Source organism: Anopheles funestus, chromosome 2RL, assembly GCF_943734845.2.
Source record: "Anopheles funestus chromosome 2RL, idAnoFuneDA-416_04, whole genome shotgun sequence".
NCBI lineage: Eukaryota > Metazoa > Arthropoda > Insecta > Diptera > Culicidae > Anopheles > Anopheles funestus.
The window spans coordinates 47,524,550-47,596,638 of record NC_064598.1 but is presented as its reverse complement, the minus strand read 5'-3'; the positions used below and the strand labels follow the sequence as shown (position 1 = coordinate 47,596,638).

Sequence of the window (72,089 nt, the reverse complement as noted above, 5' to 3'; positions counted from 1 at the left end):
ATGTTTATCACTAAGTATATACGAAAGGGCTAGGATAGGTTTTCTGCAACAGTCGGTACGAGCGAACTGACGGATGGACGGGAGGGGACTCGATGGATGGATTATGAACGAGAAAGCGTCTGGAATTGGCTGGAAATTGGCTGGCTGGAAGGATTGCTTCATGTATATCGGGTGATGTGATATCACTTTTATTTGCTGCTCAGCGCATTACAGCATACCAGTTGCTAATTATCAGATCCAGCTCCGGCACTGTGGTCCTTATCCTTTGGATAAAGCATGTATTGGCAATAGATTAAGGTTGCTTACGATGTGTGCAAATGAGGCTTTGCTGTTATCACAATCGACATCGGGACTATTTATATGAGCATTCTTCTGTTGATTGGTGAAAGCAATTTAAGAGTCTCTCGAATCACTTAATCAATATTATTTCATTGCTTTATCATAACTTTTTATTGCAAATGCTGTTTTCAATTAAATTCTAATTTTTCTTTAATCGCTGGATATTTCTTTCCAGTACACTTATCCAATTTATTTAAACTGCAAACAGTACTGATGCTACTGATCGATACGATACCACCTTGCCGTAAGTTTGCAGCCAATCTCCATCACCCAAAAAGGATATGTGTTCGGTATGAAAATAGAAAGCAGCTTCCTGTTATCCAAGAAACCGACATACCAGGATCGCTGAGTTTGACAAGCCATTTAACGATTAGTTCGAGGCGGCCAGACGAAGCGAAAGAATTTGATAAGCATTCAGCTTTCCACCTGAATAGCGCTTGAAGTTTCAGTTCATGGATGGATATTGTTTTTGTTGTTGTTGTTTTGGGAGGTTGATGCTATTTTAATCGAAAAAATAGTGTGCGAATTCTGCTCTCTGCACAAAAACTTACGTACAAAACATATTTATTTGTCGTGTAGTACAGTCAACAGATATGCTCTATAGCGGACCACGGTTCATACGAGGTCATACTCAAGCCATCCAAGCTCACCATTAGCAACCGCACTAGGGAGACTGATGATAATCTTCCAAAAATTCTCCACAGAATTCCCCGAAAAGGAAGCGACCAAAATAAAAAAAAAACATACTCATCATCCATCCTCCCAGCCGCCAAGCATGGAAGGAAGGAAGAAACATAAAAATGATAGGTTTAGCTGACATTAGCAGTAGCCGATTGTTGCGCCCTGCCAATTCCGACGATATTATCTCATGCCATTGCGCATACGGATATAGTAAATACTGAAATTTGGCAAAGGATTTCATGTCTCTCGGCATCGTATCTACACGGAGAGGAGCCGTATGATGTATCGTTTTAAATTATGGGCCTAGGCTTTGTTCGCCCACCCGATGGAGAATGTACAGCTGCAAAAAGTAGGAAGCGTAATTTGTTATGCCATTTGTTGCCTTCTGCAATTCCACCAAACCCTGGACCACTCCAGCTCCATGACTGCTCCTCCTCAATGGTGATAGGTCGTATGTCACAACGTAATGTCGCGTCTGCGTGTCTGCTAGCCGTACGCTTCTCATTGTGTGTTTTGTTGCTTATGCGATAATTTGTAAATTTTATTTTTTTGACAAAACTCATGGGTAGTTCCTCAAAATGTGGGCGAAAAATAAAACTCCAATTACTTGAAGAATCCTTCGTAGAAGTTTCTTTGTCGACTGTGGACACTGCATACTTCCGCTTCTGCCGAAGGGGTTCAAAACATTATGCAGCTTGGTTTTTCGACGCCTTCGTCAGTAGTGAATGTTGTTTCATGTCCGGGCATCAATGTAATACCATATCCTTTATTTTTCGCTAGATGAGTGTACTTTTTATTTCTCTTCTCCAAGTTCGTTTGTAGTGACACTCTTCCTACGTCGCGAAATTTGCATGTCCTGCATGGGAGTTGGGAGAGAATGAAATAAATAAAAAAACGATACAACCAAAAAACACACAATTGACAATGAAAAAAAAGAAGCCAAACAGAGGGAACCTGTTCGGTTGGTGTGTCCTGTTACGCTGGGAAAATATACGCCCCGGTTGGTTTCGACAAACCAGGCGATGAGATTGTATCAGACTAGGATCTTCTTGTTTGGTAAAGGGGGAATATACCATATAACCGTTGGACAGGATGGTGTTTGGTATGCTAACCCTCGAAAATGGTAAGAAAGAAAAGGAGGCAGGCACACGGGCATAGTGTTGAAAGGATCGGAAAGATACTGATTCCAACCTAACTGGGGTTCCGGTGGGGGGAGGTGGAGGAGCGTGGTCTGGGAGTTAAGGGGTGAAAAGAAAATCAATGAACAAACAACGTGCAACGGGATTCTCTCTGAAAGGGGGAGAAAAGAACACACACAAAAAACACACGAACGGACACCGGATAAAAGACGAGAGGAAACATATAAAGGAATCATTGCAAAGCATCCCCGAAATGGGCCGTTTTTTTTTTGGTTTGTTTTTGGTTTTTTGTTCCGGAGGGAAGTTTTCTCGACAACTTCAGTGTGCTGTTTGGAGTGTACTTAGACTTGCAGCTATTTTTGAGCTCTCGTTTTTAAGAGATGGTAAATTTGGGAATTGTTTGATATGAGGGATAGGGTGCAGCATTGTATGGGTTGTATTGAAACATGAAAAGGTTTTGTTTTCCTTCCGGAGTGAACACGAGTTTGATTAACATTAAGATAATGTCATGTGTTTAAACGTTAAGTAACTCACCGTCGACCATTGGTTTGTGTCAATTATGATTTGATTGGAAGAACTTGAGCGTTTAATTTTAAAATGTTTAGTTGGGTTTAATAATTTGAAAAATATAATAATATAAATTTTCTATTCAGCTTAAAGCGTTATTAATTTTTTTTATGTAGTCCTTTTCAAAATTACTAGACCTATTGGTTTCTTTTTTCTAATATGCTTTTTTTCTAGGCATGATGAAGAGGAGAAAGAGAGAGAGAGTATTTGAATAGGGTTTGTTTGTGTTAGTTCTACTAAAATAAACCTACTGATAGCCTACAACGATTGATAATACTAGATAATCGTCCAATGAAGTAATGAAAGCTATGATTAGATATCGACATTAAATAAGAAAAAATCCTTCATAAAAAATTCCCCATAAAAATCGTTGCAAAACAAAACAATTTGCTAAATCAAAAATTGTCCCGCTAAGTTTACATAATTTAAATAAGCTTCATCGAACCTTCTGCGAACGGACTACGGAATCGTTCTACGAATTCTTCCAATGATCGCACCAACTTTTCTTTCGCCAAACCACCTAATCCCTCGATCCTTTCAAACACGGTGCCCCATTTTGCGGTGACCGGAAGTTACCAAATATTGTAACGAAATTTGCAAAATTTTCTTCCTCTGCTTTGTGGGATATGTGTATCTATGTGAGTGGCAAAGGGAAAAAGAAAGAAAGGAAATCGCTACGTATAAAAAATGTTGTTCACAATCGAATTGTGCCGTGCCACCGCTGAACATTGGTTGAGTGAGACGTATCGAGAGAAAAGAGCGATAGAAGGCAGTGACTCCAAAACAAAAACAAACAAAAAAAAAATCATTATCCTTATTCCCTCAGTTACACCATTTGTCCCTAATGACGCTTCACAATAATAATGATAATAATGATGATGATGATAACAAATCTACATTCCGGAGCCTTTTTCTTTGCTAGCGACTTTTTCACCTCTGAATTCTGTTACATTTTTCCCAAGGCCGGGTACGGTTGACCTAATCTTTACTTCTTTCCGGTCACAGCCCGGTACGGATGGGTCCTTCTAGGAAAACGCGCTGACAGACAGTGATCATCCGCCTTTTTACCACGTTCACCGTGTTTCCTCGGTTAATCCCCCGACATCCGCAGTGAAACTGCGGCAAGTGTCCGTGGAGGCGCACGGTGAAAATTAGATACCAACCAATGGATGTTAATTTGGTAGGAAAATGCTCACCATCAGCTTCCTACCACCAGCTAGGACTGAGAGGAAAATATACGCAAATTTCTTTAACGTGAAGGTTACAATCTTCAAAAGTTGTTGCTCAAGGACAGGCAAGACGTTACGGACAAAACACAAAGAAAATCTCGCTGGTGTAAATGACGTAACGCGAGACACTTGCTAACGCCGTTAACCGTTCAAGGACTTCCGCCTTACTGGTGTAAGGGGTGCGTTCTTAAGGAAAAGGAAACAGATTACTGGAACGTAATTGAGAAAAAAAAACATAAATTAATAATTTTCGCACGCTAAATATGCAACTTCAGCTGTCAATGTTTATTATTCGCTATTAGCGTTGAAAAAATAAACCAAGAAGAAGTGTTAACTTGCCGTGGAAATCAACACGCATACACCGTTGATGGAGATTAATGTGTTTATAATAAAATTAAAACTAGCCCAATGACCCTTTTAGTGTCCTTTTTCAAAAATACCTTGCTTCTGTTGGAACTTTTCTTTTTTATAGTTACTTTTTTTAACTTTTAGTTTTTTCTAAGTCAATTTTTTTAAATCAAACATTAAATTTCCAAAAAAACCAAACCATCGAACGATTAGTCCTTTCAGGATCGTTTCACCTCATCATCATCTGCAGCTTGAACTCCATTGTTTAGAAGAAAGAGAGAGTGAGAAAGTTATTTTGATTAAAGCAATGGCAGTGTTGGCAAAGGAGACTGAATTAATTTCGATTAATACCAGTGGGTTAGGAAGGTTTCAGTGTTGTCCATGCCACAACGAAACACAAGAACCATGCGCTGTTAATCCCAGCTTCATCAGTTTATCGATGAAAGAGAACGGTTGACACTATAATGAAATAAAGAAGTGAGCAGTTAGTGAGAAGGTGGGATGTTTGGTACATCACATCCTAACCACCGTCCTGTCTTTCACTTACGGAGGTTAGATTGAAATATTTCTCAAAATACACTGTGTATCAGATTTTTTGTAAACTGCAAAAGTAGAAAAAAAGGATTTGTTAGAATTAATTATTTGACAATATTTTTATTAGAAGTAATAAAGTTGTAATCGTAATAGGAGGAGTAATTGTTGCGTAAATTTCAATTTAAATATTTTTACCGTTTTCCCCATAGCCATAAATATGAAAGGAATTATTTTTATACAAAGTATGAAACACTCGTTGGTCGTAGTGATAGCGTCTTCTGCCTTCATACGACAGGACGGACATAAAATCCCAACTTGACCGATTCACTGTACGTGTTCTTAACCTCTGACCCGATTTTAGGTAAATTTCGGTAATTTGTCGGTAATAGTCGGTAATTTTTACAAATCGAATATTATTATGTCTCACCTACGGATAATCAATATCATTAGATATGACAAACCAAGAAACAATTACACATAATGGGTTATGATTTTTTCTGATACACATTGTATACGTATTTTGCATGATGAGAAGAAGGAAAATTTGATGTTTATTTACAAGCAGAACATCAAACGGCTTTTCGCCTGGTGGTATTGAATCGACCAGGAACAGACAAGAGATTGGAAGTTTGAACTCTTCGCATTTGCATGTGTATCGTATGCTTTCAGCAGGAACATGATAGGGGAAATAAGAGTGAATTTTGGTTCCGAGTTCGTTAATTTACTGTTTCAGGCGAGAACGTTTATAGTTACAATTACGAAAAAAAAGAGAAACAACAGACAGCAAATTAAGAAGTTGTTTTTTAATGAACAGGACACCGGAAAATGGTGAATGTTTTACCTTTTGTTTGCAAACAATGTGCAAAGTTTTCTGTCTCTTAGCAAGGAAAGCATTTATCCGCCACATGATGCTAACATTCCAATTTCCTCTCCCTCCTCCTTCTTGGCATTAGTTACCCGACACAGGAAGTCGAGTTTATGAGTGGTGAGAAGCCAAAAAGGTGAAACGATGAGAAAGGATTCCCATCACGTGGTGAGATGAGAAACACCCCACCGTTGTTAAGATTCATTCTTCTGTTGTTAAGCTCCGTCTTTCTCTCTCTCGATTAGCGAGCGACTGAAAGAGATGGAAAACGCTAATGGAAATGAAGATGCGTCCCAGCAGAAGTGATCGGCGGATGCTGCGGTGGAATGCGATGCGCTACTGGCTACGTGCACATTGTATGTGCAGCTCATAAAATATAATCTTGTTTGAAATATCAAATGGAGTGTCGAGAGCCGACCGGTGTTGCTGTGTGTGTGTGTGTGTCTGTGTGCATGTTCGGTTTGTTGGATGTGCCGTGTTTCGTCGTGTCGTCGTACAAGCTTACATGTATTTTTTATTGGAATTTTATGCTTCCTTTCAGCAAGCGGATGGATAACACCCGCACGAAAAACCGAGACACAAGATGGGTCTTCTGAATGGGGGACGTGAACGCGATGGTATGATTTGGTTTTGTTTTTTTCTCATTCTTTCCTATCTGTTTAGGAACGGGATGCAAGATGATGATTTTGTTTCAGTTTTTTTTTGTGTGATTCCACTTTCGAGACAGAATTCTCAAGTGTTTCCTCTGGCATGATGTTACTCCTTCCTTTCGTTTCATTCGGTTGTACGGTGCACTGCTTTATTGGAAGTGCTGTGTAGCGCGATACACACGGGGGAAGTGTGAGATTTGGATGTTTCCTTCCTCCCGGTGGGTAACGGTAGACAGAGGGAGAGAGAGGAAAAGAAAGGGAGACAAAGATGGAGGTGGGTGTAAATGATGTTTTCATATGAAATTGATTTCAAAATGGTTAGTTTAAAACGCTTATGATGCGATTGGTATTAAAGCGAGCTACCAAACAGGTTAATTGGTTTTGATGTTGAACGAGACAACTTGGGTTTAAAGATTGTGAACAGTTTTATTATATTATTCTTAATGTGTGAAAGTAGATAAAAATATTGCTTTAAGTGTGATAAACATATTCTGTCACAGCTCGTTCCAATCAGTTAATGTATCTTCAAAAAGGTTTTCTTTTCTATTTCGGTCTATTCTGGTATTCTGGCATACAGAGAAAATTAAACTATAACATTTTAATTTTTTTATCAATAATTTTTGAATTTAATAAATTCTCATAGTAATAAACATCTTTTTTTGCAAATAATAAGTTTTGTTTTGGATCAACATCCAAGCACATGTCAACATAAAAGATACCGAGAATGTTAACATCACATCACATACAAGTCGGAACCAAAAGAAAAAAAAGAAAGAAGTTCCTCTAAAATGCGATAATCGAAATGGAAATTAGATGCTCCGGATTACAACAATCTCATCACCCCATTTTCCAGTTCACATCTCTCACCCGCACATCATCTGTCATTTGCCCGCACGTGAAACCATCTCTCGGCATCTCACGCTCGGCTCACTGTCGGTTCACTTCACTTCACGAACGTGTGTGTGTGTGGATATGTATGTTTGCTTGCTTTTTTGTTTGGTCTTTTGACTTCTCTTTTCGCGGTTTAATGCTATTTGATGGTAAGATAATTTTATTCATCGATTCGTTCGGTTTCGGTTTTGCTTTTGCTTGGTTTTGTTTGATTTTGCGCGGCTTCTTTGACGGAATCCATTCATTTTTTTCTCTCTCATCGCTTTTTTGTTCTTCAACATCATATGTTCGTTCGGTGTTAATCGTTCCGTAAAATGGGCGAAATATGCACCTTCGTTGTGTGTGAACGTGGCCAGCGGAAGGAAGGAAGAAGGAAAGGAAAATAAAAAAACAACAACCCCAATTGACATGTTCAGGGTGAAGTTCTACTGATCCGATCGTGATCTCTAGGGTTTTGTACAAAAGCATGTTGTTAGAGTGTGGTTTTTTGTAGAGTTTTCTTCTACCCACGGTCGTAGTTTAATTCTCCCTCGTTGTGCTTACCAGTTACGTATTAAGTAAGTTTTGAAATAAGTACAAATTAATAAACCAATCGATCGATAAATGTCAAAGTTAATTAAATGTTTAGAACGGTTTAAAAAGAATATTAATACAAATAAAATCAAACCAAACTCAAAACCACCTCTAGAGGTCTGGTGGTGAGAGGTGGGTTTTGGAAACAAAAATATTTTATTACTTACACCATCGTTTTGGAGATTTATCATCCGGCAGCCACAGCCCACTCCCTACAGCAGGAGGCTGATGGGACCCATTTTCCCATCACTTTTCCGACGGGGTCAACAGTAAACGAAGAGAAATGGGGGGAAAAACTCAAAACATAAATCCTCCGTTTACGATCGACCATTCATTCGACATCAACATCAACGTTCGCGCGGAACAAAGTCGGCAAAAGCAATGGGATTTCCATCCGACGCATGCGAACGGAGGGGGCGCGCGGCGTTGTTTCCGTGCTGTTCGGGGGTTGCTTTCCTTTTCTCAGTTCGTAGGTTTTTTTTCTCGTTGCTTTGCTTGTGATGAGTGTTTGACATGGTTATATTTCTGTTGCTAACGTTGTTGTTGTTAGGAAAGAGCGTCCAGACACACGTTTGGACCGCTGCCTGCGCCCTTCAATTGCCGTCACCCATCACTGTTGCTTCGGTTAGGTTTCAATAGATTCACACAATTTTAGGGTGTGATGGTATATTTGTTGGACTTGTTTTTTTGTTTTTAGTTGGAGAGATTTCGTTTTTTTTTAAGTTGAAGAGCTTGCTGGTAATGTTCGTGCTGGAACGCGGTTGAATCTGTTCGACAGTAGCCAGTCAAAACAATAATGTTTGTATATTTTCAATAGGAAATAGGTGGTAATGTGATAATTATTCTCTTTGAAATCACTTGTTAGGTTATTATCGTAGACAACAGTTAATTTCCTTTCTATGTAATGTTTGATCATCAAAGAATTCAAATCGAACATCCTCTCTATGTGCATCTCTTGAGCATCAAACATACAACTTGTATGTAACTTGTAACTTCCTGCTTCAATTTCTAGTTCATAACTTACGTCTTATTCTTTAATTTAATTTCCTTGTTGTTTAGAACATGAGCATGAATCATCCCTCAGAACTACTTTCTGTCGCATTTGTTGTTGCCAAAAAAAGAGAGAAACGTTTATGAGTCAGTTAGCTTCCGGTGTTCACGAATCGAATGATTAAAGCTGATGATGTGTAGCGTATTACACGCATAGAATAATACATCAATAAAATCCAAGTGAAATGTAAAAGTCAATTGCAGGCAATAGCCCATTGTCTCTAATTACGACGAGAATGGCAAGCAAACAAGATTCCTAAAACCAACCAACGCCGCACACAAGATTCACGGATGAGGTGTGTTTGCCGTTGCTGATGGTATGTGCTCGATGAAATGCGGCACATAATTGGTTACATTTGTTGGAAGCGGCAAAAGTCGATCACACACATTCACCCTCTTAACCACTCTCGAACCTTCATACAAAACGTACCCCCTGGCACCATGGTTCCGCGGTTCCCGTGAACTACGCGTTCTCGAGTTGAGCGTATCAATTCGGTTCATTAAATATTTACACATGACGCACTTTTTTTTCTCTCCTTCTCCTCCTGTTATGTTGCGTTCCACCAACGCGGGGCAACACATTACATTAAGTGTTTTTTTTCTTCTTCTTTTGGTTGAGAAACGAGCGAGCACCGAGCATAAAGTGAGATTTTTTGGGAAGTTCACGTTTTTCGGTTCGGCTAAAATCGATGCGGGAATGATCGAAGGAGCGACAGTGCGAAGGAGAGAATTATTTTGAGTACCGATTCCGGTTTGTGGTAGTGTAGGTGAGTAACTTTTTCATGCTTCATGTGTGTGTGTGCGTGAGTGAGTTCCTTGCTGGAGTGTGCGTGAGGAGGTGCTCACAGTTTTAGCACGCACGCCAGACAAACACACGCGCACTGATCGGCGGAATCTGTTTGTTGTTTGCCATTCTCGTTCGGATGTAGCGCTATGCTCTTTTATGCTTTCTTTCCCGCTTTTACTTCCTGCGGATGCTCTTCGGTTAAATGATAAAATAATACGCTCCGTGCGTGTGAAGAGGATGGATCGGGACGAAAGGAAGTAGACACATCCCGTGTACGAAGGGCTCGTCAGTCAGGTTAGTTTTTGTTTATTTTTTAATGCGAATTGTGGCTATTCTATTTTTTTTTGTTTGTTTGTTGGTAAAATCCTATACGCCCTTGCTTTTTTACTAATCGGTTGAAGATTACGTTTTCTTCGTAGTTTCTTTTTTGTTGTTCAAGCTTTGAGCATTTTTTAAATTAAGAAAAAAGACGATAAATGTTCTGAAGATTAGATAGAATTGTTTGAAAGAAAGGGTTTTTTTTTGCTTGAGTTAGAACAAGGGAAATAAGAAAGAAGTGCTTTTAATTATTCATCTTACTGTTCAACACTTTAAATCATAATTTGTTATTTTTTTTATCTTCGAAAAAAGCCAAATTTATCAAGCGAGAAGAGAGCCCCGTAAAAAAATAAATAAATCTTCTAAGCAAAAGCGTTTAGGTCAGTACGTTTGCTCAATATTTCATCATCATCTTCATCAATCGTCTCGCAGCGGAAGGCCCGGCTCCCGAAAGAAGTCTTCCCAGTTTTCACGTCATTGTCATCGTTTGCTCTGCCGTCAGAGCAAAGGCATACTGTGTGCGAGGGTGTGTTTAAATCATGGCCGGCCGGCTTTGACGGTGACGGTGATACGGTGACAAATTAAACCACTAAACGGAGTGACAAATAGAATAACATTCACTTCTTTGCTTTTTCCCCCTCCCATTTTTTTCACACACAACTCTTGGGGTGTTTTATGATGTTTTTGGGACATGTTTAATAGTTATGTTGTGTAGTTTGCATTAAACCAGATATTTCATTTGTGTAAATATGTTATTTGATTTTTATTTAGTACAATTTACTATTATGTACTGCTTGGAACTTTAACAGTTAAAATTTTACAATTTCTTATCGTTGTAACAGTTTATCATTCTCATACCGGACCTTCACGTAAGCTTTTAATCGGTAGGTAAGAGAGATGTTAAAATAGTCGCATTAATTGAATAATTAAAAGCCATCCCATAATAGACACTCAAATTAATCAGTACTACTCTAAGCTTGTCCATCCAACTGCCTTGTCAGTTCACTGGCGTTACGTATTTGTTTGGCTGATTTTCGTTTCTTGATATCCTGTTCAGCATACTGGCATTCCTTTTAGACTATCCAAATTGTGTGTCTTTGTTGCATTCTATATCTAAAAAGAAAGCTCTACGCATGCCAATCGTCGTAATGAAAGGTTTTTGTTGTTGCATTTTTGTATACTCTTTATTATTTGTTTTTCTCTCAAGTGTGGAAGATGAAACAGTTCTTTCTAGCTACATGATAAAGAGAAATAAATTAGGGATAGTTGCATGAAATTGCCTAACCAATTGTCATATGTTGTCGTAGAGTGGTTTCAGGGACTGCTTTAAATACTCTTAATAATCCTCGTCTTTTGCTTAACAGAGAAAAAATGTATAAAAATATGTATGAATCCCATCGTATTTTCGTACAAAATTTCGGATCTTGTCATTCTTCGAAATAATGAAACTTGTGTTCTGGCCGTTTTCGGTTTTGTATTCGGCATCGGTTTTGTATAATATCACTGTACTGTACTGTAGCTCCATAGTTGAATTTGTGAATATTATTTGGACGCCATTTCAATAAATATCCAAATATCCAAAGAAAAATTTCGAAATTTATGTACTTTTGGTTCCTCTGGTTCAATAGTGTTAAAAGTTGTTCTTATCGTACGAGATGTTTGTTATTTGGACTGGAAACGTTGAAGCAGAAAAGGAGGACGGCTCTGCGTTCATTTTTATTTATTAATTGGCGCACCGTCTCTCGTGTCAAAAGTTATCTTCACAGCTCTTAAAAGAATACTGAGCCCTAGGAATTTCTTATGGACAAATTTTAGATCTACAGCCTTCTGCACGAATGATCCCGTCATACAAATGACCAATTAACACCATTCGTTAAACAACAAAATAAGCGTAAATAAGCTTAGAAATTATTTATGGTACAATGCTCATTAGTATAATTCATGTTATTCATCTTATTTATTTCACTTATTACATTCGTTCATTAAATTTTCAGTCGCAGCTATTCCTGCCGTTTCTGAGCTTCAGTGAAGGTACTTTACATTTAAATAAAGCTACCTTGGTAACGTTATGTAAGGTTTATTTGTCAGATAAGTTTGTACAAATACAAATAAATAAATATAGGTCATCCAATAATATAACTCATAAGATGTTCATCTTAGTGTAGAATGTGCCGACCAGTGGTAGTGGACTTCGACCTTTACTCGACAGTACTGGTATAAAATCTCATCTGTACCCTTCATCAATATAATGAATTATATTGAGTTGTTTGAATGGAGTAAATTTCAGTTTTACAAATAGTTTAAAAATTTAAAATAAAAAAATATCAAAAAAATAAAAATGTAACGTTCTTCGTTGATCCTTTAAAAGAGTTTATTTTTTATATTTTTACGGAAACACATAAATAAAATTCAAGCGATTTTATGATTCTTTGTACTGTCAAAATGTAATAAAAATGTTTTACTGAATTTAAAACTTCCCAAAAAAAAAAAACCATAAAACAATAGAACTCGAACATTATTATATGCACATCGAAATTGCCCAATATTGCCAATGGAACATGAAACATAAAAAAAGAGATTCATCTCCATGAACTCTTCCCTAACCTCCTTCCCCACACACACACACTCGGGCAAGAGTATTTACCCACACTCAAGTGCAGTGCTCTTAACTCGCGCAGCGTTCACAATTTCGCGATGTCATTTGCGATCCTCGACGACATATAACGTTTTATGTCGTATTCGTCGTCGTACCGTTTCGGGAAAAAGATGCGTGTCGTTGCGAGCGTCAAGTGTTTGATTACAGTCGCTATATAGCGTTATCCCGATGCCGTATGGGGCGCACAAGCCATTCAGCAGCAACTGGATGGCAGCAAGCTGTTGGACGAGACCGCATTGACTGTGTGTAGCAGCAGTGGAATGGGGCGAAGCGATTGAAAAGTTTATGTGCTGTAATGTGAATTTCTCGATTTGGTTTTGTTGGAGTGAAATGCAATAAATACATCATTTAATGCTCATTTTTATATATTATAATATAATGTTTTCAAAACCTTCAAAAACTATCATTCTTCAAACTAACCAAGGCTATGTTTCCAAGGGTTGGGTTTCCCACAACTTATCAATAATTTCATCATCATCCTTCAGATTACTTGGTATCGAGGCCCTTTCATCGTACTTCCGACAAGGGAAACAATTTTTGGCTTGCCACTTATTCACGTTGTAGGTCGGTCAAATGGATGGGAAAAGCGAAAAGTAGCAAAGAATAAAGGGTAAAGGGGTGATGGAATGCGTCTCGTTCACCAAGTTTACCAAGCACTAGACGTGCGCCGAAACAGATACGCGGACCAACCGAGTTGGGGGGAGTTCAAGTCTGTTCGAAAAATCTCGACATTTCGGAAATGGAGTCGTCCTAGAAATATAGCCCTTTTTCGATGGGCTTTGAAAACGCATAGGGACCCGGGGCGGCGTATGTATCCAGACGGACGCGTCTGTGTGCCTGTGTGTGCTTTTTCAAACATGTTTCTCATACGTCCCCGATCAAGGTAAGAGTCGTTCATGTGGGTGTGTGTGTTTTGTGTAGGATTTCATATGACTACCGTTTGCACAAAAGGTAGACGAAACACAGACCAGGCGAACCGGTGACTATATGGCAGTCCGGAGCCCCTCTATTGTCCGTTCTCTTCGGAACCGTTGAAAACCCGCCTGTCTTTGTGAGGATGGGGTTTTTGGAAATTAGATTTTCCAAACGGCACTTTTTGGACAGTTTAGCAAAATATTTACATTTCCTGTACCGGCCAAACCGGGATGAACCGGTGGCAGAACGTTGATGAATATCCTGTGCACTCTCTAGCAGTTGGAAGCTTTTCTGGTTCTGGTTGTATGAATATCGTTGACGTCTGTGGTGTATGCGATGTAATAAAACTGGCCAACCGTGAACACCTTTCGTAGGGATTGTATTTCTAACTGATTTGTTTCTTTCTAATTTTGTTTGAAAAGTAGATTACAAAACTAATCAATATGCTCGTAAAGTGACAAGAAACAATTTGGAATAAAAGTTTATTCTTGCTCCATAACATGTACAATTATTCGTAATTCAAGGATTTCAAGTAGTTTTGTTTGACCAATAATCGCTACTCATACACATACACCTAAGGAAGGATATTTAGTAAATATTTCCACCGAGCTTCAAATAGCGGAAGAAAAGGCAAACAAGCACAAAAAAGTAAACGTATAAACACTTTTCATGCGTACTGCGAACAACAAGATCACTCCGCCGGTCAAACACATAGTGACAACGAAATCGACACGATAAGTCTCGGTAATTAATCAAGTGTCACTGCACGAACGCGTCCAGGAACCGCGTACGTGCTAGATGGTACACGGCTTGAAAACCGAAACGAAGGAAGAAAAGAGCAGCTCCAGCAGCAGCAGCAGCAGCAGCAGGCTTTGCGTCATAAATCATCAAACCGTTACCAGCCGGGAGTCGATGGAGAAGTTAGTGGCGTAAACGTGGCGCTAGCAAGCGCTTCAGGAGCTTTCACACGATACGTACATACTTCGGAGGGATGTGTAACTGTGTGTGTTAGTGGCATATAGGTATGTGTGTGTGTGTGTGTATGAAGCTCAGCTAGACAAATGAGAATATGTTTTTCCACCCAACACGGTGTTTGGGGTACGCTTTGGCAAGGTATGAGGCACTTCCAATTTGGCACTTTGGGAAGTTAATGCTCTCTAGTCACACTCGAAACCATTATGAAGTGTGACGTACTTTTTCCACTTTACTATATTTGTGTAAAATTAGCTATCTTTGATCTGGCAAAGGTTACTGTACCGACAAGCAATTCGCTAATTGTTTTCTGTTTTATTTTTACACATACATAATGCGTCATTAATGCGCTTGAAAGGAGTTGATGGAGACGCCTGGTTGTTGGTGAAAAATACTTCACATTCACAACTTCGTTGCTTTTGGTTGCGTTCGTAATGCAAAACGAACACCGTTTTGCATGCCTATTTAACACCTGAAGTATGGTACTGTATGCAAACAAAACTACTAGCGAGTTTCGTTCTGTTTTCATTCTTTTTTCGCGTACATTTTTTGCAATGGACACCATAAAGCCGGGGCGCTTCATTTATTGCCGGTTTCATGGGAAAGGATCAAACGTTATTGCCACACACACTCACTCTCTCACTCCTTTTCTCTCTCTCTCTCTCTCTCTCTCTCTCTCCATTCATCACACACCGGTGGAGACGATGGGAATCGATGGAAGTGTACGGAAAACACGACGGATTGCGGATAATAAATCATTGATTTTTGCCCACTCCCCCCATTCCATTCAGTACGCTCGCTTTGGTGATGCCATTGCGTACGGGGACACGGGTGCTTTGTTAGGGAACGGATGGTGAGAATCTCGTCTGTGGAAACCGTGCCGGTAATGTCCGGTGACTAGCTCTAGCTTGATGCTGGGAGATTGATCCAACCAGCCAGCGGTACGACGGGGAGGACATACACGCTGTACATATCATCGACGAGTCAGATCGATTTTGTAGCAATTTGAACCTGGAGTTGATGAGGTTTTACTTTTTTTGTGCTCCATTCATTGTGAGCACGGGGGTTGTTTTTTTTTCTTGCTTTCTCGTACGAGTATTACACTTACAGTAGTTGTTTGATAATCTTCAACTTTTAACTACTAGTAACAAAAAAACAACTAAAAATTCCGCTCTATTTTCAACTTAACTTCAAGGTTTTTCCTTCTTTCTTACGTACCGCTCGTTTCAATATTTTTCATCGATAAAGTGTAGAGGTGCTCAAGAAAATGGAACTCCAAGCGCTGTGTGTCCCTTTTGGGACGAGTGGATGGTTTGGATGTGTGTGTGTGTGTGTGTGTGTGTGTGGGTTTTGAAGCGCATAAACCGAACCGGAATGAATATGTAATGCAGCAGCACTTGGGAAAGTGTATGAAATGGAAATTGGTTTTTTTTTCATTCATTCTTCTTCTGTTTGTTGCTGCCCCACCGCGTTCGTCTCTTCCCTTTCTTTTGTCATTCTGCTGTTTCGCCCTAAACGCCATCTACAATTTGCATTCCGCTGAAGGTGCGCACCACCGATGGTGGCCTTTTTATGATGGTTTAGCTACACGGTCACGGTTTAGCTTTGACAAACTTTCCCCATACGCTACTGTATGTCCCGTGATGGGTACAGTGCATGAAAAGTTGGACGTGCGATATGCTGCTTATTGAGTTGATAATTCAATGACTTTATAATCGGATAAAATCTATATTCAATACAAGGCTTAGTAGCGTCCTATCATTGCATTTCGATGTTTGGTGCCTTTGAACTTAAATTAAGTACGTGCCTGTAACAAACATATTTCTTTATAAATTAAAACATTTTGATATTTTGTATTCCTTTATTCGTGTAATGCGTGAGCTCTTCTAACATGTCGCCCATATACGATTAACGTATCCTTTTTCAAGCGAATAAAAACCTATTAATCGGATACCGGATAACAAGCAACAGCAACTTCAGCAACACCGTCAGTCGAACCCCGTCAGAATCCCAATAAAACCTGCAAAGTTAAACTAGTTTCCATCTGGCTGGTAATGGTGTTGATAAAACTCTACTTATTAGCGTTCTCGGTTCTGGGTGAAATTTACTCATCCCCAGCTTAAAGGACCTCGAATAGCCAAAATGGCACAGGCAGGCAAGCAAGCAAGTAAGCAAACCAAAAAAAAGTAGAATGGAAAAACATCCCCAAACACGTACGAACGAACGATAAAAGATCATCTTCTGCTGGTGGTGGCTCCAGCGCCCCTTACGGTCGGAGTTTTCCCACTTTCCCAAGCGCGGCGACCAAACCACAATCACATTTCACAAAGCTTTTCTCTCTCATTTTTTGTCTCTTTTCATTAATCTCTCTCTCTCTCTCTCTTTCTTTAACATTTTATCTTTCTCTTTTTCTCATCTTAGTCTCTATCCTTTTCGTTTAGCCACAGGCAAACTTTCTTCGCGTCAGTCTTTCCATTTCATACTCTTTCTCTCTCTTCTCGCTCTCTCTCTCTCCCTCTTTCTCACTCCCCTTGTCCAGTAACTCTATTTTATGGAGGAAAAGTTTTCCATTTTCCTCCGGTTTTTTGCCCCCATTCTGTACCTTCTGGACGCTTACCGGCAAACGTTCTCCCACGGCGATCGTCTCTTCAACTGATTTGTATAATTTCATCGGCCCATTCTCGGCATGTTCTCAGCAAATTTTGCATCCCTTTTGCCACGTTGAGTGGTGGAAAATCGGAACGCTGTCGGAACTTCTATGCTGGGTCGCCAGCGGATCCTTTGTGTGCGGGAAACGGAATACGGCACGCAAAACCGTTTCTGCTTGACGGTATTTGTGTGCCTGACTAACGGGTATGCGTGTTTGTGTGCATGCTGAGTATCAATCTGTACTCTTGGAACATTTTTCGAAAACCGTAACACGACACGGCTACCTTAGCCATTGCGCGAGCTGTTCAATATTTGTTTGAGGTTGGCTTTCCATTTGGTGCAGTGGATATACCGTCTTCATCCCGGTCCAGTAGGGTAAGGTTTATTATCTTAATTTAAGTTTAAATTTAAATCACTCACTGAGAAAATACTAAACATTAAGTTGTTCTAGTAATTATTCTGCTACCCTTTTATTCATTTAAACTAGCACAAATTGTCTCTAAATGGTTAAGTCATGTGGCAATTGAATTTTAAATACGTATGACAAATATTATACAGCTGTAATGAAACAATTGAAATCGTTATCCTAGTGACAGATAAATTTATTCACTAATTCACTAACATGCACCATTTTCATCCCCTAGGTTCAGTATATTTCACCCTTTGCATAACCCCATCTTAGAGGAAAGTTATTGTGTGCAGACGACAAAAACATATTTTCAATAGTTTTGGGTTAACTTACAAAGACGAATAAAATATTAAATAAATGGAAGCCTTGACTTATGGTGCGACAAAAATGATTTTTGTTACATTGTGTAATACTCCGTAATTACTTTCAAGGAAAAATATATTTTGAAATGCCTTTTACGTTTAACCGTACACAAATATTTTATTTAATAAAATTATCTCTTCGGAAAATGGTTGACAAATCATTTAAGGATGTATCTACTTTTTATAACGATCGATTTGAACACCTACAACATATCTTCAAATCTGTCATCTTCAAAACCTATTTCGTAAATACTCCCTCTCGATCACTTAATCCTAGCTGCTAGCTTAAGATTTCGAATTGACTTACGTCCAAATTTTTCGTTAGAATGTTCGCAAGACGTTGAAATGGGATCTGCTGTCTAATTGCTTGTTTTATAATTCTATAAGCCAACCAAATTGATTTTTACTATTTCGTGAATAATATGAGATAAAAAAATACTTCATTCCTAAGTGTTGCTGGCAGCTGAAATTTGTCATCCAGGTGTTTATTTAGGATGATAATTCAAGTCCACTAAAAACTAATGCTATCCAAAGCGCTTCGTTTCATGCTAGGTTTTTGCTACATGTTGTGGAAAACTATAAATTCTATAATTTGCCAGAAAAAAATATATAAAAGTATGACATATTGCGGATATGAAAAACTTTATCCTCTACAGTTCTTCAGTGAACTATCAATTTTTATTCTAGTAATCCTCTGATCAAAATAATGAATGTTTTCTACTTACTAGAGTTTACCAGCTCATTTTTAATTGTCTACAAAATGTTTTATTACGGTGAAGAGTTATTTCAACAAATGATTGACTTTTCATTTCCTTGTTACAATGTACTTTACTATACACTTTACATTTTGTTTTTTTTTCTACAGGATTTTTACTCATACTCTTGATACTGAACTTAGACTGCGATTATAGATATAGAATTGGACTTCGATTATTAGACCGTAAGTAAACTTTCCTTTAATACATAATACATTAATAATACATTAATACATTAATAATAATAATAAATAATACATTAAGTCTAATATATTGCGCTTATGGGCGTGTTAAGCCCTCTTGCTTAGATATGCACTTTTCCAAACATACTGTCCTGTTCTAACTGCTGTGTCTGCCCTACGTGACTTATCGGACATTATGAAATGATTGTTATTATCCTTCACATTACTTTTCACATTCACGCTACTTTTCTCATTTTCAATCTCATTTCTTGTGATGTTTTCATTTAGCTATTTTCAGTTTTTCACTGAGTTTATATCATAAACCGGTAAGCATTTTTTTTAAATTAATTTTAATTAATTTATTTTATTCGGTTTTTTCCTTTTGCCGCTAAATTTCCTAAATATTTCTTGTTAATTTTTCTTGTTGTTGATAAATAATAGTAATAATAATAATCAATAAATAATAACGCTGATAAAAACTATAAAGTACAAAATAAGTAAGTACAACATACAAACGTGAAAAACACAATTGAATTACAAAAAATGGTGACGATATATTCATTCGTGGTATACACGGCTGGCACCTCAACCTATGTGAAGTTATATTCATCATTCCCACCCAGAAGTGTACGGGTTGCTTTTGTTTTGACAGATTTTGGTAATTTTCAGACAATTTCCCAGCACCGTGTACGGGATGGGAAGGAAATTAAAATACATCCACGGTACTAGCAAGTAACAAAATGATACCGGGTTTTTTTTCTGATCGTCTTGCCGACTCATTATAATATACAATTTAGTAGGCGCGCTTTTCAGCTCAACTGACATGCTAAAGGGCATGAATGAAAGTTTTGCGTAAACGTGTGTGCTTTTATTATTGGAGAGTTGTTTTCATTGGGGTGGGTTTAAACACGACCCGGCGCGAGTAAGGCGAAAACACACAACGTAAGGCGGAGGAGAAAAAAACTCATTTTGTGGGAAAGCTTTTCCGCCAAATGTCATGCTAGCGTGTGGGAAGCGAAGGGCGAAATAAAAGAGGAAAAAACTGAACAAGCTGAGCTTCTCATGCAAACCATCCTCGTGTCCGGTAGAAGGGTCACAAACTTGCTGACAAAGTAACTCCACTTCCCGCTACCTATTTCTCTCTGCTTCTCTCTGTTTTCTGGTATCCTTTTTTTTGCGCGTTTTGTTCTCTGTCTCGCTGTTATATCTGTATCACAATATCTTTATGCCCACGCTGAAGTGGCGTGCCGTGCCAAGCATAGTTAAATTATATCCAATGCTTCCTTGCTCCTCCTGCCAAGCTGAAATGGAAAACCAAAGAACCAATATACTATTATGTATTCCAGCGCTTTTCTTTCTGTTTCATTTTCCTTTGCTGCAAAAGGTGATTGCGTTGGCTTGCCGTTGGCTGTCTAACAGTCAGGTGGGTCGTGTGCACCCACCTACCTAAACCATTGCAAGGAAAAGGGATCACTTTTATACATTGCATTAAATTTTCTACGTAGGCGTTTATTAGGCGCAGCGTGTTCTGGTGCTTACTCTTGAGCAAAAGCGTTTCATTAGGCGGGAAATGGTGATTTATATTTTGCTTAACTCATTTCATTCAAACCTTAAATTGCTTTGGTAGAAAATCTTCGAATCGAATAACACAATTTAATTAAATTTTCTCACAATAAAAATGAAGCCAAAAAGCGTTGTGTGCACGCTAATTAGAATATTGTTTAGTACAAAAAATTGAAATAATCAAGAAAAAAAAATTAATTCTAAATGTTCGCTTCAAATTAATTTTTAAAAGACAAAACCGTCAACGCTTGCCATTTGATCCATCTCACTGGATAATTGGATGTGTCCTTTTCTAAGTGTATGTGCCTCATAGCATTTGATACCGATTACCACCAATACAACAATCATACGAACAAATCACATTCCCCCCCTTAAAAAGGGTCAAACACGTCTCCACCGGTATGCTACCACTCCTAACCCCCCCTTTTCGTGGCCATCCAGCCAAACCGACGTTAACCCTCGTTGGTCATCTTGTACACATTTCATGGCGAGTGGAAAAGAATAGTAAAAAACAAACCCTCTTTCCCACACACACACACGTACTGGGTGAGAGAAAATGGAAAACTTCTTTGTCTGTAAAAGATTGCCTTTCGTTCTGTGCTTCGGGATCAGGGCTTCAGGTTTAGTTCGTATAACCCGCTTGTCGAATGTTCCAATATCGTGTGTTTGGTACCGCTTCACACGCTTTTTCAAGCAAAATAGTCCGCCCAAGTGGAACAGGAAGCAAAATTGGATTTCAAGCTGTCCCTTACCGGTCGGAATAGTGGCCGAAGAAGAAGCACGCGTTAGCAGTGCAAAAAAGAAAAGAAAAGAAAGGAAAAACGCAATGAAATAAGACATATGACGCCACAGAACTGAGTTCAGCACCTCTCCACGGGGAATAACGGTTGGCAATAAGGGGGTTCATGTAGAAAATCGAAGTGACTGTTTTCTTTCGATTTTGGTTTTCTCCCTCGCTCTCCTGTCGATGGTAATGGTATTGCCGTCGGTTTTCCGCACGGTGGGGAAGATGAAACTAGTAAAATCATCCGACCCTGCGTCTCCCTATCTTTCATTCCTTTGGCTTGTGTTGCTCTTGGGGTTTGCCCACAAATGTAATGAAGATTTATGATGCCTGGAGTAGTTCAGGTCTTATTGCGACGGAGTTTACACTATAGGCCGTAAGAAGTATGGCCATTTGCTTTACACCACTCGAAAACAACAAAGCGAACACTGCGCGGTGATACTGTCAAACGCCAGTGGTAAGGCGTTGGTAAGGACACGCGACCGCATATACGCGTGTGAAGGAAAAAAATGGTTCGTGGTCATGTATACTTTTTTACCTCCATTTACCACGAGAGATGATATGGGTCCAGAGATGGGGATTTTCGCTTCTGGGATCTGTGATAAACATGGTAACTTCCTCAAGAAAGTGGGCATTCGATTCTAATTGAGGTTTACTTTCGTAAACTCGTAGAAATTCACAATGCTTGACTTGTTTTGGTGTAACATCCCACTAAGTCATACACCACTATCTGCCATAACTGGTTAACGCGATTTATTCGTATCACATAGCCGGAGTCAAATCCTTGCATACGAAAAAAGCAAAAGATGGGTTCTGGTATTGGTCCTCTCGTGTTATTGATCAGCGCCACTACCATTACACCACCCGTCAATGTGTAAGAGACGCACGTTGAAATGGTTATTTGAGTTGCAAAAGTGAGTGTCGTCTGCACGAGTTGTTTTCCCTTTGACTTGTGTACCAGCGTATAAGGGTAGCCCTGAGCATTGCATTGCTTCGTGGCTGTTACAAATATGTAGCAACAGTGTTTCTTGCTTTTGCTATGAAACAAGAACAAAATAATCATTCAATGAAAAACGCAATTGTTAGCGAGTGAGTGTACATCAGTACAAATAAAGTGAGAACCAAAGAGTGTGAAACAATTGTGCATCTACACGAAAATTCACTTGTAACAGTACCGAAAACATTAGTTTGAGGTACTCTGAATGTTACAAAACCATTTTAAACGATTGTTAAGGATTCGTTTAGGTGGCTCACTCCCTTTAATTGATATACCACTCTCTGCCATGTCTGGCTAACGAGATTTATTCGTATCACATAGCCGCAGTCAAATCCTTGCATACGAAAAAAAGCAAAAGATGGGTTCTGGTATTGGTCCTCTCGTGTTATTGATCAGCGCCACTACCATTACACCACCCGTCAATGTGTAAGAGACGCACGTTGAAATGGTTATTTGAGTTGCAGATGTGAGTGTCGCCTGCACGAGTTGTTTTCCCTTTGACTTTTGTACCAGCGCATAAGAGTAACCCTGAGCATTGCATTGTTTCGTGGCTGTTACAAATATGTAGCAACAGTGTTCCTTGCTTTTGCCATGAAACAAGAACAAAATAATCATTCAATGAAAAACGCAATTGTTAGCGAGTGAGTGTACATCAGTACAAATAAAGTGAGAACCAAAGAGTGTGAAACAATTGTGCATCTACACGAAAATTCACTTGTAACAGTACCGAAAACATTAGTTTGAGGTACTCTGAATGTTACAAAACCATTTTAAACGATTGTTAAGGATTCGTTTAGGTGGCTCACTCCCTTTAATTGATATACCACTCTCTGCCATGTCTGGCTAACGAGATTTATTCGTATCACATAGCCGCAGTCAAATCCTTGCATACGAAAAAAAGCAAAAGATGGGTTCTGGTATTGGTCCTCTCGTGTTATTGATCAGCGCCACTACCATTACACCACCCGTCAATGTGTAACAGACGCACGTTGAAATGGTTATTTGAGTTGCAAAAGTGAGTGTCGTCTGCACGAGTTGTTTTCCCTTTGACTTTTGTACCAGCGTATAAGGGTAGCCCTGAGCATTGCATTGCTTCGTGGCTGTTACAAATATGTAGCAACAGTGTTTCTTGCTTTTGCTATGAAACAAGAACAAAATAATCATTCAATGAAAAACGCAATTGTTAGCGAGTGAGTGTACATCAGTACAAATAAAGTGAGAACCAAAGAGTGTGAAACAATTGTGCATCTACACGAAAATTCACTTGTAACAGTACCGAAAACATTAGTTTGAGGTACTCTGAATGTTACAAAACCATTTTAAACGATTGTTAAGGATTCGTTTAGGTGGCTCACTCCCTTTAATTGATATACCACTCTCTGCCATGTCTGGCTAACGAGATTTATTCGTATCACATAGCCGCAGTCAAATCCTTGCATACGAAAAAAAGCAAAAGATGGGTTCTGGTATTGGTCCTCTCTCGTGTTATTGATCAGCGCCACTACCATTACACCACCCGTCAATGTGTAAGAGACGCACGTTGAAATGGTTATTTGAGTTGCAGATGTGAGTGTCGCCTGCACGAGTTGTTTTCCCTTTGACTTTTGTACCAGCGCATAAGAGTAACCCTGAGCATTGCATTGTTTCGTGGCTGTTACAAATATGTAGCAACAGTGTTCCTTGCTTTTGCCATGAAACAAGAACAAAATAATCATTCAATGAAAAACGCAATTGTTAGCGAGTGAGTGTACATCAGTACAAATAAAGTGAGAACCAAAGAGTGTGAAACAATTGTGCATCTACACGAAAATTCACTTGTAACAGTACCGAAAACATTAGTTTGAGGTACTCTGAATGTTACAAAACCATTTTAAACGATTGTTAGGGATTCGTTTAGGTGGCTCACTCCCTTTAATTGATATACCACTCTCTGCCATGTCTGGCTAACGAGATTTATTCGTATCACATAGCCGCAGTCAAATCCTTGCATACGAAAAAAGCAAAAGATGGGTTCTGGTATTGGTCCTCTCGTGTTATTGATCAGCGCCACTACCATTACACCACCCGTCAATGTGTAAGAGACGCACGTTGAAATGGTTATTTGAGTTGCAGATGTGAGTGTCGCCTGCACGAGTTGTTTTCCCTTTGACTTTTGTACCAGCGCATAAGAGTAACCCTGAGCATTGCATTGTTTCGTGGCTGTTACAAATATGTAGCAACAGTGTTCCTTGCTTTTGCCATGAAACAAGAACAAAATAATCATTCAATGAAAAACGCAATTGTTAGCGAGTGAGTGTACATCAGTACAAATAAAGTGAGAACCAAAGAGTGTGAAACAATTGTGCATCTACACGAAAATTCACTTGTAACAGTACCGAAAACATTAGTTTGAGGTACTCTAAATGTTACAAAACCATTTTAAACGATTGTTAAGGATTCGTTTAGGTGGCTCACTCCCTTTAATTGATATACCACTCTCTGCCATGTCTGGCTAACGAGATTTATTCGTATCACATAGCCGCAGTCAAATCCTTGCATACGAAAAAAAGCAAAAGATGGGTTCTGGTATTGGTCCTCTCGTGTTATTGATCAGCGCCACTACCATTACACCACCCGTCAATGTGTAAGAGACGCACGTTGAAATGGTTATTTGAGTTGCAAAAGTGAGTGTCGTCTGCACGAGTTGTTTTCCCTTTGACTTTTGTACCAGCGTATAAGGGTAGCCCTGAGCATTGCATTGCTTCGTGGCTGTTACAAATATGTAGCAACAGTGTTCCTTGCTTTTGCCATGAAACAAGAACAAAATAATCATTCAATGAAAAACGCAATGCAACCGTCATCGCAATTGAATTATTTTATTGGTTCGTTGTTAGCGAGTGAGTGTACATCAGTACAAATAAAGTGAGAACCAAAGAGTGTGAAACAATTGTGCAGCTACACGAAAATTCACTTGTAACAGTGCCGGAAACATTAGTTTGAGGTACTCTGAATGTTACAAAACCATTTTAAACGATTGTTATGGATTCGTTTAGGTGACCCACTCCCATTAATTGATATACCACTCTCTGCCATTACTGGCTAACGAGATTTATTCGTATCACATAGTCGGAGTCAAATCCTTGCATACGAAAAAAAGCAAAAGATTAGTTTTGCGTTTTTTTTAATCTTTTGAAAAGCGTCATTCATATGAATCTTCAGTGTAGAGTTATTCAAATTATGAGACCACAATTAAATTCTCAAATTTTGAAAGGTCTAACTAGGGTGTGGATTGATTTCAAACCATTTAATACTGTTTCAATTAGGCGCAGTTTATTTAACACTGTTAAATGCTTATTTGCTTATTATCAATACGGCAAGGCCGTTCTATCTGAATAAAAAATGCTTATTTGAGTTGCAAGAGCATATAATGCAATTCATGAAACAATCACTTACTGCATGAACTACTTGCCAAATGGGCTTGCTTCCTACATCTAATACGACCGTTTGTGGGTCGAGTAGAGCAAAAAGAAATATTTCCCTTGCAACAAGTTTGCTGCTCACACGTACTAGTATTCGTCACAATCGCAATCGAGTGAAAGTAACTGGAAACAAACGAGTAAAGTAGAATATAGAGTAAATTGCTTCCCCCTAAGATTTTCATGTTCGTCTGAAAACCCAACCGCAGCATGCAAACCTAAACAAAAATATTTTAAATTCAATTTTCCACGACGTTCTTCGTTTACGCTATTCTGTGAGTGGAGGAGAAATTAATTGACCGGAGAGTTTTTAACTGCCAACCAATACACACAGACTCAAATACAGTGTTTACACTTGTAAGGACATATTGGTCCGAAATGCAAAAACTTTTAGTTACAAATAATCCTATTTTTGTGCCACGTTAGTAAATAACTAAAGTCATTGTCAAAGAGCACCTCTGGAGGCCAAGATCCTGAAGTAATCTTGGTAGCTTTCGACCGAAAGGCAAGTCAGGAAATGGCAGGATCCTGTTCACATTTGTATTCACCTTTACGTCAATGATAGGGTCAAACTAGTTAAAAGAGATTTTTTCCCCAAAGTTACCGAATTATATTCGCATAAATGGAATGGACACTGAATATTCACTCTTTTATTTCGAATGATTTTACTAGATTCACCGTGCGCTTATCTATTCAACCAAATGAGCGGATTTTTCAATTCCATTTTCTTCACTTTCTTGCTTCTGTAAGGAATAGCTAATGCTACTCCCAAGCGATTTGACACCGAGCTTCAAGCTCTTTTGTGTTTTTTGGTGAAGAGATTTTTAGTTTTCCCCGGGGTGTTTTATGCGTTCGTGAGCACATGTTGGTGTTTTGTAGGTGTATGGGTTTGATTTTCCCCGTTGCATTATCGTATCTAATCGATCGGTTTTTGTTTTCTCATCAGTTTTTCTTGGTTCGTTTATGATGTTTGTGATACGATTAGAAGAATGGATCGAAAAAGCAGACTAATTTAATTTCGTGTTTTACTGTTTTTACTGAATTATCTTTTTAACCGATGGAGAACCGTAGAGCACCTTTCTAAGTTGTAGTAAAATACTCAATTTGACGATTTAGTTTTCATAAAAAAAGTTAGAATTTAACAAAGAATGCATTAAGTGTTTTTATTTACAAAAAATATGCAAATGTTAACACTAACGAAGAAAACTAAATATTGTTAGTCACTTATTTTCATCAACTACCGGGCGTCTCCATGGCTCCACTGTCTCGCCGTATCACCTAATGTTCGTACTTAAATTTATGTACCACATTTTTAACGTTACAGTAATCATAATTAATTGTAATGAAACAGTTCAGCGACTGTTTATAAGCCCGCTGTTAGAATGCCCGAAACACGAACATCAACGATACGTTACTAATTTGATTTATTCCAGAGACTTTACTGAAGGTGTGTTGCTTTGGTAGTGAAAGCGAAACGAAAACTGGTAAGTGGGTGCGCAAGGTGTACACACGCACATCCTTTCTTTACTGCCAGCGGCAACGCTACGCTAACGGGAAAACCATAATCAACAAGCCGATTTCGGACAAGAAGTCCCATTTGTTGGAGCTGCCGCTCTAGCCAATATAGAGCCCCCGTGGACGTTGGGCGTAAACGTGCTTGTCCAATAAGCGAGCAATATTGGCACGGAACAGCAGCAAGCATCGCAACACGCAAAAAAAATGCTTTCGGAATGCTACTGCTGCTCTATCTTTGTGCTTGCTCTTTCTCACTGTTTTGTCGCTTTCTTCAGACCGTTCTTCAGACCGGCCTGAATGGTCTTTCACGCGCTGTTATGGGAACCATTCATTGTCGGTTGTTGTATCGCATCCAAAAAAGCCTTCCTCCGCTGCTTAGTTGCGTAAACTTCTCCTCCGCCGTTAGAAAGTAGAAGCACTACATTGGGGATGGGTTGTGGGGCGAGAGGGGGTGTGCGGGGAGTGAGGGGGGGGGGGGGGATGGATTGTGGAAATTCTGTACGGTTCCTTTGTCGTTCTGGACGAAGCAGGAATCTCTCAATATGATGAAAATGATTTTACCCACCCCAACTGGTGTGGAGCAATCGTTTATTTTATCGCTCTCTTTCACTCTCTACAGGTGGCAGGACTCGTTCTCGCTTCTTTTCTCTCTCATTCGATATCTCTCTCTCTGCCTTTTCCATCAATAGTAACATGCGGATATCATTCCCTTTCGTCCCGGTGCCGTGTTAGCCATTTCAGGCGAACCTTCCCGGTTTTGGGGGAAGTGAGTTTGTTGCCAAAATCGGGGGCTGGAAAAGGATATGGTGCTTTTCACGTGTGTTAACAAAATCAAGCTCATTTCCGCAAATTGACGCTTCTGGTTGTGTGGTGTTTAAATGTTAGCTGCACGAGCAACTATAGCGTGGAGAAAAGGAGAGCATTTTAAAGCACTACTCGCGTCAGCCGTAATACAGACAGGGTTCACGACGAAACGAACGAACTTGCTTGTGCTGCTTCTCTTTTTATTGCCCTACCTTGCCTGACTCAATGAAAAGTGTATGGACGTTTGTGTGTGTGTGTGGGTGTGCGCATATTTAATGTTTCTAAAACATTCTTGCCAACTCTTTGTGTTTGGGCCATCCCGTGCCACCACTGTTTGGTGCTTACACTTTTGCTTTGCCCGACCTCTTAGGGATAACTCTTTGCTCCACAAGCTTCTAACCCACCCGTAGTCGCCATTTTGTGTCCAAAATCTTCCTGTGACCTTCTTCAAACGACTTTCAATCCCCCATGAGCTTGTGGCTTTTGGGGCTAGGGAGATCCGGGTGGGGCAGCTCACTTTACGAGTGGAGAGGTTGCGGTGCTTCGAACTCCGAAGGGTGTTATGATCCACCTGCAACCAGTGATAGAAGGCGAGCACCGTTCGCCGTTCGGGTGGGTTGATGATGAAGCGATGTGGAACAAGGAGTAAGCGAGTCAAGTAATTTATTTTGCACGAGAAATGGAAGTCAATCTTTGTTGGGATGCCAGCGACGGTTGCCTTTCCACGGTTGTGTCCGTTTGTTTGGTGTTTTGCCCTTTGCTGTTGCGAAAGGATTCAACACACCACACTGCACAGGGAAACCGCAGACCGGTCTGCATGGACCGAGTGAATTGTGGAAAGGATACACCGGTTTTTTTTTTTGAGTTGTTCTTAGGAAACGGAACCGATGGGGAAGGTAGGTCAATGTCAGTGTGTGAGCATCAGTCAGTCGAGGGCTTTAAAGTGCTTTTGGTGACAAACTCGCTGCTGTCATTGATTAATTTATAATCGTTTGTGGAGCTGGCTTTGTTTTTTTTTCTTCGATTCGTACGATGTTTTGATTAACTTATTGACACAATCGGGTATTATTGCACAAAGATGCTTCAATCTCCGGCAAGTGAATTTCGATTAACAGTAATAAATTTAGCGGGTAATTATAATATCTTCTACTGTTAAACTGGTGCGATGAAAGCAGAATTTACAAAAATAATTTCTTTAAAAAACATTATTTCATTTCACCAATATGAATTTTAATTTTTTCAACGTTTGGTTAATAAGTGGCTAGTTATGTTCACACACTACAAGACCGGTACCAAATCTCATTAGGAAGTTTCGCTCGTTCCTAGCGATTGACTGTATCTTAAATGAATGAATTTACGTCTTATGGGAATATATTATTTGAGGAAAACGAAGTAGAACAATATTTAGTAGTATAAAAAGTATTATAAAAATAATTCCTTCCATTGACAATTGTCAATAATTGACAAAATTGAAACTTGCGAATGTAAAATGTTTCAGTCGCTTAGGAATAAATGCGGAAAAATACCGCAACGGTCCATAATTATTTGGCTACTGATAAAACGGTACTGAGCAATGAATGCTTTGAAATTTTGTAATTTATAAAGAACAAACAATTTAAAATTTTTATTAAATGAAAGTTAAAACAATATCAATACGGCCAGGCCGTTCTACAGGAAAAAATAAAAAATAAACTTAAACCAATTTTATATAAAAGTAACTATTATTAAACTCTTTTGCCAACTTTACATTGCGCTGCATGCCGATCATTGTTATCAAAAAAAGAAAAAGAAAGAAAGGATGGAAATATAATATAAGGCATAATGTTTTTTTTCCAAATTAAAAGCATTATCTTTAAAAAATCACACACAAAAACCAGTGACAACTTTTTCAGCCTTTTTTTCCAAAAGTCCAGATACTGTGAAAGGGTTTATTATGTCGATGATTGATTGATTATATCGATTATTAGCTTTGTTATTTCTAAAATAATATAAAAAAAAACTTTTTAAAATCATTTAAATATTGTAGAAAGTAAAACCATCGATAAAAGAAAATTTTGAATGTAAAACCTCGGCGGTATAACAATTGTTAAACTAAATAACAATTACTCGGCCATTCTGCTCGCTGTGCAGTGTGCCTCAGAAACTCATCCGTTATTCCACTGCAAATCCATCTCTTATTATGCTAATCTTGTGCTTGGCCGTATTGCACCGGGACAAAGTGCACGTATCACGTTGTCAAATAATAGACTGCAGCATTTCACTACCAAGAGCGAAAGCTTTACCTAAACTTGTACACATACTGCAAAAACGTGTGTGTCTTTGTATTGTGATTCCATCGGTGATCAAGTGGCGAACCCAACAACGGTACCACCCGTAAAGGACATGTTTCCTTTCTTCATGTTGGCTGCTTGTGCCCATGTGTGTGTGTGTGTGTTGGGTTATTTTAGTCACCAGAACATTAGCAGCCGGATCGGACGGTTTTCCATTCAACCTTCACCTTTGCTACCGGTAGCCGGCGGTTTGCGGTTTGCTGCTGCTCAGTAACGACCCCGCGATGGCCTTCTAATTTGTGTCGATGCGTATGGTGTCCACTTGCGTGTCTGTCGCTTTGCCTCGAACCGCTTAGCACTAATCCTTTCACAGCTTCATTGTTCGAACGGGCGAGAGATCCGTACCGGTTCGTGCACACGTTGGTTGCGCTACATGACATGAAGCCAGCATCTGGTGGATTTGGTGCTTGGCACACATTCGCACACCCGGTTGGGATGGTCTGGGACGCTGGGCTTGTTAATTCCCCATCGTTGCGGAATGCTGCAATGGTTGGATTTGGAGGTGTTAACGTATGTATCTGGCGTGTTGCGCTGGAGTGCATTTATTTTTGTCGTCTATTGATAGTGTTCGACCACGGCTTTTCGATATCAAAATAATATGTTAGTTTGAATTCTGTATGTAGGAATGTATGTTCAAACTTAAGTAAAATTGCTTTATCTTAAGAGAAGCCTTTTTCAATTCGAATCAATTAAGATATTTGAAAAAATTTAATTTCTAATATTTTTAAAACGATTTTATTTTTATTTATAATTAATTATTACGGCATTTAGACGTATTCTCAGCCTGTAATGAAAGGCCTAAGTGTACAATTTTCACAAAGCATTTCTTCCTTGTACTTTGCCTTATACCGGGCATACTCGGTTGAAACTTTTTAAACGATGTTGTTATATAAATTTTTAAATGCCGTTTAATCTACTACTTACGCTCCTTATTTAACGTGTAAAACTATTTTAATAGTATAGAGAAAAAATGAAACAGTTTTAGTGTTTTAATATATAGAAACAAACATAACATTCTGGTCGTCACGCATCGTATAACAGTTCGTGTTCTGTGGTGAGAAAATTATACCTTTTATAAAGCAAATTCCTGCTTGTGAGTGTGTTGAGCCATCGGAGAGTGAGAATTGTTGAAGCCGGTGTCGGTTGACCATTTAGCATAACAGTGGCGCTTCCAAGAGGGGTGTGTCTCTGTGTTCTTTTCCAATTAGCATAGCTATGGTAGTTAGATTTGAATTCGGTCCAAGCCCCATGTGTCGCTTGGAAATAGAACTTTAATAACGTTACACACATCAACTATTTGTGTAAAAGTTAAGCAAAAACTTGAATTGCTACAATGAAAAATGGAAGTTTATTAGGTGAAATAATTTACTTATTTCTTTATCTCGTTGTCATTGTCTTGTTATAGAATTGTTTTAAACTTTGTTGTTGTTATACAACTGAGTGAAATTATTTTTAGTTTTCAGGAAAAACCAGTGTTAAATTAATTGGTTCCCAGTTGTGTAAAAAAAACACACACACGTGGCTACAATTATTTTATCAATTAGAAAACACGGTCCACAAATCCAGCAAACCTGTCGATTACAAGGGGTATTAGCAACGCCACACTTTCCGACAACCAAAGGACACATTCCGATGCACATTCTAAAATGCTTTTATTCACCTTCCGTTCAGTGTGTATCTGAAACAGATGACAAAAAAGAACGGTTAATCACAGTAATCTACCACCACTGCGGGGAAGCAAAAAAAAAAAAAAAACATCCAGCGTTTGAAATCGTATTGAAAGAAAGGGAGAATGGCCCACGGTGAACAACCACCGACTGTGGTGGTGATGCACATCATCATTATCATCATCATCATCATCTGGTCGCGCGTTGTACATCTTCGCGTGTGAGCTTTTTTTTCTTCTCTCGCTCACGTTTCGTACGGACATTTTCTCTCCCTCTTTCGGGTAAGCTTTTTTTTCCTTTAAAGAAAAAAAACCCGGTAGCGTGCGGTAACTATGACGACATTCATTGAAGGTAGCGCGACGCGAAATGCGGAACAACAGACAAAAGGCGGCAACAAATGGGAATATAAGCCGCACGGTTAACATCTTCGCGGGGTTAAAGCCATTCCACCAGATGGGTGGAAAATACAAGCACAGAGAGATAAAGAGAACAAGAAAGGAGAGAGATAGAAAGAGCGAGAGAGAGAGAGAGAGAGGGGGGGGGGGGGGGGAAAGGCTAGAAAAGAAAGGTAATTCGAACAACCGCATACGAGAGTTATTACATCGCAAGCATTAAGTACAGTTAGCAACATTTTTTTTTATTATTATTTAGTTTTCTGCAGTCACTGTAGACTCCCCTATAAATATGTTTTTTGTATGTGTGTGAATGTGGCTTTTATCACGATAGTATTTGGAAGAACCTTTTTACCCAACTAGTGAACAAGATGACCAACAAGGGAGAGATTCGGGAAGGGATTTGTGATTTGCTTGAGAAGATCGAAATTCCACCCGGCACGATCTTCGCGATCGGCTACACATTTCGCGTTCATATTAATGGTTGGTTCCCGTTTTTCTTCGTTGGACGATATTTGGATTCGTTTGCATATTTTCCCCCGCTTTCTTTCTTTCGAGTGGTTCCAAAACTCCCGTTATCGCAAATTAGCAAAATGCTAAATAACGACGACGGCCATCCTTCGTGGATAAACAGAAGAGAGCAACAAAACAACCATGTGTTATCAAATCAATCGCATGTTTTGCGTTTTTTTTTTTTATTTTCGGTCGTTTGTTTACATTTGGTAAGGTCTGGAAGAGTTTTTTCTTTCTTTTGCTTTGCATATACATGTAATTAATCAAAACCTGCCAAGGGTGCGCAAACGATGCAAAGTGCGCGTAATTATAAATGAAAGGAAATTATGGTGAACATTCAACATTATTCACAGTTCAACTGTTCGTTACACTGTCAGGTGGGACAATCAGATGGTCAAAAATACGTTTGACGCTTACGTTCCAATATTATTGACGGCCAGTTTAATTCGTTGAGAAGACAGATGTTTCTGTTGTTAATTTTTTTTTATTTTAGGCTTCTTTTGCTAATTTTCACTTTGTTTTTGTATAGGGAATCTCTTTATTCCGCAGTTGAACTCTGTAAATGTTTCATAATCAATCATTAAATTACTCCGTATGTGGTGGCTTTTATCAATTACTTGAAGTGGGTACAACGCTTAATATTTAAACTTTAAAAAAATCATTACACATTTTTCTTTCACTTGGTAACGGCAATATCATCTATAAAAATATGATAAACTTTTTGTTTCTATGTTATGGAATATAGCAAAAGGCTAAACTTTTGTATCATATAAAAATATTCTTTGAATTTGACTAGTTTTTACGAAATAAACACTGAAAAAAAACTAGCAAAACGGAAATTAAAATTGTAACGGCTGTAACGGTTACGGCACAGTAATTGTAATATCAAGTAAATAAATCTACTTTACTATTTAAACCAAACAATTAAATTCCCTTTGAAACTCGTTTATTAAAATTTTCCTGTTCAAGTAAACAAATAACAACTTCGGGCGGAAATGAGCAAACCACAAAAAGAGTGTTACAAAGCGTTACAGTAAACTGTGTGGTTCTAATAGCTTTCTATAGACACTGAGGATTAAACTTTGTACTAATCATACTTGCATGAATTTTCTATCCTACCGTACCGTTTTATGTGTTACACCCCCAAAAATCGTTCTTTAATCGTTTGATCCAGTTTGATAGTCACAGTTTACAAATTCGACAATTTCTGCCCTTATCTCGATCGAGGTTTCAATTCTCGTGATTAATATTTTCCTTGTTACGAAAACAGCCCTTTCCACCTTTTTGGCAAAATGGTTGCGTGGAAACATGGCAAAACTAATTTTTCATCACCACCTCACGGCACGTAATCGTGCATCCTTCCGGGAATGGTGGTGGTTCCGAAGTTGAAAAAGAGAACTACCGCGCTGCACACGATGAGCACGGGCGAAGACTCCGTGCTCCGTTTGTCAAAATGTTAAACCAAAATTAATGAGTTTCACTTCACAAATCAAAATTAACTCCCCGAACGAAAATGGTGTGCCGATCGCTGGCTGGCTGGCTGGCTGGCTGGGGGTGGTTGTTTGAAGATGCGAAGCGGACTCGTTCATCGTCTGCACAACCTTTTCAGGCGAACACCAGCATCAGCAACAGCATCATCGTCATCATCATCATCATCATCATCATGGTATATCGTTGACTTCCACACGGAAGGAAGCGCAAAGTTTCAAAGGGGATAAAAAAACCCCTCGGTGAAATATCAATTCTCCACTGCTGTGCTACTGCTTTACCGGTTGTGCGCTTGCTCTCCCATGCGTCCTCCCTTCCACGCTCATGGTGCGCCTTGTGCGAAGGGTCAATTCAGTGCATAAAAAATGTTGCCCTCATTTCCGTCGAATATGCTGCGCTGCGAGAGAAATTCCAACCCTCCACAATCCAGAGTGGCCAGTACCGGCGGCGCGCCTGATGGGATGCGCTAACATGAAGACGATGTTGTACAATTCTTGCCGATGTTGAAACCAAAGAATGAACGTATGAACGAACTAAAATACGGTCCACCAACCATACCTACCTACGGTTCCCGCCCGTCATGGCATGTGTACGTGCTGCTACGAGCATCAACAGCTCCTATATGCCATTGAGAGCGCGCACCAACACGACGCGCTACAGCCGGTATGAGATGTGAGTGAGACGCAGATTGACGATGGACCGTATAGTGGCCGGGTAGAAGAAGCGGTGCGAAGAAGGAGGCTGCCGATTCCAGATCAGCATGGAAAAAGATGAGAACCCGAAAGTAGAGTGGGATTTGTGTGCCCTGCTCTTCCGCTCGTTGCCTATTTTTCCACATCGCTGTACTTCAGCCACCGTCAACGCTGCTCCCGTGTACAAGTACGATGAACCACTCGCCGAGTCTTTTCTGGTTGCCCTTCTTCACTGCTCGCCAGGTGATGGTGGTGATGGTGGTAGTCGGTGTCTTTTATCGCTTCATCGGTACATCGGTGGATGAAGGAGTGTTGCAGCGCATGGGTATGACGATAGCGGAGAAACGTGCACTACAGCTGCTGATAAACGGTAAATATGCTTAGGTTTGGTCGGTGGATGGTTAACGTAATGTTTAATGTATAAAGCCACCACCAAACTCCGAGCACTGGGACATGAGTGAATTGGGCAAGGTTTTATTGTGCGAGAATAGCGCGAGCAAAAGACACGGGGGTGTAGCTCAGATGGTAGAGCGCTCGCTTAGCATGTGAGAGGTACCGGGATCGATACCCGGCATCTCCAAAAATACTTTTTTGCTCTGTCCAACCTCCGTGTTTGTATTTTATGAAGCAATATACACTAAACTATTAGTCGGTTTTAAGATAAACTAGTTGCTGTCTATATTCAAAGACCAAGTCTTATACAAACCTTTAAATGTGTATGATGCTTACCAAGTTATCAAAGTTAATATAATTCGGTAATGGATACTTGTGATGTCTGGTTACACCAAATTCTGCTCTGTGTTGTATTATACTTCGAAACTAAACATTAAACTTTTCCTAATATACAATTAAAAGACATAGATAAATGGATTTAATTTGATCACACCTTTAAAATCTTTCGATCATAAATGTTTGCATTGTAATCTATTGAAATCATTCGAGCAAGAAGGTAATTTGATTGGCCATGTTTCATGAGAGTATGTGAGTGTCGTTAAGTGTTGTGTAAGTTCGATTGTACGCATCTGAATGTATAACATTCAATATCGCTCGAGGAGGCTGCGATTGGCCTCATTTTAATGAAATCATATGGGCTGAAGAAGGAACTTGAGATAGCTTTAGTCACGTGGCTCAATGGTCTAGGGGTATGATTCTCGCTTTGGGTGCGAGAGGTCCCGGGTTCAAATCCCGGTTGAGCCCATGATAGTTTTTTGCTGTACACCATTTTGAAGGAGTATAGGAGAATGTCATTTCAATTTTGAAATAGTCAAAGTATATGATAATTAGTAAATCTTCTTTGATTCGTACATAGACGTTTTTAATTGTTGCAATGCAATAGATAAGGCAAAGTAATAACTTATCGCAGGGTTTCACAGTATGATGATCGCCTAGCAAGTAAGAATGATTTTGCCTATGATGCTGTTTTGACACTGTAATATTGACGTCTCATTTATCCTTAACACTGTTGAAACTACCATTGACGACGTCAAATTTGGAAAACGTTAGTGTGAATAGGTACAGATAAGTACAGAGCATTTCTTGAAAAAGTGAGCTTTCTGGTTAGAAAGAATAGAGAAAATAGAAAGCACCGAAAGACTGCAGAACAGAAATGTACGAAAGTTTGAATCTATTTGATTGAAGGTGATGCTTAATATAAAGTGATGTAATAGTTTGAGGGTTAGAATTAATCTAAATGTAAGTACATATTGTATAGCTCTTGATGTAAACGATTTACATACGAATATACGATTCCAATTTAAGTAACATATAATGATTACACGTTATATGCTATAGGTAGCAAAATTACGTTTAGTAAGATAGGTAGGTTAAGACAATTGAGAAAAAAAGTTCAATCGAAATTGATCCACCTACCGTATGAAAGATAAAATGATTAAAACGTATTCAATAACATCACAAAAACATGAAACATTCAAATTGAACCAGGCCATTTGAGCTATTTGAACTGCTGAACTGTGATTGGTTTGGATGGAAAAAGAATATAGTTATTCATGTGCTCACTGTGGAATGCCAATTGTCAACTAGTTTTGATTATACGCTTAATCAATACATATAATAAACACAAAGGAATGCGGAATATCATAATATGAAATGGCTATTTACAGCGTGAACAAAAATGAAAGCTCAAATTGACATGTGGCTCAATGGTCTAGGGGTATGATTCTCGCTTTGGGTGCGAGAGGTCCCGGGTTCAAATCCCGGTTGAGCCCGAAGAGATTTTTTGACAAAAATTTATACAACAATGTGAAAAATAAACATTTCCTTTCACTTATTTATACCCGTGTGGTGACCTATGTTTCAAATGTGTTTTATTAAATGCAATGGTCAGAAATGACTAAAAATACAAACAAACAAAATAATTAAAAATATTTTATTAATTACAGTTACATTAAATTACCCTGATTTTACATCATTCGTGCCAAAAAAGTTTTAATCTTGTAAAATAAAACACTATAATAAACGTATGGTTCAAAAGGAAAAAAATTCCCTGGAGATGCCGGGTATCGATCCCGGTACCTCTCACATGCTAAGCGAGCGCTCTACCATCTGAGCTACACCCCCTGGTTGAAAGACGTGCGTTCAACGGCTTTGATAAGCTGTTGCAGTCCTACATAACTTTTTCATCCCAACGTTATACATACATTAAAACACGGCGAATGCCATTCCGGATGTTTCTGCTTTAATCCGTCATTTAACTCAACAGGCCCTGCCCCTAAGGGATAGGGGAAGACGACACAAAATGCCGACTGATTGCATGCTGTAGCACGGGTAGCGCGAGTACAGCTATTACGTATGATCCGTTTGATGCGCTGTCGACAATTCTGCTACACGATCTGTTAATTAATGTATTCAACCAAACGGTGCGGGTTTGTTGTGTTGTGATTACTGTCATTTGAAAATGAGACTGTCATAAGGAAAACTTTGTGCAAATGCAGACACACAGGGAAGGGACGGCGACAAATCGTAGTTTCCTTTTGCTTAACCACCACTGTTCTTGCGGCCGTATCGCGGGATATACCCGCCTCACCCCCCGCATTACAGCTATCGGGCATACTTATTTATGCTTCACATTGTCTATTTTTGCCCATTATTAGTTCCTACCGTTCGGTGCTGTTATTCTCACGGTGAGAAGAATGTCCGGGGCAAAACGCATCGTCGATAACGGCACAGTAATGGAAGTTAGTGTATCGTGCGAGAATTGAAGCATCATTATCGATGCCGGACACCGAGTATGTTGTGTGGCTGCGTGTGTGCGTACCGGAAGGCCAGAAGGTACGGATCCATCCCAAAACGTCTGCTGGGAATGTCTGCTGCGGCGAGGGGCCAGCTGAATAAAGGAATAAAGTCAATCTAACCGATCGGTAAGCTTCTTCCGCGCCCTAGCGAACATTGTACGCGCGGTCAACAGCATTTGCTTCCTCTCTAGTGCTCATCATCACGGGCCAAAACGGCCAATTCGAAGCGTCTTCATCGATTGGTATAAAAGAAATAAATTACAAACAGTGAAATCCCACCGATTTTGTGCGCATTCCTACTGTCCATGCCGCGGAATGTATTTGGGGTAGGCCAGAGGGTAAGCGCCGTAAGTCGTAAGTTGAACGTTGAAATATTTCATTGAACCTGTTTGAAGCGGGCCTGTTGGGTGTGGTGGTGCCGATGGTGGCGGCGAAACTTCTGTGCCACCCCCCCCCGGAATAAGCACCAAACTTCCACCTGAGCCAAACGGTAAATGGGACTCGTTCTCTCTCGCTCTCTCTCTCTCCTTCTCTCTCGCTCCGAGATGATGGGCCACAATTTTTCGAAGCGCTTCTTCAACGCTTTTCCGACACGGTCAAATGTGAAAAGAACAAAAAAATCGAACCACAACGGGGATGGAATGAAATTAAGGTTCTTTTGGCGGGCAAGATGTTTGGCGTTGCTTCTAGACTTAAGCAAGCTTCTGTTCTGTTGTTTCTGTGTGTTTTTTTTTTGTTGTATGGCGGATAAAAGAAGGAAAAGACTTTTTTCCCGTTAACGGACCCACTTTGCAGGGTTGCGCTAGGAAGTGGTTTTCTCTTTATGCGGTGTATTTTTTTTTTGGTAATTTTTGGCCCATTTTGGTGAAGGTGTTGAAGCTTAGAGGGTGGTAAGCTGATGAACACTAATCAATTGCACTTAATGAAGAATCGACTAAAGTGAAGCTATGTGCCATGAAAAAGGTGGTTTTCATAATTCACTGCATTAATTTTGTTGTATCGTTTCGAAATAACAGAATTGATAGTGTGTGGTGCAAAATGTCTTTCAATTTATTCTTTAATTCATCAAATTGTTAAGGAAATGCTTTAATAAAATTCAGAAAAGGAGGTATTATTTATTTATTGAAGTTAAAGCATAAAAATGATTCCTCAAACATCGTTTTTAGCACTTCTTTGCTATGTTTGTACAGTGAAGTGACCTTTCCAAGTATATCAGCTCTGTTTTGCATATTTTTATACGACGGCAATGCCATTTCATTGCCTTTGCTCCTTTTCAGGTCATCTAATCATAATTACAGCAAATCGCTAAATGCCAGTGAACAATAATAACAATAAAAGAAACACATTTCCTCGAAACTTGTGGGGTTGGAAGTGAAACAAAAACAAAAAACGACGGCCCACAAACACAGACACACATACACAAAGTGTGGGCTTTGTTGTCTCGCAAAACCACATTCAGTCGCCCACTCAATTTCCGGCTTTCCATCACACACCCGTTCCACAACCGGGGTACTTGCCCACGATCCGCCTCACTTAGTGTCCGATTATGGGACCATAATCAGTTGATAAGATCCGTGAGCGTTTGGGAAAATGTCACTTCCCACATATACACACACACACACACACACACACACACACACATTGTCGTGGAAAACTGTTTCCAACGCATGTGTTTCTACTCCGGTCGAAAGGGGATCAATAAATTAACGCCCAATCGAAACGGATTCACATTTCAACGGCATTCGATGGTGCCGCATGTGACTGAAGGATGCAAGAGCAGGGGCAGCTTTTGGGGGGAAGCAGCGAACGCACCAGCGGTAAAGTATCCTTAAAACCGGAAAACCCACCAGGATTACCGGCAGCAGTGCTACAGTCACTGTGTACTACAAGCAACCAAGAATGGAGCGTTTTGGGGTGGGGGGGAAAGCCAATAAAATGAAACGCGGTGCGAGAGAGTGAGAGTATCGGTGAGAGTGTGCGAGATGAAACAAAGAAAAAACGAGATAAAAGTTCTTTGTGCTTTGTCGCTTGAAGGTAAAAGCCGTACGCACACGAAGCAACACGGATAGGCGTATGAATTTTCACACCGTAATGGAGCCGCCTGGTGGTGGTTGCGGGTTTGGGCAGCAATCGAACACGGCGTAGCAGCAGCAGAATGAGACACCGTGTGACGGTTGGATAACTTGATTTTCTTCTCATCCGGTGGTAGGTCAAGCGACGGCTAGGATGGACCGGAAGCATTACCAATGTTTATGGGAATGTGTGTTTGTATGTGGGCAAGTGCTTCGAGTGGCTTTTGCATTTACGTGTGTGATGTGTGAAGAGCTTCATTTTTCATTGATGCATATTGTACTATTGTTGTAAATGTGTGACACATTTTTTCATAACAATAAAAAATGTGTTTTGTTTGTGTATTTTCTATGTTTTTAGCAGAATATTTTATGCTCGGTGGAGTTATTTCAGTAGATAAATTTTTATTAATTCGAAGGAGAAAAATAATTCAATAATGTGTATGGTTGTTTATAGCTTTTTTCATTTTTCTTTTTTATCATTTTCAAAACAGAACTTCCCACAAAAGCAAATACTAACTGGTTTTTGCTCAGATATGTTGTCACTGATGTTCATTTTTCATTTTGTTTTATTTTATTTAGTAAAAAGATGTGACCTGGTGGAATTTAAAAAAAAACATGATTGTTGATTTAATTATTTATTTGTAATATTTTTTTTGTTAAGTACACATCAAGGATCAAAATCTTGGACTAGATTTTAGACAAATATGAACAATATGATCAATATGAGCTGCACAAGTGCTTGCTTTCAGTTGTTTTAGGGTTAAATGTATTGTTAGTTTGTAAAGAACATCAAATTACTTTTTATTACATTTCAATCAAACATTTTCTTTAAGTTCATGGTGTTATGAAAATTTATGTTAAATACATCGATGAGATTTAAATTTCGATAAGTTATCGTGCTTTAAACAACTTCCTAAAGTTTGTCGAAACGAGTTTGTTTTTTTTCTATTAACACTAGTTTGACACATTTTTGGTCAAAAATATAATTCAATTACTTTTATCGATCGGCATTTTTTCTTAATTTTTTTTCTAAATTAGCTTTGTTAAAAAACAGATTAAACTGTATTCGTCTAGACTACGTATTTTACATAAACTCTATATTCAAGGTAGCTTTCTTAAAACAACACGAAAATTAGCATTTGTCCGGGCTTGCTCCTTGCCGTTATATGAACAAAATGAAGTGGATTCGTATATATAATTATTTTATTTATTTTATATTACTTCAACTTTATTCTCAAACACAACAATGCTGTAATTGTTGTTGTACAAAACCTTCAAATGTTCATTCTATTTTGTGTATAGTGGTGAACCGATTATAACACGAGGATCTCCAGCCGATCAGTCGCGAACAAACGTAGACAAAGTTGGCTTACAATAATATTAAACCTTAAACATTTTTGTAAGGAAACTATTTTTCTAAAGTGTTCATGAAAGGAACTTAAGTATGCCAGTAGTTTAGGTCCATGTTAGTTAGCTCGCGTAAAGCAAACATCAATATAGTTTTGCGTTGGTTGTGCTGGACATACACACAAGACGACGCCGTCCTGCAGGCGCGTGTGAATCAAATTTGCATTTTCAAGTGTCTCTTACTTAAAAAGTAAGCGTTTACTGGGCTCAACCGGGATTTGAACCCGGGACCTCTCGCACCCAAAGCGAGAATCATACCCCTAGACCATTGAGCCACCTGTAGTAAAGAAACAATAGACCCCAACAGATACCGATTTTCGATCACTTCATGACATACTTTCACCCCACTGAGATAGTGGTTTCATCGCCCACCGTCGTCAAACACGGGAGGGAGAAACGGCACTGTTCCATTTCAACCCATTCGTGTGTAGTGTAGTGACAAACTTTCTTACACTGCCATCTCGCCAATCAGTCATGGTTAACTTAATGAGCAAACTGATAAAACAATAGGCAGAACCCTTTGCGTCGACCTCGGTAAGCATCTAATTGAAATGCCCGAACGTCAGAACTCATTGACTCTGTTGTGCACTGTGCTCACACTGAACTGTGTCGTGTCTGTGCATGGACGGGTGGCCAATGGTTAATTTAAATGAAGCAATAGTGTATCACAGCAGCTTACCATGGTCCAAGAAATTGACGGAAGCTGCGATGTGCCGTATCGCACCTAATCTCTCTCTTGCACCACCCGAGATGACGTTTCTTGGCCGTGTCGTGTTCGTTAATTTTCCGTTAAATAAAATTACCCTTCGCTCTCGTGTTGATGTTGTGTTGTTCTTGGGGGCCTCGTTGTGGCAGCAACATGAAGCAAAATTTCGTTTTGCAACCATTGAAGATACGAAGGCCGAAAGTTTATCGGGCGGAAAAGAGCACGAAGAGGCAAAATACTGTTGTTGTTGTTGTTGTTGCTACAACTGAAGACGATTCACGCTCCGGAACAAGTACAAGACAGGGCAAAGATAAACGATAAAATGAGATCGTACGGGAAAGGTAGAGAGGGCTTGCCGATGGAACACGGCCGTAGCAGCAAGCAGTAGTTAGTAGCCGACGCTGTCGCCTCCGCCGCCACCACTACCTCCTGGTGGTGAAATAGATAACTCGAGAAAGTGGCGTCTGCTTTGGTCGCTTTTGGAGCCTTTTCCCCTTCGTTTGCACCGTGCTGTAGTACCGTGCCCTTCGAAACGAAACAGAGAAACGTCCAAAATGAAGGAAAAGATATTATTAAACATGTTGCAAAAAAAAACACACACAAAAATACAGCTTCTTCCCTCCAATGTTCGTACGGTAGCGGTTTATTTATTGTGGAATTGGGTGGTGGATCATTGTTACTGGAGAGATTTGTCTTGTTTTCAGTAAATCACAATGATTGGTATCGTAAGCCTGTTGGTATTTAACTGAATGCTGAAATTTAGCATTCTTTGAGTAAATAAAATTATGTATTACAACTTTTTTTAAATGATTTGTGCAGATTAAATAAAGTTTGTGAATAGTGCTGAAACAATTTGCAACTTTATTTTCTATTTTAAATTATTCTATGTATAAAATGAAATCAAAATACTTTGTAGGTGTTAATCATTGAACAACAGAAATGAATCCGTGAAGATTATTAATGTAAACTTTTTAAAATCTTTGAAATTGTTCTCTAAAACGAATATTTTGTTAAAATATTTGGCAAGTGTCTTAAAGCTATATTATACCTTGTTATATTATTGTTTCTAATTTTCATTTATTATAGAACATGAGCATATTGTGTCGTCCACAATTGAGACCTTCGTCGTCATCCGTTTTGGAATCAAAATGTCAAATCGCCATTGGAAGTGTCACTTTCAAGCATCACGGTTAATCCGCCAACCGGTTTAAGGGCAACTGGGTAAGTGGCGCTACAATATATTTGGGAATTGGAGCATATTAGCAGCTTTAAAGAATTTTTCAATTATTAACCGTTAGATCGTAGACAAACTTAAATTATTTGTAATATGCGTATTCATCTTCTTACCGTATCGTCTATTTGGTAATGACTATCATTTCTGGCTTATTAGACTTAATTTTATCATGTAGTCGAATTATAGTTAGTTTTGGCTCGTTTTGATTTTATATCACATTTTGTTCTTTCTATCTACTCCAATTGGTTATCTCTCCACCGAAAGATTAATAAATTATTCAAATAAACAAATCAACTAAATGTTATGACGGAGAAAATAAATCAATGATTGAGAGTACTCTATTGGCTGCCTTTGTTATGATCCATTTTTAACTTGGTAATAGAAACATCATCGATCTGAATCTGAAACCAAATATTGTTTATTTATCTCTGTGCTTCTAATGCTCAGTCAATCGAACCACCATCATTGCGCAACTGTGTTCTTCCGCGTACATTCTTTTCTGCAAAACTGCAAATCACACACCAAGTGAAGTGAGTGAAACTGCAAGAAGCAAGCATACACGGCCACAAGATGATCTACCACCGTTTCGGCACTAAATCACCGAACCACCCACGGACGGATTTGTTGCATCATCTGCACCACTTCGCGATCGGCAATACGATCTCTCACCTACTTTCTCCAGCCCGTCGGTTGGAATTCATTTTCATTTCCACCTTTTTTCATTCCCATTACGTTGTGCGCTGCTAGAGTGCTGCTCTCGCTGGAAAGCGAAAACAACTCCTTAACCGTAGTGTCTACGACCAAAAAAATACACGTTGTTCTACGACCGCCTACCCGGGTAGGCCATACAATTTGTATGGGAGTTTTCGTTTTTTCGGATTCTGAAGCGTATATCTTTTGATCTGCTCGTTGTATTTGCATGAAACTTTCAAGAAAGATGGGTTTTTTAGTTGTCCAACTAATATCATTTAGCTGAGAATTTTAAAAATTCTGGTTTTGTGTATTTTGCATTTTTTACAAAATTTTCTCCGTATATCTACGGCCGCCTACCCGGGTAGACCATAAGATTTGCATGGGATTTTTCAGTTTTCGGATTCTAAATCATGTATAAAGCATATATATCAAGTTTTTCGGGGTTAATTGTAGCCAATTAATAATTTTTAATCATATTTAATTTTTGTGTATTATTTTCGCAACTCTGCGTTATTAAAAAACAATAAATCCTTTTTTTATAATTAAGAGTTTTCCACGTAAGCTACTATAAACCTCAAATGTTATCATATTATTAACACTAAGTGCTAATATTTCAAATTATTTACAATTGGAGAAATATGTGTTAAATTCAGAACGCGAAGAACAAGCAAGTTTTTTGACATAAATAGCAATTTCCTTTATGTTTGGTTCTTCCTGAGGTATCTCGGCTGAAGGTTGTCCCAGAAAATTTCCGAGAAAATAAATTCTCCCATATAAATCCCATGCCCTACCCGGTCAGGCGGTCATAGATATACGGAGAAAAATTTGTAAAAATGTAAAAAAAAAGTGGAAACGAGAATTTTTAAAATTATCAGCTAAATGATATTAGTTGGACAACTAAAAACCAATCTATATTGAAAGTTTCATGCAAATACGACGAGCAGATCAAAAGATATACGCTTCAGAATCCGAAAAAAATAAAAACCCCATACAAATCGTATGGCCTACCCGGGTAGGCGGTCGTAGATATAAGGGGTATCAATCGAATTTTTTTTTTTAAAAGGTAAAAATAATTTTAAAATTTTTCTTTTTATACGAAATGCAGAAAAACATGTTTTTCTAGGCATTTTAAAAATTTCAAGTCTGTACGACTTTCCTATAAAAAGATATTAAGAAATAAAAGTGCAAAACTTACCCAGGTAGGCGGTCATTGACAATAGGGTTAAAGGGAGGGGGTTTTGTAAGTACATCGGAACGATCCGTGTATGTGTGCATTAGATAGAATGAAGGAAGGGAAAAGCGACGGGGATGCTAAGCTTACAGCTCGAACTGGAAAATCGAAACCGAAAAAAAAGATTTAACATTGTTGCTTCTTCTTATTTGGGGTCCACTAGTGTATAGCTGGAAATGATGAATGTTTCCCGTGCTTTTTTTTCCTTCGATGCACTTGCTATACAAACAAACGCACAGTTGTGACTCAAGCTGTGCGACACTGCAACGGCCACGGCGCGCCGATAGATGCACATAGTTGCATTCGAACATGTTGTTTATCATGCATGGAAGTGCACGATATTTACCAAACAGAACTCGATCGGAAGCAGTCCGGCGTGTAGGAAAGCGCGAGGATTCATCATTATTAGCGGGGGTCATGTCTTCTCGTGTTTCATAAAAGAAGTATCCAACAGCAAAACATGCAGGGGTAGCTGTTTGATTTGTTACCGCCGTACGCGCCGAAAGTAGGCCAACAAATGTGTACGCCCCACGCTAAGTGAGTTGCATAGTGTTGGTGTTCAGCTCGGTGTGTCATGAGATCGGTCGCCTTCATCATCGAATGAAATGCATTGTGTTGTTGGGGGCGAGGGGTTTGTTTTTTTGTTTTGGCCACATTTACATCGGGCAGGAAATCATGCTTCAGTCCCACTGGGTTGGTGAAAGGACAACAATGCTGCTGCTGTCTGTTCTGCGTATGTTTTTGTGGGGGGTGGGGGAGGTTTTATTTGTGCAGATGAAACTCTTGTTCCCGATGAAGGAGGGCGATTTTTTGGGATAAAAACTTGTTTCATTCTTCAACAAGGCGCCGTGGCTTAGTTGGTTAAAGCGCCTGTCTAGTAAACAGGAGATCGTGAGTTCGAATCTCGCCGGAGCCTATCGTTGGAAAACTTGTGCTGAATTTTATTTAATGCACAACAGGAGGTTTTGTTAGAATAACCTTTGTTTTAAAAACAATACGGTATGTTTTATATATCTATCTATATATATAAAATTCTCGTGTCGCGGTGTTAGTATGCATACTCCTCCGAAACGGCTGAACCGATTTATATGAAATTTTTGCTGAACGTTCGTTAGATATGAGAATAGGTTTACCGCTACTTTTCGTTTCGCTAGGTGGCCTTTGGCCGATATTATGAGTTCTTTTCTGTTTTTCCTACGGGAGTCATCAAGTAGGCATAGCCATTTTTTTCAACACGAAAAATGTTGAAGACTACTGAAACAAAAAAGTTCTAACGAATAAATCAATCAAAGTAGGTACACATGACGATTTATTTGTGCAATTGTATTCATTAAAGCGTAAAGTGAGTGATAAATAAGTAAAAAGCAAGTGTTGGAATAATTATAAAATGCAATTTAGTGATTTGCGGCTCAGTGGTACATGTGGATCGGCGCCTTACACGGAAGGACATGGTATGAAATCTCAATCGTCAAAGAAAGCCTGAAATGCCTTCTGAAGTAGCATAAAAGAAGAAGAAAAGCCACAAAAAAGAAGAAAAATTGCTTTGATTGGGAATATGAATTGGATTAAGAATGCCAATTATTTAAGAATTTTCAATCAATCAACGATATTCTCTAATCGCCACTCTAATAATACCACACGAATCAAGGTTGAACACTCAAAATGTTTGCTTTAATTGCAAAACGCATGTTAAAGGGCAAAGCTAGGTTTGCCAGGTAAGCTAGTTTTCTTATAATTTACGTTTGCTTTAGTTTTCTTAATGATTGAGAGATGTGATAAAATGTGTTTTTACATGTTGTAAATGTTATTATTGATACTGCTACAATAATTTTAAAGTCACTTTCAATTTATTTTAATGACCAACATTTTTTTAAATCTATGTATTGTTCGTTGATTATTCCGTTACTAAAGTAATGTTCAATAGTAACTTGTCCGTACACAGCTTTCCATAAACAGACTAGAGACGTTTGAGAAGAAATTCACGTGATACGCCATCAGAAATTTAGGTTGGGCAGATCAATTCCTGCTACCAACTTATCCTTAGAAACTAGGCGCTGCAGGGCTTAGGACTTTATTTCATAGCAGAGTTACTACTAGGAACAATAGACGACCCTACTCTCTAGTAAATAAGCATTAATTAAATGTTCCCCGTATAGGATCCAGTTGGCATCAAATTCTACAAGAAGCTCGAGCCAACATCTTGTAACGCACTAACGCCCCACTCAGATCCATGATTCGGCGATTGAACCAATATAGGTCACACTTTTGTTTTCCCAATGTCTATATCCCTGCGAAATTGTATAATTGTGTTTTGTAATTATTTTCCAATCCCATTAAACCGCAACCGGATTCCATTAAACCGTTCATAGTGGATGAAATATTCGATAAAGATTAAAAATTAAATTTCTAGTCGGCAATTTCCCTCCAGGAGTCGCTCGTCATAACAGCTGTGGTGTCCGAGCGGTTAAGGAGATGGACTTGAAATCCATTGGGTTTTACCCGCACAGGTTCGAATCCTGTCTACAGCGACTAAACATGAATCTATGATTTGATAGTCATTGCTTGATTTGAGAACGCTTTGTGTAGAAGCGCCTTTAATTAGGCTTTTCTTTTTAAATATCTAATTCTCCTTAACGGTGAACGTACCACTAAGTAGTATTTGAAGTAGTGATGGAATTAAGGTGTATTTTCTATGAAACTTCCCACATTCTTCGACTCATTGATGCTATCGATAACAGGTAAGGTAAACGTACTTATCTACGTGTACACCAATTAAAATTTCCTCCCAGTACACTGGCCATTCAATCGACCTAAATTCCACCTATTTTCCTGTAGCGCCGGGAAAGTTCCTGCGCCAAACGCGTTTGTATTGACATTTCCGGAAGGTTCATCCTTCCAGTAAGTAAAACATCCTACACATACATTCTTCCCTGATTCCACGCAACGGTGCCATCGTACCGGGAATGCTGACACCCACACTAGCAGAGCTAGCGTGTTACAAAGCGTGTTGTAGATCTTACTTTCTTTTGCGCCCCTGGCCAATCTTGTGCACCATAATTCTATCATCCCACGCACTCCACCTTCATACGCACGAAGTCGTATCAGTTCGGTGTAACGTTTCAAGAGGCCATGATTCACTAGTAACAACACGCTGCCAGCGGGTTCCATTGCGAATGAAACGAAACGACTTACTCTACAGCGTGGGACGTGGCGTTCGCAAGGATCTGAAGGACACACCGGGCACATCTCTTTCCCAATAAAGTGGCGAAAATTGAACAATCTAGGGAATGGTTTTGAGCCATTTCCCCTGGTTGCAGGTAACATTCACCGGTACACGAACCCGTGTAATGGAAAGGCCTGGGAATCATTGGAACTAACTACGGTACACGCGGGAAGTGAAGAAAACGTAATGAACGGGATCGTTGAATCATTAACAAGTTTCGAGGTAAAGTTTCGAGGTAAAGGAATGCAATATGGCTTTTTGACGTTCGTGTTAAATGGCTGCACTTCGGTCGGAGTACACAACAGTGTCGAAAAATGCCCAGGAATTCAGTGTAAGTGGATTTTAGAAGATTGTTTCCCCCCGGCAGCCATTTAGGGCGAAATATAATGATGAAAGCTGATAGAAAACAAATTCCTGGATTTTAGAAATTAAATTTCTGTTAATCCTGGTCAGGGCATCAAGTGCTTTTTATTGAATCAATTTTGTTTTGTTTTGGATTTTTGCGAATTAGAATTTACATAAAACATTGAAATAATTAATATTAATTGGTTCGTTTTGTTTTTAATGTATCGCCCAATATGATTCAATGAGGAATAGTTAGAAGGGTCAAATATTATACGTCTTTTATACTCCTTTTGTATCTCCAAACCGTGAAGAGGCAAAAGAGGGACACAAAGCAAGGATTACAAAGTACTTCTCATCAGATTATCAGTTTCTTAAATTACCCCCGTTTTGTTGAAGCAAACTAAAACATTCAACTTTTTGACCGTGAAAATAAGATAAGTAAAAATGCATCTTACCTCGAGTGAGGTCTCTGCTTTCCGGCATACATACCCACACACACACACGCAAGGCAACGAGAAGAAAAAAGGTCAACGAACGGGAAAGCGATAAACAGAAGGAAAAAGTGTACGGCCTGTTGAAAGCGTACCCCTTGGAAGAGGATGTCTTTTTTGTAACCCCCGTAAGTACGTCTACGTGTGGTTGTTGTGTGTCCCCTACCGTGTCGTCGCATTCGCATATGTTTATTTGTGTGTAGATACATTTGTGGCATCGGTGCGCATCCGCTATCCGTTGCCGGGGGTAGGCTTGTGGGTGCATCCGTTGGTCACATGTACACAGAAGGATGGACGATAGAAATCTGCTTAGAGTGAGAATCCAACAAGCCGAAACGTTACCACCTGCTTCTTCCGCTTCCCCGCGAGCGTCTACGTTGTCGTCCTTTGGTCGGTAGTCCTTTCGTTTGTCTCGAGAGAAAGAGAAAGCAAACATTAGCCAGCACCCCTAGTGTGATAGAGATGGTGCGTGTACACATTTTACTCTGCTCGTTAGGAAAAGGCTTCTCGACTCGACTCAGCATGCTGTGAGAAAGGATGACATCGAAGCGTCCTTTGCATATAGCGTAAAAATGAGACAGTGAGAGAGTGAGAAAGAAATACAGAATGAGAGTGAAAGAAAACGAGTGAGAAAACAACTCACTGTTACTCACTCATCCACCGACCCGATCCTGGGTAGCAGACATTAAAGAATGAAGTTTATTGAAAAATTGCTCGTTCGCTGTACAAGTACGACAATGAAAGGGAAAATGAATGGACAGGGGGAGAAAAGTCCCAGCAACCATCGCGCATTACCCGTCATCGGCAAACAGCGGTGGTGACCGTATAACAGCAGCATATGGATCGATGTGAAACGAATGAAAGAGAACGAACAGAATCTATCATTCGTTGTCTCGCTCTTTCTATCTCTCTTTCTCGTTATTTTTCACCCGGCTTTCCACAAACCTCACGCACCGTAGAAGATTGTTGAAATGCAATGCAAACGTGATTTCCATCACGTACGAGCATAAATGCCGTGTATATACCCATAGGAGAGGACACACAGCGCAGCGCTTGGAAATGATGGCATATTATGTTGTGTTTTATTGTGGGTCGATTTTCTAAAGCCGCTCGAAACTGGTGGTTTTCGGTACGTTCGTAGCCGGACGGGGACTGTACCGTGAATGGCAATGGTGGTAGTTTGGGATTTTCGGTATTCATTACACTTTTTCCAATTAAAGCTAAAAGCACCCTTACACCGACGACCGATGAAGCGTTTCGGTGAGAAGCTCGGGGGTCAATTTGTTGCCACCATGGTGGATTTAAACGGTACGATTGTGATTGTCCTTGGTGGGGCTTCGGTAGATCAAGCTTTACATATGATTGCTTGCGACTATTTGACCTATCGGCTGAGTCTATTGTTTGAGTTTTAATAATTAGTTTTTATATGATTGGCGTATGACATCTTACGATTAACGCGCACCATTCCTTTACTCATTTTGGAATATCTGTGATTATTCTGTTCAGTCCTAAATATTCGTTCAACAAGTTTAAAAAGCACACCTTTCTGCATCGTGGACATCGTGTCAAGTGGCTGATCACCGGTGAGGTAGGACACAATCAATTCGACACCTTATGTGAGAGCAACCATCATCGCAATCCTCACCATCATCATCATCATCATGAAGAGTGTCTGCCCATTAACAAGGGAGGAGGTTGTTTAACATACCACCGAATGGCCTCTGATACATTCGCTTTTTCTCGTTATTTTTTTCTCTACTTACCAGCATCATACTAGCCGAGATCCGCTTCACGCTTTTCGTACACACTTTCCGTGTTGGTTTACATACGTCGACCCGGAGGATAAACTCGATTATAGCAGTCGGATTTTATGGTATTTGCCATCGTCGGCATCGTCACAGCGCTGGGCTAAAGAACTACGTTTCCCTACACCTCTACCAAACCTTTCCATTGATAAAGGACGAAACAGGGTCCCTTTTTCACCGCGATTCTTCGAAACAGTTCCCAATGGCAAGTAGAAGCAAAAAAAAAAAAGATCGGTCCTTGACGTAGTGTTTTTTTTTTGGTTTTGTATTGTCGACGCTGTTATCCTCTTGTGCATGATGTTTGAATTCTGGTGAATATTTTGGAAATTTGATTTTATGCATGTTTTTTTACGCCTTGCTCAGCTTCACCTGAAAAGGGTAACTGTGTGTTATGGTGTTAGCGTATGTGTGTTTTTATAATTCATCTTTATTTCATGCATGGACTATGCTATATTTATAGCTGTGTTTATCAAATAATCAATCGTATTTTAATCATAATAACATAGGATACCACGAAAATAGTTTAACTTTGTTTAGTTCTTATTTAGAGCTGCCTGTTCCAGTTAAGTTAAGTTAGCTTTAGGATATTTCAATATTTTCGATTAAGTAAATTAAGCCCGCCGACAAACACTTACAAAAAGTATAACATAAAATGAAAATTATTCTTACTGCATTACGTCGCTTTTATTGCACATTTTAATTATAAAATACCTACAAAAAACCATTTGTGATTCCATATTTACGTTCTGTTTTATAAACGGTTGTTGTTTCGATGTGGAAACTTTTTAATCTACAATCTACAAAGCGAAATATCGAAACAACTGTAGAAAATGGCACACTTTGATAAACTGCGTTTATGTGCGTTTAAGTGGGGTCGTTCATAAAACGGGAAGGGGTTGCCTTTTCTATCAACAGGTGCTGGATGATTCCGGACGCTGGAATGATCAAACGGGTTCCATGGTGTAATGGTTAGCACTCAGGACTTTGAATCCTGCGATCCGAGTTCAAATCTCGGTGGAACCTTCGGCATCATAATTCGCAACACGAAGACAAAAAAGTGTTTGGGTGCGCCGAAATACTAATGATTTTGTTGTTGGGTGGGTTGTTGTGTGCATATCACATTATTTTATAAATTATAAAAATTATTATAAAAGGAGTAGAAAAGATTGTTTGTGGTTTTATTTAAGGGTGGCTAATGATAAAACTGAGCATTTTTTTAATCATTAGCTCTATCACCACAAACAGTTGTGATATGTGGTTGAAGGAGATTTTTTTAATTCTGAAAGTGAAAAATGTACATTTTTTTAGTTATTGTAGTTTAGTTTTTATTACTAGTTGAACTTATAATCAAATCTGAGCTTTTCCTGCTGGAATGGTTCAAACTTAGTTTTTTATTTTGCATCGTTTTTAGCAATGTTAAATTATTTTACTTAAAATTTATTTTAAATCAATATTAATTCATCTTATAGGTGTACAGGTTTAATGTAGTTTTAATAAACAATTATAACTTTTATAATTTGATTTTGCTGATTTAACAAAATGAAAATAATTTTTATACTATATACATAATTGTTCATGCAATGATACTTGTTTATGTTAGACCATACTTTGTATAATAATTGGCACTGATTCTGTTTTTCTCAGGAATACAAAACAAACAAAAAAGAACTCCCATCCGGCATTACATCTTGAATGCCACTCGGGACCATGTTGTAATTTTAAGGTCAAGATTTTCTTCCAGCAGAGCTTTTTGAATATTTTATATTTATCAAATGTCTCGATTGATTGACTCTCATGACCGCTGGGCAATGTTAATTTTTCCAGATATTTTCCAACCATCCACTGTCTGGATGTTGAAGACATTTATAATCATATTGTTATAAAGCCGTTTAACTAAAACCTAGTGTTCCTATTGTTCAGAACTATAGTTAATTTGAAATGGTTGTGAATGACAAATAAAACAAAAATTTCGTTAATAAGTCACATATCAAATTTTAGCCATCATAAGATAGGTATACGATATTCGAACTCAATCTTTCTGCCAGTATCTTTCTCATCGGTCGATCACATACCACCCCTCGACACAGGGCTTCTTCGACACAGGAATTCCCGGGACAATTAATCTCCCTCCAGTCCTTCGGTAGAATAAAACGGTACACAGGGAGTGCGTTTTTTTAAACTTCTTCGACCATTCGAAGCGTTCGTTCACATCAAGAAATAGAGCTTTTAGAAGAACAGTTCTCACATCTCGCTGTCGAGCACAACTTTGCCTCTCACAATCGTCATTCGATACTTCCCTTCTTGAAGTTTGGCTTTGTCCGCTGCTAACATTCGTGCTGCAGTCGGAGGATGGCATCGATGGCAGATGCGCCAGGGCAGTTTTTCACCCCCTTGCCCTATGGCGTGCCTGCAACCCCAGCAGCAAAACAAAAAAAATTTCCTCTCACTGCACCTTTCAAGATGAAGACGCAAACCTTCCCTAAAAACCTGAAAGAGTGGTGGACAAGGAAAAAAAACAACATCACAACCTCAACTCAACCAAAACCAAACGAATTTTCGTCCTGTCCCTTGATGGTACGCCAAAAGGAACCCTCATGTTCCTGTCGGTAGGTCTGAACAGAGAGTCCAAAAGCAAAACAACAAAAAATCCTCCGCCTGTGTTCTTTCCTTTTTTCCCCCTTTTTTTTGCTACAGTCTTGACGCTGCTATGAGAAGGACCCGAGAAGGACGTGCAGCGCAACGAAGGATCACACACCGTCTCCGAATCCATCCATCGGGGTCATTCACATTGCCGTCTCATCCCCTACGGAATATGGCATATGTGTGCACGCTTTGGGCGCGCGATCTTTTAATCTTTCTCCCTCTCGTCCAATTCGTTCGTTCTTTGGCACCTTTTTTCTGTTTTTCTTTCCGGCCAGTTCGTCCGCGGCGTTTCCATCCATCTTTCGAGATCAGTTCGAAGAAATTAATCTTGCACCGACGAAAGGAAACGAACGAAAAAGGCGAACCACCGTCCCCCCCTTAGCTACCACATACCCCCTTTGCTGGTTCTGCGCCTGCTGAGTTCGATCGGTGATCGTTTCACGCACCGATCCACTCACGCACTCACTCAAACCTACAGCTCATTCTCAGCTCACGCTCGCTCGCCAGCCTACGCTAAACGTTTGCTACGTTTCATTCTCTAATCGAGTGTATTCATTCTCTTTTCAAACATTTGTTTCGCTTTGTTTTTTTTTGTTGTTATTTTGGCCTTTGCTTGTATGTTATTTCGTTCCCGTTCTGTTGGTTCCTCTTCTTCAGTCAATTTCTATATGCTTGCTTGGCTTTTATTACTTTTTCGGCTCCATTTCTTAATGCCATTTTACATGCTGCTGCTGTTGTTCGGTTTGCTTATTACGTGCTCGTTTTTAGTCAGCTACGATACGTTTGTATTTTTTGTTGCTTACTGTCGCTTGATTTTAAGTTGTTTTTTTTGTTTTTTACTTCCAGACGTTAATATCCCCCTTATGTATTAGGTTTTATTGCCATTTGCTCAATCCCTTTCTGGCGGGCAAACTTTTTGTCGAATTTTTTTTTACTTTTTTAGCCAATCGAAAGGTATAGAGAGACAAAAGATTTTATCATCATTTAGCACTGTTTTTCTGCTAGCAGAGGCGGAATCGGATACCTCTGTTACCGGTTCGAGAATGTGAGGTTCGGTGATGTGAGTCGTGCACACGCATCCTTCCCTATCGAATCCCTGCTTCGTTGGGTGGTCCAGTGCATCAAGCAAAGCGTGTGCAGTAGAAGCCCTTTAAATCATGGTAATTACACCCAGCCCTTAATGAATGGGATTAGGGGCAGAGAAGCAGTAGAAGGGTAGAACCTCTAGTTCCGATATCGAAATGGTAAATGACGCATCTAAAGCGTGTGTTTGTATTCGTAAATAATATGTATAGAATCTTTAAAAAAAAGACATGCGTGTGTGTAATGCGATTACTAAATTTGTCTATTGAGTATCATGTTTTGATTGACAAAACAAACAAAAAAAAAGAATCGGGTTTAATGGTGTACCGCATAATTTAATTTATGTAAAATAGCCATTGCCATGTTATTGAGCAAAATAATTACGAGTTGAGGAAATTAACTCGAAGCTCATCTAAATTTACTTTTTACAACTAAACTAAAATATTTTATTTTAAACAAAAATTAAACAAGTTATTAATAATGACAAGAACAAGTTCGATCTGTTGTCGTTGTCGTACGATCGATAAGATTAAGTCCAATTTTGTGTAAACATTTCTCTGTTAATTGCGAAACAACACTCTTCTGACTGGCTTTCCAAATCGTAACGAAACGCACCAAAAATCTAGTGCAAAGTTCTTGGTTCTAATTTATGAACCACTCCTCGGTCAATAAAACAGAGTCCTTAAAATCAAAAACCCCAGCAGAATAATTAATCTTCCCTTGTGGCGCAACATTTTCACGACCCTTAAACAAACGGAAAGTGAAAAAGTAATCGGCAAGAATGTGGCTTCAATCGTGTGTTTTTCGTATCGTACGTCTCCAGACTTTGATGTGCGTCGCGTACTGACGATGGCGTATGGCCCGGGTTTGGAAAATTCCGGGAACCAGCCCGGCTTCGTTACGTGGAAACAAAAGACCACCGTACATGTGTGTGTGTGTATGGGTGGTGTGTGTCCATGAACGGAGGGCATGATCAATGAAATTCTCGAACCATGTACGAAATCTGGACGCTTTCTAGCTTTCTGATGGAAGCCCAACAAAGCCCGTGCGGCATACTTGAGATGTTTTTCCCATCGATTTAAGCTGCTGGCCTGATCGTTGATCATTTTTCAACCTCCAGCCCCACAGGGTGGAACGCCACACCAGCGCTCGCACCTGCCAGCGGGTCCTAAGGGAATGGAACCGAAAAAGGTGGATGAACGGATCGTGGGATCATTCACGTGTGTGTGTGTGTGTGTGTGTCTGGTGTGGCAGGGTGGATGAGCCAAACACATTCCTTAATGTCTGTCCACACAATCGGAACGGAATCGATCGTTTTGATGGGGTGATGGGGTTTGAATTTGGATTTTATTCGTCGTGGTGCTGTAATAAAGCAAAAGCTTCCAAAGGCAACGAGAAATGACTTCTTATTTTGGCTTCTCGCTGTGGCTCCCTTTGCCAGCTATATTTCGTCACGCATTCGTACGCGTAAATAGGCGGTTGGTGTCTACTGGCATTCGCCGATGCTGGACGCGTTTCCATCCTTAGAACCGGCGAACCGTTTGTGGAACTGGAACAATAATTTTTCATCACTAATCTGCGGCCATAAGGCTTGCTTTCCGTCGCCTGAGATGCCATAAGCACCGGTAAGTTTGGTCCACCGTTGATGGAAAGCGTACGAAATTGTGTCGATAAATGAGACTGCGTATGAATCATTCTGTGCCGGGCTTTTCTGTTGCTTGCTGCCCGTCCCGAGGCAGTGTATCAGTCGGGTGAGCAGATGAGCCCAAATGGAGGTCACTCTTGGGCCCATCAAGAGTATGTGTTATTGTTGCCTGTTCCCACTGTTGATTGTTTGCTTGGCGTTCTTTCGTTCGGATGTTCCGTTCTGCTTGGATCGTGTAATCGTGACGGTTCCATTCGAAAACAGACCTCATGAATATTATCCATCACACACAGAGATGTAAGCGGGACGAGATGTAGGAAAACGCACCAACTGCTTTACAACGGAACCGTGGCTAAGCAAACAAGAATTGATGATTGGGATGTTGGAAATGCTGAATGGAGCGGATTCGGGTGTAGATTGGGGTAGATATGGTACCGGGTGGAATAAATTTTTAAGGTCGCCCAAAAGAAAGGACCAAGGTGCCAAGATGGATGGAAAATAATCCTTTCGTCTATAAAGAGGCTTTACAGATTTTATAGGATATTACTTTTGGGAAAAGGTGTTTGTCTTTAAGGTAATTATTTTTTTTTACTTTTGATTTGGACTTTAATCAGATGCTCGCAGTGATGGAAAATTTATTAAATAAAGATTATATTGTTGTTCTTTTTTTGTTTTTATCGCTGTTTTATATGTGTGAAACACTCGGTTTATTTATGTTTTATCACTACGCGTAGTATGTTACTTTTTTGTAGTGTTTTTGAACACTACTGAAACGAAAACATCCTTACGAATAAATCAATCAAACTAGATACACATGACGATTTATTTGTGAAATTTTATTCAATAAAGCGTAAAATGAGTGATAAGTAAGTAAAAAGTAAGATAAGTGTGTGAATAATTAAAAAAATGTTATGCCATGTGGAATCGGCGGAATGGAAGGGCATGATATTAAATCCCAATCGTCAAGGAAAGCCAGAAATGCCTCCTGAAGTGCCAGAAAAGAAGAAGAAATGCCACAAAAGAAGCAGAAAAAAATGGATTTGGGAGTATTATTACAAGTCAAGAATGTTAATAATTTTAAAAAATTCTATTCATCAACGATTTTCTCTGATCGCCACATGTTTTAAGATTCAACATTTTAAATGTTTGTTAGAAAACTTTAATTAGAAAACACATTTTTAAGGGCCAAGCAAGGTTTGCGGGGTAAACTAGTTTAATATAGAATATCTTCGATAATACACCATTTAGAGGAAAATATGCAAAAGGAAGGAAAGGAGGACACTTCTTTGATCCTTTAATCCACTGTGAACTCTCGGTCATTTAGAAGTGGAATGCCTGTATGTAATAGAATGTGGAATGTCTGTATGCTCACGTCTGACAAGAAAATGTCCCATCTGGACAATAATGCCCAATCTGGAAATGAGATATACAGATATTCTTCAATAAATCTGGTTAAGGATAGCGTTTAATCTGAGGTCTCAACCTCCGTGTTTAGCTTTAAGATAAGCTGGAGCAAGACAATCCTTAATCCAAAGAGCTTTTACACCTGACTTGTTTATTTGTACATAATTTGATAAGCTTGGCTTTCAAAATCAATTAAAGAGATTAGTTGAAGAGAATAATGCTGATCTACGCGTTGAACCTAAAGTTTGATATTTTGAGTAGAAACGAGACCACAGATGATAAATGGCGTTTATTCACGGTAGAGGGCGGTAATGTCATACAAGATTTTGTGGAAATGATAAAGACGTATGAAATTGCTTTGGTTTGAATTAATACAAAAATCTTTTTTCGTGTTGGGCGCCGAACTTACACAGCAGGAACGGGTATTAAAGCTCATCCGGACCGTTCTCTCTGTAGCGAAGACTTGACTATCCAGAAATGTGATAAAAATAGTAGTAAGCCAAAAAAGACCGGTATGACATTTGGATGCCGTTACATTAGAAAAGCATGGTACTTTTGAAACTTGGTACAAAAAAAATGGAAGTGGTAAAAAAGTAAAATGAAGTTTGCGATAAAGTAAGGAAATGTAAAGCCTGTCACAATGCTGCAAATAACCTTCATTTTTCTTTATTCTTGAATAATGTATCCTGTCTGTTGAATAGATACTGTTATCAGTACATGTTTGGATAAAAAAATAATTGAAAAGTTACTACTTTCATTCAATTGAGCGCTAGCAAATAGGTGTTGCAGTATTTGAATAAAACATTCGGCGATAAAAATCAAAAATTCTTTGTTTTTTGGAGTTTGAATTATGTTTGATCAAACCATGTCTTACGATTTTGCAATCTCGATCGTAGCACCGTAAGGGCAGTTCTCATTAGCAAGAATAAGGTTCTTTTGAACAAAGCAATGAAAATATTCGTCAAAACACCAGGAACACACTCTGTACACGAGGGGGGCTGAGAAAGAAAAGCGTTTGGGAAATTAACCACCTCTAACCCGTTGCAATAACATCCGTAGAACCGATTTGTTTTAATTATCTACCGGCGGCGAAGGTAAGTGGTTTGAACACAGTGCAAGATTTCAAACCCACCTTCACCACCGCAGATTAAAAACGTTTCGGTCCGCGCGCGGATGTTTGTGGCCAGTGTTTGTGAAGAGCAGCGATATAAAAGTGCGATGAAAATCGTAAAATCATACTCGCGTGCACCGTTACGCTTTATGGTGTCTTTTTGTGCTGGTTTTTACGATGGGAAAAGCCGGTGGCTTCCGATGATGATGATGATGGGCCCTTGTCAGCGTTTATGAACCTACTGCTGCTGTGTTTGGTGCGCGTTTCGGTTTCTGACAGCGCCTTAATCCGCTCCGCTAGAACAGTTGATACCGCCGACTCGTAAAGCGTAACTGGCAAACGGGTTTAAGGCATATTTGTTATGAATATCGAGGGGGGGAACATCGTGTAATATCGTTAAGCTTTTTTTTTTCTTACACAAAATTACCCGATATATTTACGTAAAATATCCTGTTTGCCACTGTAAAGTGATTCCTTCCCACTGTTTCTGTCAACGTTGTTTCACGGCCTACTACATACTACTTTGGCTGCACGAAAGATAGCGCTACATGTTCAGTGCATACCTACTGACAAACCAGCAAGCAAGCCAAAAACGGCAAAGCAAAACGACGCCTTTTTGCCGCAATTTACAACGTTTTGCAATCGCCATCGACCCTTGAAACGAATTTTCCCTTTTCCGAAGGGCAATTCCACCACTTCTGTTCCGTTCCGTTCTGTGTGTTTACCGCTACAGCTGCTACTGGTGCTGGTTAGTAGTAGTAGTAGTAGTAGTAGTAGTGGTGGTAGTAGTAGAAGCAATGTGTGTAGCAGCAGTAGTAGGTAATAGAAACGGAATCTATCGCCGAACGTTTTGACCGACCAAGATTAATACAGAGTGTGTAGGAGCAGCAGCAGCAGCAGATGACGGTGGGGACGAAAATTAATGAAAATTTTCTCAAACCTACCCCCTCATCTCATCCTTACCTTTTCCGACCCTTTGCGTTACCGTGATCCGTTATTTGTCATCGTCACCTCGCCGTAAACGGCGGTGATCCTTCTTCTGCCCGTAACGCCATCAACTGGGTATGGAGGGGGAGACACGCAGCCTTAATATTGTGTGTGCGCGCACACGACCGAAGAACAACGAGGTGAAGGTGAAAGTTACAAAGTTGTGGACATACACACGGGTAAATGGCGGACTGTTGTAGCTGCAGTGGCGGATGCGAAAGGGTGATTTGTAACTAAGAAAAGAGGGTTGTATGGGAGAGCGATAGAGTGAGAGCGAATTGCCGTGTGCTCTTGGATGCATGAAACGAGAGCGAAATGCTATGAATGAAGAGAAGTGTGTGAGAAAGACATGCATAGTGAGTAAAAGAGATACATGCAGAGAATGTGAGGAAACGATTAATATGCGGGAGAGCAATAGGGAAAGACACAGCACAATTGAAAACGGTGTCATTTGGGGGGGTAGTAAAAAGAGAACGAAGTTTGGTGTAAAAGAAACAATAGAAAGAAGGGAGCAAATACCGGCGTCTAACTTATCTTACCACCCCATTTCAAACACAACCCCCGGCACACTGCTTGATCCACCCACCCATCATTATGAAGCATTTGGATGGGGTAAATTGTTTGACGTTGTTTTTCCTCTTTTTCTCACACATCCTTCCGTTATCAAGCCAAACGATGGAAGGGCGGTACAGACGGTAAGGCACGGAATGATTGCGGAAAGGTTTGGGGGGGGGAAGGGTTTTTCCTATCACAAAACAGGGTGTTTAGTGTCGATGTGTGTTTTATATGCGAACAACTTCATAACCCAATCATTCTTGCCAATTTCATCATTTGTATCAATCGGCGATTCGATCTTTGGGTTTTGCTTTCGGAATGGGGTTAGCGCTACGTAGATTTGTGGTTGTCACGATTTATGCAGAGAGATGTGTCGGGTAGATGTTTGGAGCCTGGCAGCAGCACACACGCGCTGAATCGAAGGTGAACGCTGGCCCGGTGGCGTTGCAACAGCGAATCGGTTTCGGTGGCCCTCGACGCGCACGTTGCATTAGAAGAGCAGCAGCGCACGACAGACAGAGGGGCATGAAAGAGAGCGAAGAAGAGGAGAAAAAAAGGTTTCTTGCATGAAAAGGAAATAAGCTCGTATTGGATGTGGAGTTGAAAGGGTGGGATGGAAATGTGTAGAAACGGGGGGTGGTGATAAATACTCGTAAATCGTGCTGTTGCTATATTGCTGCTTGCGTTGCTCGGACAACAGTCTCACCGTCACTCATGAAATCGGTGAGTGCGTTCTCACAAAGGGGATGAGAAATCAGCTGAGCGCACCGAACGCACGCACACCATGCAACGAACGGCACTCACAACGCACACATTCAAGCGGCGAGTGGTTGCCGGTGGTTTTGAAGTGCACGAGTGTGTGTGTGTGCGTCTAACACTAACACACATTCAATGCCCCGCAGTGAAACCGAAACCAGCTGAGCGATTTTCTTCGACACCTCGTCGTTCGGCTTCCTCTTGGCCGTTTCCTTCTTCGCGTGCAGGTGATTTTGTGGCCTAGTGTGTGTGTGTGTGTGCGTGTGTGTGAAGGGGAATTCCTGCTCGTGGGTGACGGAATTCGCGTGCTCCTCCGCGTACCTTCCTTCTCCCAAAACCCCATACGCTTGTTTCGTTTCGCTGCATTTCGGGACCGTGCAGAAATGGGAAACCCGCACAAGTTGTTGAACGGGCAGGCAAGGGACATCATGCGAAGGAAGTGTGCGATCGCGGTTGGGCAAGGTGGGAAGGGTAATTCTGTTTGATGACGCGACCGTTCATTGCTGAACGCGCGATGCCCTTGCTGTGTGTTTCGCCCGAGAGAGCTTATGCTTTTTGTGTGTGCCGTCTGTTTCGTCTGGCCTCTACCGTTGCCTGTTGGTTGCCCTTCGTTGCCTTTCGCCCGCCCAGCCTGCCGTGTGTTGCTTAGTGTGCTGCTTATGCTTTCCGGGCAGTTGCGCTAAGTTTGGGTTTTAATCACGCAAAACAAGAAGCAAAGCAATGATAGTAATGGCCACGGCCACACAAAAGGCACAAAGGGCTTGACGATACACGGCAAACTCTTGGTGACAGTAGCACCGAAAAGACGTTGGATTCTGATGGGCGAGGTGTATACGAGGTGTTGCGAAAAGTAGTCCACCTGTGTCTGACCGACCACAACCACGACACTAGCAATGTGTGGTTTGTTTCTTTGTCCTCGTTATTTCCAGGCTATAGTTGTCAATATGAATGTTTAAGCGAGCTCTGGTGCATGCTTTACAACGGGTAACAATGTTAACAAAAAAGAATGCTTCGATATTTAATTATGAAAATGTATTGAAAGTTTATAAGTCTTCTACCTAATCACCAATTCAAATATGGAACATAAATAGGATTCTACAGTACGCACGCATTGAGTTATAATGTGGCAAAAAAACGGGTGCGCAGCCGGTAGGATTCGAACCTACGCTCCCAGAGGGAATCTGATTTCTAGTCAGACGCCTTAACCGCTCGGCCACGACTGCTCTTGCCGGAGCGTGTCATAAACGCACCATAATATTAACCACCGCTACCCTGCTCAAATATTCCAGCATTATCATCACCCTTCGCTGCTTCGCTTCACTTCATCACACACCGTGTCACCCATGGCAACAAGGCGCCTCCACAAAGCTTCCCTCCAACACCATTCCAGTGGATGCGATGTTTTTTTTTGTTTTGTTTGTGTTTTTCTTCCGTTCGCTAAATCTTCCACGGCATGTTGTTGAACGACCTTTCCGTTATGCGCGCAATATTTGCGAACGAACACAACGATGACGCGCCCGATGAAGGTGACGTTGATGTTACGTCAACGCGGCATAACGACGCTCCGCAGTACGTACATACGGAGCAGAAGCAGGCGTATAAGTGGAAGAATACGCACGAGCAAAAGAAGTACGCTGTACCCGCGCACGCTGCGTTCGTTCTGTTCGATGCTGCGTAATTAAATCGCCATAAAGTGTGAAGGGATTTGTGGACATGGTAAAAGAGAAACTACCTTATGCGTGTTAGGATTTCCATGCCAAAAGAAGTGTTTTTCACCTTTCCGGTCGGACAATCTTTTAAAATGTCATCAGTGCGGTGCAAATGTAGAACAACATCGGGTGCAGTGGTTTTATTCTTCTCCTTAACACATATCCGAGGCTCATTTGGCTCATTTGTTTTTCTATTTTCATTCTATATGCTTCAATCGATAATCGATAGTTTAGCTTCAGTATTAGCAAAATATTTACTATTTGCTGCAGTAGTAGCAAGATATGTGCTAAAGAGAAAAACGCACAAAATTGGAATAGTTTAATGACTTTACCAGTGTGTATATCAGGTCGTCGCTGGTTTAACAGGCAATTTGCCTTCTTTAAGAAGGTTTAAGTTTTTACTATAATTTTTTTTTTTCTTATTGGGAATTATGTTGAACAAATGAAAGGTACGGAAACGATCGCATTTGAGCATTCTTTTTTATTGTTTCTAAACGACGATCTTCTAACTATAGTCTAAATGTACTACTTTATGTTGTGCAATGGCTTCCTTATCTACATTCTTCATTTTTCTGTACATAATGAGTGTTTTTCAAATGTGGAATTGTGGAAAATCGTCATTGTAATATTTCCAAATCAAAAACAAAAGCAAACATCCTTCGCCCACTAGCTCTTTGGTACCGAGAGCTAAGCAGTGACTTGTTACTGAAGAAAAAAACACCCAAAACCCATTCATAGCCCATTTTTCCGCTAGAAAGGGTACATAGAAACAGAAAACGTAAAACCGTAAAAAAAAGACATACAAACTGTTGAAAAACCAACTAAAATAAGTGTTGTATCTCCCCACTTACCGTCCGTACGAAGGGAAAGTTTTGAATGGAGAAGCGCATTCGCCAAGATAAGACCACAAGCCGCATAGGGTAGCGGCTTGGTGTATGGCAAAAATCGTTGTATATGTGTGTTTATGCACCCGTACTTCGGGGTTCAAGTGCGTACGATACGTCGCATCAAGTCATCATCGTCTAGCAGCAGCGACAGCAGGTGGTGATGCCCTTCCGGAGACATCGCGATAAGGGATGAATACCGAACACACGCTGGTGGTGGTGTGTGTGGTCAGCGTTATGTACGCCACACTCGCTGCAAATTAAATTCCAATAAAACACACCACGACCACGACCACCACCCGTCACACTACTACCTTCCCAACAAGGCGGTGGGGAAAATTCGATGATGATCGGACACGGCACGGATCAACAACAGTGAGCATCTGACAGACTTCCGCCTCGTTTAGTGCACACTCCGTTTAGAGAAGAGGTAGCAAAATGTTGATTGGAACGCTTGGAACCTGCTTCTTGACTCCCTTCCCAGTTCGTTACCACCCGACGTTCGCTAACTTTCGCTTATTTCATTTCCATTTTGACGGCGAAAAACTGTACTAAAGAAAGCTACAACCGCTGCACAAAGCAGGTGTGTGTAAGCTAATCACTTGAAAATCAAACCACGAAAAGACGCCGTTAGAAGAACCAACGTGTAACAGGGTGAAGTGGGGCAGCACCACGACGGGTGCTTGGGGAGAATTGATAGTGGCGTTGTTGTCTTTTCGCGTGCTCCTCCATAGTCGAGGATGAAAAAAAAGACGGCATTCGAAAAAGGGGGCACAACACAACACAAACACCATTTATTGCCACGAAGTCACATAATTTCGGTAGGTCACGTAATCGTTAAGCAAATGAGAAGGAGAAAACCATGCCCGGGGATGGTATTGGTGGAGTGAAAAAGAGAGAGAGTGAGAGAGCGTAAGAGGGTAGGTTTCTTGACGGGGACTTGCTGCTGTTGCGAGTTGTTCGGTCCATTGCTTCATGACTGCGTTCAGCATACGTACGACGGTGTTGGATTGTGGGCGCGAGCTGTGCCCAGAGCAAGAGTAAGCACCTTTTTTTTCGCTTTGACTTTATGTTGGCCCGTTTTTTTTCTTCCTTTCAACAGCAAAGCAAAACAACACCACCAGCTTCTTAATCAAGGAGATTGCTAACAAGAGAGCGCAACAGAGAGTAGTGTAGCCGAAGGAGAGCGAATGTTCAAGGCTTTGTTTGAATTTTCCTTATTTTATGCCGATCGTCTCGGGTTGGTGGGCATGAGTTGGGGCGCATGAAGAAGACAAGACGTGCGACCGGACCGGGGGTAGTAGTCGCCACCACAAAACGCGGACGCATGTATTTGTTTTGCATGGGGGCATGTGTTTTTCTCAGGAAGAAATGTTTTCTTACGATCAAGAGAAGAAGTAGGGTTTGCTCGTTTTGAAGGGTTGAAAGGAGAAGAAGAAGAGCAGCGAGTGGAGAGAAATTAATTGGATGATGTGAAATTATGAGAAGTTGATAATGTTTCGTGCAAAATACTTCCTTCTAATTCACACACCACCAAAAGCATCGTCTCTAGAGAGGACGAAATGAAGAAAGGCAAGTAGAGCGAGAGAGAAGAGCGTAAGAAACTCAAGGATGAGTTATCCTTTTCACACACATTCAAAAACGCAGTCGGTAGGATTCGAACCTACGCTCCCAGAGGGAATCTGATTTCTAGTCAGACGCCTTAACCGCTCGGCCACGACTGCTTGTCGAAAGTTGATCTTTCGGAAAGGTACAGGTGTGGGAAGCTGTAATAAATCTGCCCAATCTCTTTCAAAAGTTTTATTTTCCTTTTGTTATGCATAATTCTATTTTGCGAATAATAATCTTCTTCCAATTGACGCTCTACCTTCGAATGGGGATCTTACTTATCAACGTGGATAACAAATTATTATTTTGAATATTAGCTGACTCGATAAAACTCGTTAGTTTGTGTGGATCTTTTGATGGTAGTTTTATCCTCACTACACTCTTTCCGTGGTGTGTATGTAACTAAAATCAGCAAAAACCTACAACTTTTCAAATACCCTCTATACTATCCTCAACAATCATCACCGAACGTTCCGACCGCCTTCGTAGTGCTTGCCTCGAAATCAAACGTGTAATAGCCGACTAGGTGTTCCAGGAAGGTGTATCCGGTAGGAAGTGGACGGATACGCATTGGTTCGGGATGTGGAAGATATTCACAAAAGAAGACGTGGGGTCTGAACTTGGTTTCGTCGGTCGTTGGCCAAAATGCGTCGTTGTTGCAAGCCAAACAGGCATAGCAAGAACATCGATTCTCTTGCTCGAATCTTGCTTCGATTTACCCGCCGTGCTGGGGCAAATGAGATGGGAGAGAGCTCTTATAACGGGCAAATAGTTATGTTTCGTTCGCACTCATACTGCCGACCTGCAGGCAAGCTACACGCACAAGTGGCAACCAGAGAAGAACGTTACGAACCCGGGTTATGCTTGTGTCGGATTGAAAACCACCCTTGAATGAAGCGAGAGAGCGATCGAGGGATTTTTTTTTTGCTACCTCTGGGTTTCTGGTAAGCGGAAGAAGCACGGGAGTGTGTGTGTGTGTATGAAGTAAAATTGGAAGTGATTACGTTACGGTCACCCGAATGCCACAGGCTTCCCTATTTTCCGCACCAAAGGTAAACGAGCACGAGTGCGAACGGGAAAGGGTGGCTTATGTTTCAGCTAAAAGAGAGAGAGAGAGAGTCACCCCGATAGGCTGGAAGGTTGATGTTGGTAGAATTTTGGGTCCATAAGTTTACACTTTAGCGCTTAGAATTGATAAATTAATGCAAACGGCGCGGATACGGTTGACCGAACAAAAGACAATTTCAGCGCACAATATTGTGTGTGTGTGTGCGGGGGGTATGTGTGTGTGTATATACATGATTTGGTGGTAAATCGGTTCTTCGAAAGCGGAACATGTTTTCTTCCCACCGACGAACTGTTTGATAGGCGATCAAAGTGGATGTACTGTGGATGGCTTTTGAAGTTACTCGTTTGGGTTATTATTGATGTAACAGATTGTTATCTGGATTTGATAGTGGATTTTGCTGTGATTAAAACACATCGGTGTATTGGTTAAAATGGCATTCCACTATTTGATACAGTACAACAGCAAAAATACTACTTTGTAGTACTTATCAACTGCGAATAATCATAAACTTTCGCAAAATATCCTTCATTCGGCTAATCCAACCCCAAAACGATCTAAGCACTTAATCAATAAACCACTTATTGATTTTGTAAACCAAAAAGCAAAACAGTAAATTTGATTGGAAAGCATACGTCCGGAAAATTTGGTTCTTCGTTAGTTCCGGTGGCTCTTTCTTTTGCCGCCCGATGCCCATTTGCTTATCCCTTTTTCTCACCATTATGATTTTCCTCGCTATTGGAAACTTGAAAAAGATTTTCTGTTTGTGGTGAGAGCGAGAGAGAGAGAGAGAGAGACAGACAAAGAGAGATTGATTAATCTGCTCAAAATTTCTTGGATTGCTTTGCCAAGTAGGCGCCCTGTGCTTTATTATTATCATTTTTTTAAAGGTGGGTAATTATTTATATCACCCTCATCGGTTGATTTGGTCTTTTATGTTCTACCGATCGCGCGTTTCTGTTTTACCGCCATCTTCCGGTTAGGTTTCCTTAAAATTCTTTTCCTTACTTTCGGAACGAACTCCGACCTAACGGAAAGACCAGTGTGGTGCTGTCCGATTATCCGTTCCGATTGATTATTTAATTGATTTTCTTTTCACTGTTATCGGACTCCACTTTGAGGAATCCTCTTGTCTCATTATCAATAGACGAGCCGTAAATTAAGAAGAACAGTGAGCATCTTAACATTAATTTTCACTTAGTTTTGTTGGTTTTTATGCAATTCACAATTTGAATTTCGTCTTTTTTGATTTCTTGTTATTGGAAAAAAAAAACATTTTCATTGTAAACATGATTTTCGGTCAGAATAAAATGATCCAAATTCCTTTTCTAATGTGCTTTAATGTAAGTTTTTTTGTTGGTTTGAACATTATCAGTCATTATATATTTTTAATTATTTATTAGGAGAGTTAAACTAACCAATTGTATTATTAACAGATCATTTGATTTATCAGTATGTTGAAAGTAAGTTTTTATCTAAAATCAATTTACACCGTTAAGATCGGTGTACGTGTGTACGTTTCAGTGTACTATTTGTACAGAATATCGACTTTTGACCTTTATGAAGGCTTACAATAAAAAAAAAGATAATTAAAGTTAAAAATGCTCCCCCACAAATGCTCAAGGTAACATGGCACAGTTTCATAAAACTCCCAACTGAACATGAAAAAAAAAATCATGCGAATACTCCTAAAACGCACACATAAAGAGAGAAACGCCTACACGATTTAATGGTTTCACTGTTGGCAAATTTTATGACAATTCCGGCGTCAAAAAGCCGCCAAACGACGGGGTCCTCGGGAAGGTTTGATGTCAACGCGTTGTTGTGTAAGCTTCGGGTTCTGCCGGCAAGGAAGAACAAACAAAGCACACGATGAGATTGATTAAATTGTATTTTATTTGCTAATCGTGAAGCACCAGCATTACAAATGCTAATATTCGACAAAGGAATACATGGTTTTGGGAAATTTACAGGGTTTCTCAGGCCAGCTCAACACCGTAACACCACTTTTCAACAACGTAAAATGTGTATCCGAAAATGTATATCGAATTCGAATCCGGTAACTTTTTTCAACATGGTAATACTAGGTCTCGAATCCGTAAAATCATTATTCAACACTGGGAAATGCATACTTGACGAACACGTCGTTGACTGAATGTTTATGATGCCTATTTCGATACTGTCAACATCCGTTACATTTCATTTGTTATAATCAAATTTATATCATCATTTTTATAAATTTTATCCTAAACAATAAATTAATATACACTATAACAATAGTAAACATAAAAAATACTGAATTCCTCTTAATATTATATGCAATAAATGTAGGTAAATGTAGGCTAAGAAACAAATTATTTTCTTTATTTCGTTTCATACGAACTAAAAGAGCATTGAAACGTCGAAAGATAAATAAACAAACAAAATAAACCAATTCATTAATATTTATTTAGTTTGTACAAATAAAAATAAGCTTCTATTATAAAACTAACGTTTAAATTCAAATGCTTGAAGATCGATTACAACGGAGCATCGAAATACGTAGGCTAAACAGGTTGCATGACAGATCTGCCGAATACGCATTTCCCAGTGTTGAATAATGATTTTATGGATTCGAGACCTAGTTTTACCATGATGAAAAGAGTTACCGGGTTCGAATTGTATATACAATTTCGGATACATAGTTTACGTTGTTGAAAAATGGTGTTACGGTGTTGAGCTGGCCTGAGAAACCCTGTAAACTCATTTCATAATACAACAGTTTGAGAGAACTACTGTATTACGCTAGAAAAAGTAATACACCGAGCATTATTTCGCATCGATGACGAACTTTTCCGTATCAGCATCCTGCTTCAGCGTTTCATTTTTTTGTGTTGTTGAGTAAAATAAATATGATTCAAAGAAGAAACTTCAAAAGGTTCGAACAACAGCAAGGAAATGGCGCGGGGTTGGCAAGCAGAAGAGGGGCCAAAGCAGTAAACGTGAAACGACTGCAAATCAAGTCAACTTCACTGTTGGATGAAATATCACACGAAGCTCGGATTTAACCTCATCTCCGCAGATATCGGCTGTGTAGTTCTCGCTCGCCTTTGCTCTCTCGCTCGTTCGCGCTCTTTCTCTCTTTTGCACTTTGCGAGATCAAATCTTCTCATAAAACGTGCGCGCCGCGGGTGTGAGGTGAAGCTGCATGGTGAAATGAAACGTGTTCGATACGAATATTTAGCTGTTTAGAAACGATGGAACAGGAATGGGAAAATTTTGTCCAACGTATCCTGCCGTTCGGGTGGAAACGGTGGAAAGCTGAACATTTTCCACCGGTATATACGTTCTCAAATGAAGGTAAAAGTTTGAACAACAAAGTAGACCATTCGTTCATGCTCACTCGCTCACTCTCATACGCGCGCTCATTCCCGTCTCACAGGCACGCACTCACGCTCACTCACATAGACAAACCTTGCGGATGTGTTTCGTCGCCGTGAACACAAAGGACTCGCCGGCAAACGCCACAAGGATACGATGGTACACGGCCGACTCTATCGTAAGTTTGTGTATATTGCGGAGGAGGGGTTTGGGGAGATTTGCCGCATGCACAATCCACCGCGAAAATGCAATTCTAGGCGCGTCCCGCCGGCTCGCTGGCACACATTAGGCGGATGCAAATTTATGGTGAGCCGGAAACGGGCATGATTGTTAGCACGGCACCTAGCGATACCAAACCAAGCACACACACACATACGCTCTCCGGCCAGCCGATATTGCGCGTACCTACTATAAAACCACTTATTTTGCCGCTTGGAGCGTGACATTTCTGTTCTGTTCGTTGCTCCTCACGTATTTTCACACGCAACTACGTGTAAAAGTTGGAATACGGAGACAAGCGAGTAAAAATTATGCTGGACGAATGTGTGCGCTGGATTTAATTGTCATCGGTGGATATTCTCGTAGATTATGCTCTGTCAAGGTGGAATACGTTTGAACATACATAATTTCGTGACGAGCAAAAACTGTTCTCGTTTGACTCGTTTGACACATTTTCGTTAAGATCTAATAGTATTTTTATAACGAGCCTGAATAGCTGAAATGGTTTGAATGTCAATGTTGCCCTGTAGGTGGGTGTTACCAAACGTTGCTAAAGAGATAAAGGTCTTTTAAGGAGTTCTTTAATTTGTTAATAAAAGCGATATTATTGCTAATAAGAAACGAAAAAGTTTTTTTTCGCTCGATCCTTAATCGTTATGCGGGAATATTTTTAATGATATGAAAAGTCAAATAATTCTTTCAAAATTAAAGAAATAGTTAATGAAAAAATATACTCCATCAATTTATGCTGGATCTTTTTGTAATGAATATTTCGAGTCAATTGTTTTAGTAATAGTTTAAGCTTTAACCTAAAATGATACACATCATTTAATCATCCCATACTTTCAACATCTTCAAAATGTCTTCAGGTGATGGAGAAGTTGTCGTATCTTCTATGGTACTGCAGAAACTTTATTCTTGGAATTAGTAACTTCATAAGTTTATCGAAGGCTGCGTATTCCATGTGTTCTGTTAGAAGTTCTTTAATGTTATTGTTTTCCATTCCCAATCCTAAACTATTGTACAACGTCACAAGTGCATTAACCGTTGATTCTCTGGTGGCATTGATGTGAAGAGCTGTTGGACATTTTATATTAGGTCCAAGATTTTTGAATGATTTGTTTTCAACATCAAGAGCCAAAAACGAAAAGATTTTGTTTGCACTATTGAGATTTACTCGTTATACAAAAATCTCGTTAAAAGGGCTTTGCATGTACTCTAGATCTCGGTTACGTTCTTGAAATCCTTTTGTCTTTCTATACCACAAAATAAATGATTCTTTAATGTTCATCATAAATGTAATTCGTGATCTACATAGTAGATAAAATACTAACATTTCAACATAATTATACACTGATAAAGAATATTAATTATTTTACCTTCTCGTTTGCTAAGTTGTGTGTTGCTGCAGATCTTAGAGAATCGCTCAGCCTTAAAATTCGCTACTGCGCATTGTATTGATTCTCCTGTTTTATTAGGCTCAAATATCTTGAGGGACTCTATTATAGCCACATAAAATACACTGACTTC

The 72,089-nt window shown here is 39.8% G+C and overlaps 10 non-coding genes across 10 annotated transcripts; 6 read left to right on the top strand and 4 right to left on the bottom strand.

Annotated features, from left to right (window-relative positions):
- The first annotated feature begins 35,578 nt into the window (after positions 1-35,578).
- Positions 35,579-35,651, top strand: Trnaa-agc (transfer RNA alanine (anticodon AGC)). The gene has a single exon. It is a non-coding gene; the product is annotated as a tRNA-Ala (tRNA).
- A 545-nt stretch (positions 35,652-36,196) lies between these two features.
- Positions 36,197-36,268, top strand: Trnap-ugg (transfer RNA proline (anticodon UGG)). Its single transcript has one exon. It is a non-coding gene; the product is annotated as a tRNA-Pro (tRNA).
- Positions 36,269-37,224: 956 nt separating this feature from the next.
- Positions 37,225-37,296, top strand: Trnap-ugg (transfer RNA proline (anticodon UGG)). Its single transcript has one exon. It is a non-coding gene; the product is annotated as a tRNA-Pro (tRNA).
- Positions 37,297-37,575: 279 nt separating this feature from the next.
- On the bottom strand, positions 37,576-37,648 carry Trnaa-agc (transfer RNA alanine (anticodon AGC)). Its single transcript has one exon. It is a non-coding gene; the product is annotated as a tRNA-Ala (tRNA).
- Positions 37,649-42,004: 4,356 nt separating this feature from the next.
- On the bottom strand, positions 42,005-42,076 carry Trnap-ugg (transfer RNA proline (anticodon UGG)). Its single transcript has one exon. It is a non-coding gene; the product is annotated as a tRNA-Pro (tRNA).
- Positions 42,077-46,507: 4,431 nt separating this feature from the next.
- On the top strand, positions 46,508-46,581 carry Trnat-agu (transfer RNA threonine (anticodon AGU)). Its single transcript has one exon. It is a non-coding gene; the product is annotated as a tRNA-Thr (tRNA).
- A 1,530-nt stretch (positions 46,582-48,111) lies between these two features.
- On the top strand, positions 48,112-48,193 carry Trnas-uga (transfer RNA serine (anticodon UGA)). Its single transcript has one exon. It is a non-coding gene; the product is annotated as a tRNA-Ser (tRNA).
- Positions 48,194-52,480: 4,287 nt separating this feature from the next.
- On the top strand, positions 52,481-52,552 carry Trnaq-uug (transfer RNA glutamine (anticodon UUG)). Its single transcript has one exon. It is a non-coding gene; the product is annotated as a tRNA-Gln (tRNA).
- Positions 52,553-62,854: 10,302 nt separating this feature from the next.
- Trnas-aga (transfer RNA serine (anticodon AGA)) lies at positions 62,855-62,936 on the bottom strand. The gene has a single exon. It is a non-coding gene; the product is annotated as a tRNA-Ser (tRNA).
- A 3,012-nt stretch (positions 62,937-65,948) lies between these two features.
- On the bottom strand, positions 65,949-66,030 carry Trnas-aga (transfer RNA serine (anticodon AGA)). Its single transcript has one exon. It is a non-coding gene; the product is annotated as a tRNA-Ser (tRNA).
- Between the last annotated feature and the right edge of the window lie 6,059 nt (positions 66,031-72,089).